At 47.9% G+C, this 61,351-nt stretch overlaps 1 protein-coding gene across 1 annotated transcript; it reads right to left on the bottom strand.

Annotated features, from left to right (window-relative positions):
* Nucleotides 1-30,238: 30,238 nt before the first annotated feature.
* On the bottom strand, nt 30,239-47,141 carry LOC116822722 (zinc finger protein RFP-like). The gene is made up of 7 exons (XM_032776793.2): nt 45,863-47,141; nt 38,601-38,696; nt 36,328-36,558; nt 35,988-36,010; nt 35,148-35,263; nt 32,359-32,418; nt 30,239-31,176 (listed from the first exon to the last, which is right to left on the bottom strand). Exons 1-7 carry the CDS (start codon nt 46,277-46,279, stop codon nt 30,659-30,661), a joined length of 1,461 nt encoding a protein of 486 aa, XP_032632684.1. The 5' UTR covers nt 46,280-47,141; the 3' UTR covers nt 30,239-30,658.
* Between the last annotated feature and the right edge of the window lie 14,210 nt (nt 47,142-61,351).

The raw sequence follows: 61,351 nt of genomic DNA, 5'->3' as shown, positions 1-61,351 counted from the left end.
CGGGCAGCTGTGGGAAGCCACGGTTCAGACCCTCCACCTGCCCTGGTGGGCAAGGACACAGGCTGGAGGCTGCTCTCAGTGGGTTCACTGCATCACAGGCACAGCTCCCAGCACAGCTTTTATCATGGCTGAGCTGCAGCTCTGAGGCACCCCCCACCCTCCCACCAGAGCCAAGTTGGAGAGAGCCTCCACCTGCTGTGGGTGGGAGCTGGGGAACAGGGACACAGGCAGGGGCTGCTTTCACCCATCCCGGGAGAGGGCGGATGGGTCTAGGAGGCCATTGTCCCTCTGAGTGAAACCCACCCACAGTCCGGAGAGCCACTGCAACTCTCTGTGACGCTACTGACATAACCTATGACCGTATAGATCGTGGCTGCAAATACTGTTATATATTTGCAGCAAACATTGTACAAAGGTTGTCATGTGAGATGTCTATAAAAAGGTTCTGCTTTATTGATTATGATTATGCTATCTGTATGGTTGTATCATAACAGTAGTTATGTAGTTAACGTTATGAATATTGGCTATGTACTTGTATCTCAATGTGTTTTGATTCTAAGTAGCCTCAGTGAAGCACTTGGTCAGCTTCTTGAGAAGGGACTATTCTCAGTAAGTGCCCAATCAAGAAACACTTGGCTGACAATGAACTTTGGAAGACACCAATCCACATCTGAGCTTTCCTGGGAACGTTAAAGTTAGCACATAAACAATGGCATTGGCCTGTAAAGAACTGAGTCAGGCATGGACATGTGGCTTACCCATGTGACTCCAGGCTCCATCTTGCTGCTGTGATCTTCCACAGGGCAGAGAATATGAAAGGCCCTGAAAACTTCTCCATCTTGTCTTCAATCCTGCTTCTTACTTCTGGAGGAGCCCTGCTACAAATTGAAGCTTTGAACAAAGGATTGAATGACCTATCCCAGCTGTGGATGTACTCCAGAGACTTGATTTGTCCCTGCAGTTCATTCCATCACTGCTACAAGCCTAAACCAAGAACTTTGCCATTACTGTACATAACTGATTCCATTTAACCATTTCTAGCTCTCATCTTTATCTTTTTCCTTTTATGAATAAACCTTTAGATTTTAGATTCTAAAGGATTGGCAACAGCGTGATTTGTGGGTAAGATTGATAAATATTGTATATTGATCTGAATCTGGGGCTTGATCCTTTGGGATCAGGAGAACTTTTTTTCTTTTACTGGGATATTGGTTTTCATAACCATTCATCCCCATAATGAGTGGCATTGCTGGTGATACTGGGAAACTGGAGTGTGTGACTTATGGTTAGCCAGTTGGATAAAACCAAAGTCTTCTCTATTTGGCTGGTTTGGTTTGCCTTGGTGTGTAAAGGAACCCCAGTCTTGGGCTGTAACGGCCCAGCAATTTGTCTTGAATTGGTACTCTCAGTTGGGTCCCACCAAAGGCAGCATCGTTACACCTCCACCATGACAATCCCTAACCCGGGACTTCAGGGAGGGAAAATAGCTCCAGCAAACCATGGAAGAGGAATCCAGCATCTCCAAGTTGTGCAGGGGGGCTGCAGTCAGCCTTCTAATGCTGGAATCCTATGGCCTGGCCCCAGGATGGGGGAGGCTTTCACCTTCCACTGGGTGCTGGGGAAATCAAGTATTAGGGATCATGGGATAAGAGAGGAGAGTACGGGGAAGTGTGGTGCTGCTTCTTATCACTCACCTCCTCTGCCCCTTTTCCCTGTCCCCTCTGCATTCAGAAAGCTCCACTGAGAGGGTCTGATTTCCAAAGGCTCTTTTGTGGGAGGCTTAAAGGCCTCAGGATCCCATCTCTGCCTCCTCAGCATCAGCCTCAAGGGGCCTGTGGTGGGAAAAGTGGCTGGGATTAACCAGCAAATCTCCCCCAACTAGGGTGACCAGATGTCCCGATTTTATAGAGACAGTCCTGATTTTGGGATCTTTTTCTTATATAGGCTCCTATTACCCCCCAGCCCCGTCCCAATTTTTCACACTTGCTGTCTGGTCACCCTACCCCCGAACCTCTCCTTCTTTTCTTTGTCTAGACTGACCCCATATATATATATTCTGATTCCCCCCATTAGCGGAGTGATTGTTCGAGTCAGCGAGTTCCCCGTTTGGGGAGAGATTGTCTCATTCCCACATAGTCTCACGTTGCTCCAGATTATGCCCAAAACATTTATTTTTTGTACATTGACTCCCTTAGAGACCAGAATTAAATAGATTCTAAAAGTGCTGGAGCTAGGATAGGAAAATGTGGTGTTTTGGGTTCTATGTTAATCAAGGGTGATGGGGAGAGTTGGAGGGATTCCCTCCTCCCCCCTTCACTGTCATTCTCCACCCTGACACAACAGCCTCTGGCTGAGCCTTGGAGAGTTTATCCTATCCCGATTCTACTGCCCACCTCCCAGCAGGGCACTTCCAACAGTGTTCTTTGCTCTCCATGCTTAGGAATCACACTTTGATCTCTTTGATCCTGACATCCTCCTGAGGGCTAGAGGTGAAAGTTTCCCAGACCTGGAGGGGGAGTCAAGGGAACCCTTAAGCTTTGTTTCAGCTTTCTGAATTTAAATCCCCATTTCCATCTATTGGTAAAGTGGCTTCGGAGCTTACACCAGCCAAGTCCAGAAGATTTGTAGATGTGCAGATTTTGGCTTTTGTTTGCTTTTGTTTCTTTTTTTCTTTCTTGCATTACATGATGTTTAAACTTGTGTAAATGACACAATGAAATAATGAGAAGGTGCTGAGTGCAACAGGTTTAGCCAGTTCAGAAGAAAAAGGATGAATTTGTTTTCCTTCTTTTGGGAATTATGATTCTATGGGATTTCACTTTATAAACCTGTAAGTGTCCTGTAGGCCACCTTGAAGTGTTGGTTTGTCTCTCTTACTGAAGGCTGTTTGGTCACATACTTTGATATTAGTTTAATTTGACAGGATCTAGCACAGCTTTTTTGAAGATTTTATGATACAAATGACAGAAGAGTCCTTTTTAAATTTTATTTTAACCTTTCTTTACTCTTTGTCAGGAAATTTTTGTGTTGTTTGAACAATGAAAATTATCAACATCTCTCACCCTGAAAACCGAGGGTGAGTGCTACATTCACACTCTGAAAGTCCGATACTGACCGGGGGATGGGGTTACTGCCTGATCCCTTCAGAGATGTGAGATACAGTCAGGAGGTGGAAAGGTTTTGAGGTGTTGGTGTAACCGTACCTCAGTGGGTCACAGCTGAGAATTCCAGATTCTTTACAAACTGCTGAGAAATGGGGCAGATCCATCTCAATCTTTTGGTTATTCCTCCACAAGATATACCAAACCAGTAACAAAAGTAAACTTCTGTCTTAGCACACTGGTCAACAAGAAGTCAGAAAAGCAGTCTCCCTAGGTATCCCAGCTCTTGTTTCACCACCCAGACACTAGATTCTATGAGTGGTTATTTAAAACCAATTTCATAAAACAAAGGGTTCTTCTAATCCCAAGAGGTCAGCCATATAGCCAGGTCAATATACAACTCAGATCTTACCAAATAATCACAATTTTGCCAATCCTTTAGTATCTAATATCTAAAGGTTTATTTAGAAAGAGAAAAGAAAGAGGAGAGAGGTAAAATGGTCAAAGGAATCAAATACATACACTCATTGCAAAGATCTTGTATGAGGCTTGAAGCAGCGATGGAATAAACTGCTGGCTTGTAAAGTCTCTAGTAACTTCCAAAAGATTGGAAGGTCCTCAATCCATTGGTTGGAATGCTTCTTTTAGTGTAAATCCATAGTCCACGTGACGGTTTGGAGCCTTGGGATGTCATCTGATGAGCTGAGATACCACTGAGCCCACCTTTTCTGCCAGCCTGGGTCCCCTTTACCTGGTCTTGCTGGGGCAGGCTCACAAGCCTTTTCCAGCCAAGCACACAGGCAGGGCCGGACCCAACTGCAGAACAATACAGACACTGAGATCAGCTCTAGGAAGACTTAGTTTAAGGGACCTGCCACAGCCCCCGGTGTTCACCTCCCTTGGAGTACAAACCCAAAATTATATGAAATTTGCCTCCTCCCTCAGTATGGAGGAAGGTATGCCAACTTCCTGCCCTCCCCCCACCAGTTAGAAATTACGTAAACTAGGTTATATTATAAACCAGAAATAAGTTTAATTACCAAAAAAAGGTGGATTTTAAGCAGTTAAAGAGGTAGCAAACAGAATGAAGCACATTACTAAGAAAATAATACAAAGCACACCAACTATGCTAGATTCACTAAAGAAATTTTTTACCAATAATAATTCCTCACCCTAGATGTTGTTTTAGATAGAGTCCTTCAAGGGCCAAAGGTGTCTTTCTAGCCTGGGTCCAGTAGTTCTTCCCTCCCCCTGATCCAGTTCAAGTCCTTTTGTTTCCAGGAGTTTTCAAGTATCCTTTTGGGTGGGGAGGCAGTGGAGAAGCAAACTGTTTTCATGATTGTTTTCTTCCCTCGTCTTATAAAGAATTTCCGTAAGGTGGGAATCCTTTATTTGATTCTCCCAACTCCCTGTGGAACAATTTAGTAGTCCAAGATGCAGGTTAGTATCAGGTGACCAGGTCACCTGACTCTGTAGCATCACAGTGTCCATGAGTCAGTAGCAATATGGAGTGTCCGTAGAAAGGCCAAGCCTTTTCACAGTCGACTGTCCTCGCTGATGGGCCATCAGCCCTGTCTGGCTTTTTCATTGTTGTACCTGAAGTGTTAGCAGGGGGCGTCATCCAAAGCAGCATAGTTGAAATACAGATACATTAGCCAATTTTCCTAACTTCAGATGCAAAAATGATACATGGATACAAATAGGATAATCATATTCAGTAAATCATAATCTTTCCAATGATACCTTACATGAGTTATCTTCCCTAAAGCATATCTTAGTTATGTCATATTCAGATCATAAGCTTATTTACATAAAGAACATGGAGTGTAATGTCACAGTTCAGAGATCAGAGCAGGAAAGAAGGAAAATGCAGATTCTTCCAGGGCCTTTTGTACTTTCTCCCACGTGGAGGGAAAGAGCTTAGTCTTAGGGTTTGGCTACACTTACAGCTGTACAGTGCTGGGAGTTACAGCTGTCTTCGTACAGCTGTGTAGGGAAAGCGCTGCAGTGTGGCCACACTGACAGCTACCAGTGCTGCAGTGTGGCCACATTTGCAGCATTTGCAGCGCTGTTGGGAGTGGTGCATTGTGGGAGCTATCCGCAGCGTTCTCAATGTGGATGCAGTGCTTTTCAAAATGGGGCGTTGCGAGATGGATGTGACAGGAGGCATATAGAGAGACAGAGGAGTGGTATTTTTGAAGCTGAACACTGTTCTCAGCTCTCCTGTGCAAGTTCTAAAGGACAGGAAGATACACAGCACATACTTCAATCCATTTTAAAAGTTTTGGACCTTCCGCCACCCATCTTTTATTCACTAAATGCCAAATTATGCAGCTCATAAATAGCTCTTCAGAAGTCAATATGCTAGCTCTAAACACGGACTGCCACCTCCCCTCCCAAGAAACAGTGTCAACATTCCGAAAAGCAATCCCCTGCTCGCCCGCTGCTCGCGGAGCAAGAGCAGTGTGTTGTGTATTTAGATAAGTAGCTCTTGGGAGCTCGGTCGTCAGCGATTATTTCTGGTTTGTTGTGACAGGATTCTGGATACACTAACCTGGAGGCATATAAAGCGCTTTTGGGGCCACACTGACAAGCGCGCTGCATCGACAGCGCTGCAATCGTTACCCCCAGCATCCAGGTTTACAGCCAGCGCTGCAGCGAGGATTGCAGAGCGGCTGGCGGGCCTTGCCGAAGTTGACCAGATACATGTTGCAGCGCTGTACCATCACCAGCGCTGCAGGGTCCTGCGCAATTAGCATGCGCTTAGTTGATGGACAAGACGAGGCACAGATGGATTTTCAGGGTCCATGAAAAGGTCACGATGTCTTGCATAGCTCTGGAGTGGCCACTAGCAAGACGCCATTACCATTCGTGCAACATACTCAGAAGGCACATGGACAGAGAATGCCTGATATCCATAGGGGAGCTAAGGTTGTTTTTGATGGGCCTCAACTGGAACAGTTCTTACAAGTGCTGGCTGATGTAATATCTGTGGATGTTACCCAGAGCAACACATTCTCAAATCGGTACAGATCAATATTATAACTTTAGATACAAAAATGCCTATATGCATAAAACAGGATAACATATGAGCAAATGGCTATGTCTAACACTGGAAACTGGTGAAACACTTTGGTATTCAGAGATGCACGGCCCGCCTCCGCCCCCCCAGAATTGATAAAAGTTTTGCCACAGCAAGTGCTATTGTAAAGAGTGTATTGTTGGCAGGAGCGCTCTCCTGTCAACAATGCAAACCCTGCTTGTTAGGGGTGGAAGTATTTTTTGGCAAATGTGCCGACAAACAGCATTTACACTGCCCGACTTCTAGTGACACGGCCGTGTAAATACAACCAGTCGCTATAAGCTTTGTAGTGTAGACAAAGCCATCATAATTCTTCCATTGACATCTTACCTGATGTACTTTGTGTAAGATTGGCTGCAACTGGTAACTGTGGGAGCAACAATAGAGAGGGCTGAGTCTTGAAGCCAGGCTGACCCCCATCACTGATGGTGGAAGAAAAGCCTGACAGCCCAGCTGTTCACCTCCCTTCCGTCTACCACAATGTCCTGTGTGGTGATGATAGAAACTATTTTTCCCCCCTCACCCCACACTGCAGCCCTGTATTGAGTGGCTAGCATAGGACTTCAACCCACAACCTTGGTGTTATTAGCACCATGCTGTAACCAGCTGAACTAACCAGTCCACACATACCAAGCTCACACGTGGCCCTTTTGGAAAGGCAACACAGGCAGCTGCATGGACATTGTGGCTTCTGGAATGAGATGGGTGGGTCAGACTGGCTCATTATGGGCAGGGGAGTTTGCTCAAGTGATAGAGCACTCGCTTAGCATGTGAGAGGCAGTGGGACTGATGCCTGCATTCTCCAGTGGCAGGGGTGTTTCCATCCTTTCTCTTCTTCTTTTTGAAGGCACTGTCAGCCAGGAGGCTGAGTGCCTTCAGTGGCCCCCTCCCTCTCCCTACTTGTCCTCCCAAAAAGCCAGCCCTTGCTGGGCAGAAAGGTGCTTGGCCTTGGCCCTTCTTTGCCTGTCAGTGGCAAGAGGAGAAAATGCTTATCACAGAGCTCTCGTCTTGCCCCTTTTGGCCCCAGTGGGTTGACCTGATGGCCCTAATTCTTGCCACCCATGGTGTCCACCCAAATGTACCTTACAGGAGGGCAGGCTTTCCAGCCCAGCCCATGGAGGAAAGTTTAATAGTCACCACATTAAGCTAGGTGAAAGGCTTAAGAGTCAGCCTGGACCAGGTGAATCTGGGGTTTCTCTGGACCCCAGCCTCCCAATGCACAAAAAAGTAAGTATGACAGAGCACATGCGGTCTTAAAAAACATACAATTTGTAAACTGTCTTACATAGGTTTTTCTTAAGAGTAAGGATCCCTTCCATACCTTTTTTGTTATGAATTACACTGTGGTTTTTTGTGTGCCTGTAACAGGGTGCTGGCCAGGAGGTCCTGAGCCAGCTCCTTGTTAGCCCAGCTCCAATTCAGAAGCATTAATTGGGGCTGGCTGAGTCTGCCACACCTAACTGATAGAAGGGAAGGACCTGCAGGCCTTGTTAGGTTGTATAGGGCTGGCAGGAAGGAAAGGAAAGGAGCGAGCCATCCAGCCAGCCAGCCAAGTGCTGTGCGTCCCTGCTTGCTGGAGAAGCTAGTGGTCCCCTAGGTTGCTAGTTTGGAACGGTCTGTAAACAGAAGGCTGTGGGAGCTCACACGGAAAAATAAGGCACTGGTCACTGCACCCAGAAGAGGTCTCTGGCCGATTTGTGGGTGCAGGGGGCCCATAGTGTAAGGGGGAACAGGCCTTCCTAATGGTTGGGGGCTTCTCTGGGATCTGAGAGCCAGCGAACATGATTGCTGGCCGAGATATGGAGGAGACCCTGCAATGGCTGGTCAAACAGCAGGCCCTGCAAAGTTTTCAGCAGTCCCACCAAGCCAACCACTGACCTGGCAAGCAGAGCAAAAGCAGAATCTGCAAGAGTTCATATGGGAGCAGAATGGCATCCAGCAGCAGCTCCTACAAAGAGTGGTGAGTCCTGCGGGATGGGATGGCACCCAGTCACCAGGCTGGGGACTCTGTAAGATCAGCCTGGCAGATGATCTGGATGCCTTTCTCAAAAACTTCAAGCAGGTAGCCATGGGCACCGAGGGGGAGAGGGCAACCTGGGCCCTCTGACTGACTCCATACCTGATGAGAGAGGCTCAAGCAACCTATATGGCCTTGAGCAATGAGCAAGCCCAGAACTATGAGGTGGTGAGGTCGGTCATTCTAGACCAGGTGGGCCTGTTGATGGAGCAGTACTCGAAAAATTCTGGGCTGCCTGATGGATGGTGGTGGTGCGACCCCAGGCTTATGCCCAGAGACTAATGGACTGGGCCACACACTGGCTAAGGCCAGAAATGCACATGGTGGGCAAAATAATGGACACTTTGGTCCTAAAACAATTGCTGCAGAGCCTCCCCAAGAACATCTGCATGTGGGTCACCAGCCTGTTACCGTCGAGGCAGCCGTCAGGTTGATGGAGGAATATAGTGAGGCAAAGGGTCCCCGGAGGGAGGATCGACTGGTAAAGGCAAGGAGTTGGGAAAGAAAGAGGTGGAACCTTTTTCTAGGAAAGGCCCAGAGAGAAAGGGGAGCTCCAAGGAGCACCCGAGAGACCCACCAAGCTTGTTTGCTGGCAATGTGACAGATCTGGACACACAAAATATGACTGACCTGACATGGAGTGTGGGTGGACCGAGTTTTGTGGCTGGACTCAGGTTGGGGGGCGAAAAGGTGGGGGGGCAGAAACTGTCCACTGTCACAGTGAGGATTGGGAGGAACCCCCAAACAGGCCTGATAGATACCGCGTCAGCTTGTTCACTTGTACAGAGGGGATGGTGAAGCCGCACTGGCTGATTGTCGGGTCAAGGATGACCCTTGAGTGTATCCATGGGGACAAGAGGTCCTGCTCAGTAGCCCAGGTGCCCCTTGAAGTGAGAGGCTGCTTCAAATGGAAGCAGGTTGGAGTGCTACAGGGTATACCATACCCGGTGGCGTTAGGTAGGGACTGGGGCCCACTACCTAGGAAGAAGTGGAGAGAGGCCCCAAAGGAGGGAGCAGATATCCCTAGACCAAGGATCCCAAGTGGGGAAGACGAGCAAAGTCCCAGAAATAGCAAAGAAGAGAACCCTAGATAACAGAGCACAGAACAAGCAGAACTGCAGGAAGGTGTATGGGGGAGCCGGCCATCCTGAGCCCCTTTGAAGGGGAGAGGGAGCAATTGAAGTGCCCCACAACACCGCTCCCTGGGGGCCAGGGACCCAGAACCCAATGGGTGGTGCAGGGGAAATAGACACAGAGGATCCAGCATGACGGTGGGATGGATCCTGACTCACAACCAAAAGTAAAGGGAGTACAGGGGATGGGAGGCCTGCAGGGGTGCAACTGGTGTGATGACCTGTGGCCAGAGGCAGAACTATGGGGACAGCCACCCCTCAGAGCAATGTACATTTTAAGGGTGGGAAAGGAAAAAATCCCAGAAGAGGAGGCCGGGGATCACCTGGCCAAGAGTGGGGAACTTCCCCAGAGGCGCCCCCCGGGGAGAGGACTGGGGTTGCGGTTAGCCGGACCTGGCAGTTCATAAGAGGAGAGCCAGCCCCCTGTTAGCCCAGCTCCAATTAGAACCATTAATTGGGGCTGGCTGAGTATGCCACGCCTAATTGATAGAAGGAAGGCACCTTCGGGCCTTATTAGCCAGGGGGCTATATAGGGCTGGCAGGAAGGAAAGGAAAGGGGCAAGCCAGCTAGCCAAGAGTTGTGCATCCCTTCTTGCTGGAGAAGCTTGCAGTCCTCCCGGTTGCTAGTTTGGAGCAGTCTGTAAATAGAAGGCGGTGGGAGCTGACACTGTAAATAAAAGGCACTGGTGATTGCACTCAGAAGAGGTCTCTGGCTGATTTGTGGGTGCAGGCGGCCCATAGTGTGAGGGCGAACAAGAAACCCTCATTAACAACTTGCTTGAGAATCAACAGGTACATGTCATCTCATCAGTAGTTGCCACTAGCATTCTGTCAGGCAGAACAAGACGAATGAAACTGGAGAAAGTAAGTGTTAAACTTTCGTACCCCACATGAGCAGATCCCATTTTCAGAAAGGCAGTTAACCACGGTCTTAAGAAACAGCAAAACAGTGCTATGTTGGGGATGAGTAATAGTAAGCATGTCCTGAAACTGGGAAATACAATATAATCCATGCTGGGTGCTTTGCTTCACAGGCAAGTATAACTGCATTTTTAATTCTTTTTTCAATGACCACAGAGTGGAATTCTTCAAAGTGATATATTATTGACTAATGATAATTTGAGAACATCCCCAATTGTCTTTCTAACCTTGGCAGGCTGCAGAATAACAACCATATTTTGCTCCAAGTCATTCCATCTTCCTAGGGGACAAGGAAGGGAAATGGCTGTGGTGGATCCAGTTCAGGTAGGGGATTTTGTCAGGAGTTGCTGGGGAGGGTGGTTGTAGAGAAAGAGGGGCAGGAAATACACAGGGTGAGGCAGGGAGTGGGATAGGGTGTGATAAACTTACCTGGACATGCTCAGCCTAGGGCATGATTTATGAACAGGCCTGTGATAGCTGCAGGGGTGAACAGTTTCCCATTTCTGAAATAAAAAACACCCCTGGACAGGGCTGGGAAAACAGACCAGAGTGCTGGAGCCTAAACCCGCTAGCAAGAGACTGCGGTGAAATATAAACAGAAGGTGCTGGGACTCCTGTCCCCTGCCCAGAACTCTGCTTTCCACATCAGCCTGTGCCTAGTAGGTGCGTGGTAAATGAGAAGACCCTGCCCTCCTCCATCTGCTGGGTGGGACAAAGTGCTCTCACCTTCTCTTTGTTACTTGGAGTCTCCTGGCCACTGTGAGCAGAGTGGGGGTAGGATTCTTCTCCACTGGCCCTCCCAGAGCTGTTCTATTTTTGAGCTTCTTCCCTCATGAACAGTGGGATTCTGTCTGGGGCAGCAGGTACTGAGTGGGGAGCAGCTATTGTTTCAGATGGTGGGCCGAATGGGGCTGAGGGGTTCGCTGCACTCCTCCCAGAGCTCTGGTCGGAGGAGCAGGATCGGGGGTTTCGCCATGCTTCTCCCAGCACTCTGGCTGGGGGAGTGGGGCCGGGGATTTCACCGCGCTCCTCCTGGCACTCCTAGCTGTGGGATCTGTGCCGGGGGGTTCACCACACTCCACCCGCAGCTCCGTCCCAGGGAGCGGGGCCGAGGGTTTCACTGCGCTCCTTTCGGCGCTCCGTCCCAGGGAGCTGGGCCGGGGATTTTGCCACGGTCCTCCTGGCGCTCCAGCCAGGGGAGCAGGGCTGGGAGTTTCCTGTGATTCTCCTGATGGAGTGGGGCCGAGGGCTTGCTATTTTCCGTCTGGCACTCCTTAGTGATGAGCAGTCATTTTTAGCACCATTTGCAGGGAAGATTCTGCACGCAAAATGCCACATTCCTCAGGTATGGCCTCACCACTCCTATGCAGCAGCCGCATGCCAAATCCCCTCCCTGTTTCCTGTGGCCTCACCCTTGAGTGGAGGGAAACCACTCAGGGCAGTAGCTGCTCCCGTCTGGCTTCCTCTGCAGGTGGCACAGCTGCGTTGGCGTCAATATGGAGCCAATACTTATAACTTTAAATACAAAAATAATATATGCATACAGATAGCATAATCATAACCAGGAAACCATAACTTTGTCTTAGACACCTTATTTGACCTCCTTTATACCAGATTTGGTATTCTAAAAATTAATCCTGGCCACTCCAGCCTTGTATTAAACTCCCAAGGTTACAGCTTTTTTCTGACCTTGGCTTGGTAAATGCTGCCACTACCCAAATGCAAAAAAACCCTCTTGTACCCAGGAAGGAGCACATGGGAATTCCTCCCTGTGGGGTACCCTCAAGCCCTTTTACCCTCACCCTCACCTCCTCGGGAGGAGCCAAGAAAGAAAACAAAGGAAATTAGCTGTTGCCACCAGCTAATCAAACAGCATATGCACAAACCTCTTAGGACACCAAAAATCCGATCCTGTTCTTAAAAAATGTAAATTGTATTAAAAACTAAAAGGAAGAAAATATATTTGGAACTTAAGCTTTTGCTAGATTTTAAAAGAGCAATTACAAAAAATTAAGCACCCAAAATAGCTTTCTTGGGGGTTCAGCTTAAAGGTTACCAGCAAACAAAAGCATCTGGGGTTAGCACAGAGGAGTCCACAAGCCTTAAAAAATAAACAGAAATAAACCTAATTGCGTCTTTCTAAACATTACTAATTTACTTACATATTTAGGTTGTTAAAAGTAGTTCTAGATATGATCTGATGATGTTCATATCTGGTTCAAACTTTACACAGCATTCCTGCTGCCCCATCTCTTCAGCCCAAAGAGAAAACCCCCAGACAAAGGGAAAGTTTCTTTCCCAATTTTTAAATTTTAAAAGAGCCTTTCCATTGGCTCTTTTGGTCAGGTGTTCACTTCCTTTTCTTTACCTGGGGGAAACCATTTACAGGTAAAGCAAGTAGAGAACAGCTACCAAGAGGGATTTTACAGCTAATTGGCTGGCTGTCCATCATCTCCCCCTCCCCCTTCATTTATCACACCCCTAAAGTGAAGAACACATTTTCTGAGAAAAGTAAATCTGTTACTGGCTTTAGCAATAATCCTTAACAATGAGTCTGTTCAAGACATTTAGCACCGACTGTCAGATCCTGGCATATAGTGCTACCCCTCAAAGCACCATACTATTCTGAGTAAGGTATTTTAGTGCTTGTGGACTCAGATTATATTAAACTGAGGTTTAGGTTTTGGGTAAGTTTTTCAAAAGCCTCTTTTCAAATATGACTTCAGGTTGCATTTTTTTTTTAAGGTATTAGGGAGCTGAGGCTGTAGATAGGGGCCTAATGGGGTTGTCAGAGCAAGTTAGGAAGCAGGGGGATCCTGAAAAAGATTTTGGTGGCAGGCTACTACTTTCACTTTAGGTACCAGAATCTGACATTTAGAGGCCTCTGATCCTCAACCGCCTCCCGCACTGAGCTGCTGCCTAACTCTGAAGGTGTCTAAAGATCCTATGCCCCTAATTTTCTGTCACTTAATTCCCCCACATGCCTACAAATCTGGTACTGGGCTTGCACACAGCTCTCTCAGACTATGCACGCTGGTCTCTATTTCATACCTAAGCCCTGGCATGCTCCTCACACTAAGGCTATGTCTACACTACCATGGTAAGTTGACCTGGGCTTCACAACTCCACCTATGTGAATAATGTAGCTGGAGTCGATGTACCTTAGGTTGAGTTACTGTGGAAGGTCAATGGGAGAAACTCTCCCCTTGACTTACCTTACTCTTCTTGGCGGGGGTAAAGCACGGGGGTTGACTGGGGAGCAATCTGCTGTCAATTTGGCAGGTCTTCACTTGACCAGCTAAACTGACCGCCGGTGGATCAATCTGAGCGTCGATCCCGGCTGTCATGTAGATGTAGCCTAAGTGTTCCCTGGCCTATCCTGCATCTGGCTGTGTCACTGCCCCCTCAGGTTTGTCCCAGTCCCCTACCTCATTTCGGGAACAGGGGGGTGAGGCCAAATTTGGTGCTGCAACTCACATGGCACAATGCCACTCGCTCAATTTTCGCCCCAGAAGCTCCCCTCCCCCTTACATAACTGTTGTGGGACATTATGGCCTGTGCAGAGTGCTCAGAGCACCAGCCCCGGAACCAGACCAGCTGGTGCTTCACCGCCGACATCCAGGTGCAGCATGGGGAGCTGCTGTCAATGCCCACATTGGGGAACCAGCCAGGAGAGGGACACATGAGAGGGTTTTGCCAACAGCCCACAGATGGGATAATCCAGCACTATGAATAACCAGAGGAACTTGATGGCTAAGCACTGACAGCTCCATGAGCCGAGTTAGGGGAGCAGAGCTTGTAACTCCGGCCCAGGGCTAGTAGCCAGTGAGCCTGGTTTGGAGACAAAAGACCATCTCTGACAAACTGCTCCCTGTGCCCATTTGTTACCAGAGTGAATCACACACAGAGTCAGGGTCCCCGAGAAATGTGTTTCCTACTGCTCCTGGTTCCGGGCTGCCTCTCTCAGACCAGGACCTATCACCCCCATGACCAGATTGATATTGGGGACTCTCTGGGACAATCCCCAGTCTCCACAGAAACTGCCATCTCCCCCTTCCCTGGGATCTGGATGTCTCCTTTCTGCCCTTTGACACTGGTTTTATGCATGATGTCCCATTACTGCTGAGAGAAGCTGCCCATTCCCAGGAGACATGGGGCCCCCAGGAGGCAGGTTCTGTGGCAGGTGACTGCAGTGCAATTCCTTGATCGCTAGGACCCAGGAGCACCTGGCATGCAGCTTTGGGAGCTATTGCTGGGGTCACTCTGTCCCGGGAGCAGGAAGGGGGTATGATGTGAATTGCACTCGCTGCAGTAATGGGCGCTGTGGGGAGCCCACACTCCTTGTGAGATCCGCGAGCCCCGGCGGCTGCTGGGGACCCCGGAGCCCTAACTGCAGCCAGGAGAGGCAAATCTCTAGCAGTAACATTCCAGCTGCTCCCCAGGAGCCTCTCCCAGTGCAGAGACCCCAGCCTGGCCAGGACCCCCCTTCCTGGGCCCCCCAGCCCCTGCTCCCAGGGAGGCATCGCTTGGAGGGAAGGTAAGAGAGACCTGCCCATCCCTACTCCCCCCAGGGAGTGATGCCTCCCAGTGCCACCCTGGCTGCAAGGGGAGGGTTTGTCCCCAGGCTGCTTCCAGTGGAGCTGGCTGCAATTCCCTATCCTGTGCCCAGGAAAGCTGCCACCAGCTCCCATTGGCTCCCAGCAAAATGTATATTGGATTCTTTGTTCATTTCTTTAAGTAGTCTTTTTCTTGTTTTGGGACTTTCCATGGGGTTGGGCGGGGGGAACTCAGGGATAAAATGGGATGATGGGATATGTAAGAGGGTAGAAGGGGGGGAACAGGCATGCGGGGGACAGGATGGGATTGCGGGACAGTGGCTGTGCCTGCAGGGAGGATGAGGCAATTCTTGGGAATCAGGGGGAGAATTATGGGGCAGATGGGAATAGGGCTGGGATAGAAGAAAAATGTATGTGGGGGACAGTGAGATGCAAAGAGGGGAGAAAACAGAGGGGATGAGACTGGGGGGCTGGAGGGAGAATAAGGGTTATAGATGAGACTGGTTGGGGAAGGAGGAGCAGCTAGTGATAAAGGAGAGGGATGGTGAGAGATGGAATGGAAGTTCCCCCAGATCATGATGGTGGGAGAGAGAGCTACCCAGCAGCCAGGGGAGGGGGGTAGTATTTTTACTGGAAATGGTCAAACTGGCATGGGAGTGGGGCAGAGGACTAACCCCTAAGGACTTTGAAGGTAAAGGTGAATATCCCCACAGAACTGGCCCCCAACAGACACGCTATTTCATTATTTTCTTAAGCCAAACTCATGATTTCTGGGCTCTGGCTCCTGACTGGAACTGTTTGGGGTGACAGAATGGACCAGGGCCACTCTATGGTTTCTGAGCAGGAATCAGGGCACACAGTCACCCCCAGAACATCAGGGGATAGGTGTGGATGAGTGAATAGGATCAGCATCTGCCTGGGTGTCTTGGGGCTGCCTGGGGGGCTCAGTCATTAGCTACTGCCACCAGCAGGCCTTGGGTATTGCTGAGGGAGAAGAGGCTGGTCTCTGCCTCTCTCTGGCCTGAAGAAAGGCTCTGTGTAGCTCGAACATGTGTCTCTTTCCCAAGCAGAAGTTAGTCCAATAACTGACCACCTGGTCTCTCTCTGCTCATGGTATTAGAGCTCTGGAGTTGGTATATGTAGGTCAGATGCTGCTGCCTCTGCCATTGTGATCTGGGAGCCTAGACTGAGAAGCTGCTGCTGCTCGGCCACTGGGGTCTGTGCTGGGGAGAAACCTTCATTAAAGCCCACTTTGTGCCCACCTCAAGTTGTGACTTTCTCTGTTGGCTGGAATCAGGCCCCTGGGGCAGCTTTGGTCTCTGCAAACATCAACTCTTGAGCTGAGACTCCAGGTCAGTGGTTCTCAACCTGCAGCCCGTGGGCCACTTGCGGCCCAGTGAGCACAGAGATGCAGCCCAGGTGACATCATCAGTGCAATACAGGGAATATTGGATGCAGTCCACCTAATACATTATGGGCCACCTACGTGGCCCACAATGGTTAATAGGTTGAGAACCTCTGCTCTAGGTGATGGGAGAGACCTGGGGGAAAATGCTGGGGATGGGCAGAGCAGGAAAGTGATTCTGCGCAAATGGCCTCTTTCAAGGGACCTGTTGGTGAATTTGTACAGGAGGGGAGGGGAGAAAGCAGTGCTTAATTTATGCCAGGGCTTGCCAGGGCTGAGCCCCAACACCTCTAGCCTTGGTAGTTCCTAGTCCCTGCATGTCTGGGCATGCTGCATCAGGTATGAAAGTAAAAATTTGCTTTACCCCAGGTCCCTCTTTCATTGCAGATAAAGCACTGGAAAACGTGAAGGAGCAATAAGTGGAGAAAGAGGTTCCCAGCTCCCAACCCTGCCCAGATCCATTCACTGCCTCACCCTGGGCAGATTGACTTTCCTGGAAACAAGGTGAGGAACAGAGAGAGGAGAAGCCAGTTCTTTTAACTGCTGAGTCAGTGGTGGGGGGATGTGCTGCGCCCAAGGACAAAGTCAGGGTGAATCATCCGAAGTGGCACTTTTGATCCTGCTTTTTCATAGTGTTTGCTTCAGAGACTCTGTTTCTGGGAAGGTTTAAAATTGTCTCGGGAGTTTAGTCTGGGTGGGAGAATCTGTCTGCGGAGGAAGAGCCAGGGGCTGATCAGGGAGTTAAATGGACTAAAGCCCTTTCTGAAACCTCCCCAATTGCCCTTCTTTCTTTGACAGGTTGAATGTTAACATCCGCTTCCCTCTGGGAAATAGCTGTGGTGGAACCAGCTTAGGTAAGGGATTTTCAGGAAGCCGCTGGTAGGTTTGTTCTACAGGAGGAGGGGCAGGAAATACACAGGATGAGGCAGTGAAGGGAACATGGTGTGTTAAACCTGCTGGGACATGTTCAGCATGGACCTGATTTTCTGAACCGGCCCCCTGGCAGGGGTGAACGTTCCCCCATTTCTAAAACAGGAACAAAACTCCCTGCACGGGGCTGTGAACATTTCCCCACACCTAGTGCTGGAGCCTGAACCCTCTAGCCAGGAGACTGCACTTGATGACATCTCAAGGTCCCTTCCAGCCCTACATTTCTGTGATTATAAGAAATGTTAGAGGAAGCTGTTGGGATTCCTGTCCCTATGACCTGCTTGGAGCTCTGCTCCCTATATCAGCCTGTAGCTAATAGGTGTGTGATAAATGAGAAGACCCTGCCCTCCTCTGTCCACGGGGAGGGACAAGGATCTTTCACTTTCTTGCCACCCCCTGAAGCCTCCTGGCTGCTCTGATTGGGAGGAGATTCTGCTACTTGCCATCCCAAGAGTTTCTTTCCTTCCCTCCCTCCCTCCCATGAACAGTGGGATTGTGGCTGGGGCAGCAGGTGTTCAGTAGGGAACATTTGTTGTTGCAGTTGCTGGTGACCTTCGAGGAGGTGGCTGTGTATTTCACCGAGGGGCAGGAGGCTCTGATGGACCCCGGTCAGAGAGCCCTCTACAGGGATGACATGCAGGAGAATTATAAGAATGTGACTTCACTGGGTAATGGATTCCTTTCCCCTCGGTTATTAGAAGTGGTGGGGTCTGCATTTCTGAATCTGGTCAGGTGCTTCCCTGGTGAATTAGACTGGAAGTGAACAGGTCCTATAATCCACAGCTGACATGTGAGACAGGGGTGTCAAAACCTAATGGACAATCTAACTCATCCCCACCTCTCCAGCTTTCAAGGGGCCAGAAGCCGTGTATTGTCCTGTCTGTACTGTTTCTCACTTACACCCAGTTCCCATTTCCATCTACTGGTAAAGTGGCTTCTGGGTTTTTTCCAGCAAAGTCCAGAATATTTGGAGATGGGCAGATTTTACTTTGTTTTTTTTTGTTTTTGCATTAGGACGATTCTAAAATTTTTGTCAATGACACAACCAAATAATGAGGAGGTGCTGAGTACAGCAGGTTTAGCCAGTTCATAAGAAAATGGATACATTTGTTTTCCTTCTTTTGCGAGTTATGATTCTGTGGGATTTCTCTTTATGAATCTGAAAGTGTTTTGGAGCCCATTTTGTAGTGTTGGTTTTTCTCTCCTCTCAAAGGCTGTTTGGTCACATATTTTGATATTAGTTTAATGTGACAGGATGTAGTACAGTTTTATTGAGGACTTTACAAGACAAATGTTCATTTGTCAGAAGGGTCTTTTTTATTTTATTTTTACTTTTTAGACCCTTTGACATGAGATTTTTGTGTTATTTGAACAATGAACATTATCAATATCTCTCAGCATAAACACCGAGGGTGAGTGCTAGATTCACACTGCTAGAGGCAGAGACTGAATGGGGCATGGAGGTATGGCCTGATCCCTGCAGAGATGTGATACACAGGAGGAGGAGAGGGTGGGAGGTGAGGGGCACAGAGCTGGGAAACTACAGACTGTTCTCTTGAGAGCCCAAGAGCTGATGCTGTGAAGTGTGAACTTGCTGCCCCAATGCCAGAGAGAGACTGGAATTTCCCTATGAGTGCCGGGTGAAGCCATCCCTGAAATCTCATGGGCTATAAATGGTTGTTCCTCTCGGGGTATGAGGGGAGGGGGAAGCATCTCCCGATTGCTGAGAGGATGACGCTGGGCAGAGGCAAGAAGGAAGCTGGGGAAGCCAACAGTCTGACTCTCATCATTGAGGCCAGAGTGAGATGAGGAGCCTGACAGCCCAGCCGGTGACCCTCTCCCCATTTACCCATATCCTGTGTGAGTACGACAGAGACTCTGTCTGCCCCACTCACCCCACTCCACATCTCTCTAATCTCAGCTGCTTGGATTCCCTGCCCTGGGAGTGTTTGCTCTGTGACTGGGTCCCAGCATCTCTCCTGGATTCTCTGCACTTTTCTGCCAGTTTATAAATATTTCATTTTCTTATATTTCATTTAGTGACACATTATAATTTACTGTCAGTGAAAGTTGCTGCTCTAATGGGCCTGGAGTTAAAATTCATCTACTTCTCCCAGTCTCAGAGCAGGTGCAGCACAGGCTCTGCCAGTGAAACCTACTTCATCTGTGGCCTGGAGAGACCAGCTCTGGGGATAAAAGGGGAACTGAGTCTCTATGGCCAATTCAAATCTTGGCCTCCATGCTCTGAGGGACAGGAAGTTCTCATGTTAAGTGCTATAGAAATCTGTCCCCTAGGAACTAGACTGATGCGCCAACTCCCCCCTCCCAAGCTTATTCCACACAGGTCTCCAAACAGTACTTAGATGGGAAAGACTCTTGAGCACTGCTGTCCTGGGATGAATGGTAACCAGGGCACCAGCAGTCAAAGGCCCATATTCCATCCCCGCAGTCCTGAGGCAGCCAGTCCCCAAGGATGTGACATCTCTAGGATATAGTTTAGGTTAGTCTTTCCCATTCAGTAGGTAATTCCAGAGTCTTCTATAAAAGAGTGAGAACCTCAGGATGAAGTTGATCAGAGAGATTTTTATTCAAAATGTGACATTCCACCCATGTTTGGCTGTAGAGCCCTGGGGAGATGTGGTGCTAACATCATCTCCTAGCTCTTTCTCAGCATTGTGAAGTGTGAGGCAGAGTGAGAGAGAGCCACATACCTGCTCAAGGTGCTTCTGATGTCCTAGAGGAGAGAGAGAGAGAAAGAGATCATTTCAGTCCCACCTGACACACACTTTGAATTCCAAGGAAGGGATTTTTCAAGTGTGGGGAAAAGAGGCCCTGCCATGGCTCCAGGGCCATGGATTCCCTGAGCTAATGGGGCTTTTCTATTTCTAATATCAATGTGCCTGTGAGTCTGCAAAGGACAACAGTCATTCACATTTCAGCCATGCATACAGTGAGTTACACCAGGCATGCAGCCCATCAGGGAAATCTGCTGGTGGGCCGGAACAGTTTGTTTATCTGCAGCATCTGCAGGTTTGGCCGATCGCAGCTCCCACTGGCCGTGGTTTGCTGTTCCAGGCCAATGGGGGCTGTGGGAAGCGGGGACCAGCACATCCCTCAGCCCGCATCGCTTCCCCCAGCCCCAATCTGCCTCCCCCCACCTTTTCCTAGCCCAGCCCTGCCCCCTTCCCACCCTTTTCCCTCCAGTCTCCACCCTGCCCTGCCTCTTCTCTGCCTTGTCCGCTGAGTGCATCGCATCCCCACTCCTCCCCTTCCCTCCCAGAAAGTCCTAAGCACCGCCAAACAGCTGTTAGGTGGTGGGGGGTGGGAAGCTCTGGGAGGGAGGGAGAGGAGTGGGAACGCAGTGTGCTGGGAGAAGAAGGAGGAGAGCACTGGGAACCGTATTCCCAGTGCTTGGAGCTATTCCTCTCATTGAGGTGGATTACCAGGAGCTCTGGGAGAGCTCCTTCCCAGTGCTCATTCATGACCACGCTCACATGTCAAAGCACTGCCATGGGAGCGCTTGCATGGCAGCGCTCTGAAGTTTCTAGTGTAGACATAGCCTAAGGCTGCTTTGGCTCCACGTAATACAGTGTCACCATGATCTTTACTATTTCTTTAACACCCAGCTCCTGGAAATGTGTGATTAGCTGAGTGTCTTGGCTTCCATTTTCTAAAACAGGGACATTTCTATTGCTTGTGGATGAAGAAAAAAACTTGAAATTGTTCCCTAATTGCATGGCCAGATTAATGCAGGGGCTTTTGGGGCTGCAGCCTAGGCCCTCAGGCTAAGGAGGTCCCCCACAAAAATAAATCCATAATTATATACATCAGTAGTCACCAACCTATTGATTGCGATAGACTGGTCAATCCTGGAGCCTCTGCCAGCTGATTGCAATCTCTGGGCCTCTAAAACTCCAGTGGTGCAGCAGGCATGCTGGTTGCATGCTGTGGCCCGATTCTGCTCCTGGAACTGGCAGGCTGCTGGCAAGTCTCTGTGGCCCCTGGCGGGGAGGAGGAGGAGGAGGAGGCAATTCCACATGCTGCCCCTGCCCCCAGCACTGTCCCTGCAGCACCCTTTGGCTGGAAACTGGCCAATGGGAGCTGCAGTGGTGGCACTTGCAGGTGGGGGAAGCGCACGGAGACAAACAGTTCCCCTCCCTCCAGGAGCGTGCAGAGACGAGCTAGCAACTGGCCACTTCTGGTTGCAGCGTGGGGCCATGGCATGCAGGCAGCCTGCCTGAGCCCTGCTGAGCCACAGGCTGGGACCCGCCTGTGGTAAGTGTCTCCCAGCCAGAGCCTTTACCTCGTTCCTGCTCCTGCACCCAAACGTCCTCCCAGAAAGAAACTAACATAACAGCTGTCCTAAGGTAAGAAGTAGGCTATTTTGAATTAACTTAACTATATTCTACATGTTTTAAAACTGAAATGAAACCACAGAATGGCTTTATGTTAGTTAAAAGGCAAGTTTAGTATAGTGTTAATAGCCTCAATGTCGCAATTGTGATCATTTTGTTTTAAATTAGGAAAAAGACTTGTATACAGGGGCCTCACAAAATCTAGTAGCCCTGGGCCCGCAGGAGAGTTCATCCAGCCCTGCCTAAATGCAGCTTCCAATTTATGAGATTAAAAACAAAGCAAACTAGCAAATAACCCCCTACATTTTTATTTATTTTTATTTATTTGTTCACATTTTTGCTTTTGTTTGATTCTTAGCTTTTGGGTGCCATTTTCAAGATTTTTGACTAAACCATGAGTGCACAAGACATACAATTTTTTGTTTTTAATGAAAGCTTCTATTCTCATCTGAGCACAGCACTCCGAGAGCTGAGACTTTTAGAAAAGCACCAATTATTGAAAGAATTGGAATAAAATCATAAGAGCTGGGGACAATGCTATTGGGAGACATTTGCTAATGGGGAAAGGGCTGCACTGCTGTGTAGATAAGCTATAAACCCTCCATTTTCATAGTACCTGAGGACCTCAAAACACCCATATGAGGCAGAGAACAAGGGCTATTAACCCTTTTTTATATAGATGAGGAATGTGAGGCACAGAGCATGTAGGGATTTACTTACGGTCCCACAGAAAATCTTTGATAGAGCAAGAAATGGAACCTGGTTTCTCTACTCCCACCATACTGCCTTGAACAGCGGACCATCATAATCAACACGGTCTGCGCTGATCGTCCCCCTTGTTGTAACTCTCTGTAGAGAAGCCATATGGAGTCTAAACCAGGGGTCGGCAACCTTTCAGAAGTGCTGTGCCGAGTCTTCATTTATTCACTCTAATTTAAGGTTTCGTGTGCCAGTAATATATTTTAATGGTTTTAGGTCTCTTTTTATATGTCTATTATATATAACTAAACTATTGTTGTAGGTAAAGTAAATAAAGCTTTTTAAATGTATAAGAAGCTTAATTTAAAATTAAACTAAAATGCAGAGCCCCCCAGACCGGTGGCCAGGACTCAGGCAGTGTGAGTGCCACTGAAAATCAGCTTGTGTGCCGCCTTCGGCACACGTGTCATAAGTTGCCTACCCCTGGTCTAAATCATGGAGACTAAACTCAAAGACCATGGAGACTAAACTCATCTATTCCCCAGGTCAGGGCTGAGGCCCAGTGGTCGAGGCAGCGTGTGTGAGGTGAGCTGGCACCTGGACCCCAGCACTGCATAGGATATGGGATGAACAGTGAACTCCAGTCTCCAAGGCTCTCAGGCCATTTGTCCATTCTGGCTGCAGGAGGCGATCTGGGGATAGACTGGGGTAGTCTGGTCGTATGAGGCCAGAGAAAGGAATTAAATTGAGATGGAAAGGAATGAGGATCAGAGATGCTGGTAGGGAGACAGTTAGTTACATGGGCTGCTCTGTGACTGGGTACAATGTGGCAGCTATTTAATGCATTACACTGTGGAACTGATACATTGTTGCAGATGGATAGTGTGAGCTGAAGTCATTTTCTTTGAGGAGAAGTTCTCAGGTGCTGCTCTTTCCTTGCAGGATGTATTGTTTGAGATCCGTAGTCATCAGCCAAACACATTGACCCTGCTGTGTTTCTTGTTCCTGGGCCGTTCATCCTGGAATGACTTGGAATAGAGCAATGTCACTATCAGATTCAACAGGGAACCTGAGGAGCAGCCCTCTGGAACCAGAGAAGAAAATCCAACTGCAAGAGGCAAGGACTGGTGACACTGCTGGGAATACAGCTAGTTACATGGGCTGCTCTACAACTGGGTACAATGTTGGGCAAGATTCTCACATGGTGCAAATTCGCCTAGAGCCACTGAAGTCACTGAAGGTACATGGATTTACACCAGCGAGGAGTCTGACACATCATTACCACTTTTTTATCACATTGTTCTTGGACAACTCTTGCATCTGTGTAGGAGCTGCTACATTGAGTTCAATTAACTTCCCCAGGCCCTGAGGCCCCAGCAGCTGACTGCCACATCCTAGCCATTTAAATCAGGAGCAGACTGGAAACAAATTCAAATCCCTCAGGAGGGTATGGGGAAGAAGAGGACATTCAAATTTTTTCACAGTTTGGACCCAATCTTAGAGACTGTCTCCTGGAGCGGCCCCCCTCTCACTAGCACTCTGGTCACGACAGCAATGGGTGGTGTGCGTAAGAAATATAAGCTGCCTGTTTGGTATCTCTGTATCTGCCTGTGAATGCAATTGTTCATCTGGAAACAAGGTAGAGATTCAGCCCCACTTCACCAGCAAAGGTCTGAAGCTAACAAATTTTGCAGGATGTCCAGTATTTGGGTTGAGGCTGCCTGCCTATCCCACTGAAGCTAAAAGGCAGGCAGGGTTCCATAGATACTGTGTCCCACCAGATCCTCTGTGAACTCAGTGTACAGTGCTCTAAACTGGGATCCAAGATACAATGGCATCAAATGTCACCTGTACAGGTAGCTGTTTAAAACTTCATGCACGTCACAAACATCTCTACTTATTGACCAGCGAGCATCATGGTCATAACTCTAGCTGGAAGTCAAATGGATACCTTCTTCCCTCTTTTTACCAATGCAAAGCTTTTGATATGGTCTCCCACAGTATCCTTGCTGGCAAGTGAAAGAAGTATGGGCTGGATGAATGGACTATAAGGTGAATAGAAAGCTGGCTAGGTCATCGGGCTCAATGGGTAGTGACCAATGGCTACATGTCTAGTTGGCAGCCGGTATCAAGCTGAGTGCCCCAAGAGTCAGTCCTGGAGCCGGTTTTGTTCAATATCTTCATAAATGATCTGGAGAATGGCATGGATTGCACCCTCAGCAAGTTTGCAGATGACGCTAAACTGCGAGGAGTGGTAGATATGCTGGAGGGTAGGGATAGGATACAGAGGGACCTAGACAAATTAGAGGACTGGGCCAAAAGAAACCTGATGAGGTTCAACAAGGACAAGTGCAGAGTCCTGCACTTAGGATGGAAGAATCCCATGCACTGCTACAGACTAGGGACCGAGTGGCTAGGTAGCAGTTCTGCAGAAAAGGACTTCAGGGTTACAGTGAACGAGAAGATTGATATGAGTCAACAGTGTGCCCTTGTTGCCAAGAAGGCTAACAGCATTTTGGGCTGTATAAGTAGGAGCATTGTCAGCAGATCGAGGAACATGATCATTCCCCTCTGTTCGGCATTGGTGAGGCCTCATCTGGAGTACTGTGTCCAGTTTTGGGCCTCACGCTACCGGAAGGATGTGGAAAAATTGGAAAGAGTCCAGCAGAGGGCAACAAAAATGATTAAGGGGCTGGAGCACATGATTTATGAGGAGAGGCTGAGGGAAATGGGATTGTTTAGTCTGCAGAAGAGAGGGTGGTGAAGCACTGGAATGGGTTACCTAGGGAGGTGGTGGAATCTCCTTCCTTAGAGGTTTTGAAGGTCAGGCTTGATGAAGCCTTGGCTAGGATGATTTAGATGGGGACTGGTCTTGCTTTGAGCAGAGGGTTGCCTGGGACAAAGCAAAGTGGGCAGTGGTGCAGCCACATGTGAGATAGGCCAGGGAAATTTGAGTAGCATGCTGTGGCTTAGGTATGAAATAGGGATCTGTGTGCCTAGTCTGAGGCAGCTGTGATCATGCTCAGTATCAGATTTTTAGGCACATGGGGGATTTTAACAGCAGAAATATAGATGACTAGAATCCTTAGACACCTTCAGTGTTAGGCAGCAACTGGGTGGGGGTTTGAGATTCAGGGGCATTTAAATGTCAGATTCAGGAACCTAAATACTTTTGTGGATCTAGCCCCTGGTGCCTAACCTGCTTTGACAACCCCACTAGCCTCCTATCTGCATCCTCAGGTGCCTAATACTTTTTAAAATCGAACCCTAAGTCATTTTTGAAAAAATGTTTTTGAAAAACTTACCCAAAAGCTTTAAAAATCAGTTTAATGTAATTTGTAGTTTAATGTAATTTGGACCCACAAGCATTACAATAACTTAACCAGAACAGCATGGGGCTTTGAATGGTATCACTCCACAGCAGGGTCTGATGGTGCTAAATGTCTGAACAGACCCATTGTTAATGATTTTTGCTAAAGCCAGTAACAGACTGACTTTTCTCAGAAAATGTGTTCTGCACTCTAGGGGTAAGTGCTGTAATTCTAGGGAAGAACAATCCGTATTTTTCACACATAACAAATGTTTAATACCTGCTTTAGGTGCAGAGCCTCGTTCTCTCGGCTATAGGGAGATGCTGCTCCCTCCCTGCATCATTCCTTTTGTGGCATCCCTCGTAGCCCTTTACATTTCAGGGTTGCTTCTCACATCTATAAACTCATTACGTTGGCTGTTCTGCATATTGAGATTGTAAACTCTTTCCCTGAGGAGCTGTCTCTCACAATTGGTATATACAGCACCTAGCACAATATGGACTTAGTTTTCCTTGGACCTTCTGGCTACTGCTGTATTACAAATAACCATGGTATTCACCCAGACACAATTATTTTGTAAGCAGAGAAGAGTGAATTTGGGGAAAGTTGTGGTATGAGGAACAGGCCGAGTATCAAGAGAGAGAGATTCCCAAATCTAGCAATCTAGACTCCCAGTCGTGCAAAACCTTAGTCACGTGTCTAACTGTCAATAGCCTCATTGATTTAAATGGGTCTGAGCTAGAATTAGGCAGGTAGTAAGGTTGAGAGAGTGGGGGTCTTGAGCTAAAACACAGCTCAGAGATCAGAAATGCTTTAGCTCAGCTGTGCGCCTGTGTGTCTGTACCTGACCATGTTTGCATAGCTTTTATTATTAACCTGCACTCTGAATTTGGTGGGTATTTAATGAACAACAAAGGACACTGGGAGTGTGAGAAAATAAATTTGACTTTATTATTCCAAAGAACAAAGACAGACTCCTTTCCCCACCCCAGCCCAGCTCATCATGGCTCTTTTCATCCCCAGCCCAGCACATTTCTGCGCCCAAATCCCCCATGCACCAGCAACAAAGCAACATTTACAAATTGGTAGAAAATTGCAGAGACTCCAGGAGAGATGCTGGGACCCAGTCACAAAGCAAACGCTCCGAGAGCAGGGAATCCAAGGAGTTGAGATCAAAGGGATGCAGTGTGCGGTGAGTGAGGAAGACAACATCTTTGTTGTCACAACATAGGACACTCTAGTCAGGGCCGGTGCAAGGATGTTTCGCACCCTAGGCAAAACTTCCACCTTGCGCCCTCCCCTCCCTGTGCCCCCACCCTGAGGTGCCCCCGCCCCCGCAGCAGCTCTGCCTCTCCGCCCTGAGGCGCTCCCCTTGCGGTAGCTCCCCACCCCCATCCTTTGCCCTGAGGCGCCCCCCCACCCCAGCTCACCCCTGCTGAATTCAGAAGTACCTTGCTTTTGTAACCATACCACCTGATAGTTTCAGCCCTTGTAAGCTAAGCAGGTTTACATTTAGTAATTGGGTGGGAAGTCTCTCAGAAAAAGTTAAGTGCCGGAAAAGATGTTGATTATTCACTAGGTAATGTGAGACCTGCCTATTTACAATAGTAAACCAGTGCAGCATAGTTTTAGAATGCACTGTGCTCCTAGAGTCTAGAATGGAGTCCTTTGCTTCTATACACAGCCCATTAAAGACAGGGCCGGTTTTAGGTTGATTCAGCCAATTCCCGGGAATCGAGCCCCGCGCCTCAGGCGCCTTTTTAATTTTTTTTACTTACCCCGGCTGAGGTCTGCTCCAGGGTCTTCTATGGCCCCGCTNGGAGTGACCAGCTGGGCTATCAGGCTCTTCTGTGATGGGGGTCAGCCTGGCTTCCAGGCTGGCTGAGGTGTTTACTTCCCCAGCTTCCTTCTTGTTTCTGCCCAGCATTGTCCTCTCAGTAATTGGGAGACACTGCCCCATCCCCTCCTTGGGGGATCATTTGTAACTCTTTAAATTTCAGGGATGGCTTCACCCAGCACTCACAGGGCAATTCCTGTCTCTCTCTGGCATTGGCACAGCAAGTTCACAGTTCTCAGCATCAGCTGTCTGGCTCTCAAGAGAAAAGTCTGCAGTTTCCCAGCTCTGTTCCCCTCACCTCCCACCCTCTACCCCTCCTGAGTGTTTCTCACCTCCCTGTAGGGATCAGGCAGTAACTCCATACCTTCTTCAGTCTCGGCATCTCAGAGTGTGAATCTAGCTCTCACCCTCAGTGTTCATGCTGAGAGATATTGATAGTTTTCATTGTTCAAACACACAAAAATCTCATGACAAAGGGTAAAGAAAAGTTAAATAAAATTAAAAAGGACTTGCAGACCCCTGGGAGCAGAGGTGGGGCGAGGAGGGGACTTTTGTGGAGAGTCACTTTCCTGTCCTGCCCCAGCACTTTCCCCCAGGTCTATCTCCTCACTTGGAGTCTCTGGCTTAGGAGTTGATATGGCAGAGCTCAGGGCAGCCCAGAGTGTAGTTCCAACCACACGAGAAAGTCCCCTCTTGGCTGGGCAAAAGTGGGGGTGGCTTCAATGAAGGTCTGTTCCAGCACAGACCCCACTGGGCAGCAGCAGTTACTCAGCCTGGGCTCTAAGAACACAGTGGAGGCAGCAGCATCTGCCTCAGGAAGCCCAGCTAACTCTAGGGCTCTGGTATCCTGAGCACAGAAAGTAACAAAGGCCTCCTGTTCTTTAGCAATTACCAGAGCCCTCTGGTGGGGGCAGTTAATGATCGAGCCTCCCTGTGCTGGGAACTCATTCTAAAATTATCCCACACTTTTTCACAGGCGGCCAACCTCCTGGCTGACATCTCACTTCTGTGGGTGAGTAGGGAAACCAGGGCACAACTACTGTATGCTTGTGGCTTTCACCCCAGTCTGTATGCAGCTCAGCTATGTGCTGCTTTGGTCCCAGCTCCAGTGATTGCTAAATGGCATGGTACAGTTTCCTACAATGGGGGAACTAACAAGACTGCAATTCCTTGGAATCTGCGGCAGAGGATTAACAAGTACCTCTTGGAAACTTTCCAGAGCCTCTCTCTGGAGGATTCCCTGCAGGTCTCAATGTCCATCAACACCCCGCTTGGCCATGCAGATTAGCTATACAGGGCAATGTACAGCTCACATAAAACACTACCTGCCTTCCACTTTTCAATTCTCTACACAAGTCAGAGCAACTTACCCAGTGTCTCATCTGCTTCCTGCTCCCTGTAGAGGACTTCTGTGGTAGAGAAAAGTTCCTGGCTGCCTGCCCCACTGGGCGACCCCACTGAGAGCTCCACATCTTCTTCTAGCTCCAGTTCTTCATCCAGAATTTCAGCCTCCTGGTTACCCCTCTTCCTGCTGCCTCCAAAGTATCCACGACGCAATCAGTGATGGAAGTGGGGTCACCACTGAGGATAACATTCAGCTCCTTATAGAAGCAGCAGGTCTTAGGTGCACCACTGGAGTGATGGTTTGCCTCCTGCGCCTTATGGTACGCCTGCCTCAGCTCCTTTATCTTCACTCTGCACTGCTGCATGTCCTGATCATAGCCCTTTTCGCACAAGCCTTGAGAAGTTTACCCTTATGTGTCCCGATTCCTATGGGTCAATCGCAGCTGCGATTGAACAGACTTCTCTCCCCATATACTGATCAGATCCAAAAGCTCAGCAGTGGTCCAAGTGGGAGTGCGTTTGGTGTGATAGCCAGCCATGCTCACCTGGGAAGCCAGTAAGCAGGAAATGAGATTTAAAATTCCTGGAGCTTCCAAGGGCAGTGGAGTTCAAACCACTGACCAGAGCAGTAGCATGGGAATTGTGGGACACTTTCTGGAGGCCAATAAAATGATAATAAATAATAATAATAATAATAAAAGGTATGGCGTCTACGCTGGCTGTTTGTCGACAGAGGAAAAGTTAAAATTCTCTTGCAGGGTGGAAGTTTTTTATCGCCAAAACTGCGCATTTTTTTTTTTTACAAAAGTCCCATTGCAGTGTGTAAGTTATTGCTGTTTTATCGCCAAAAGGCAGTTTTTGGTGACAAAACTTGCCAGTGTAGACAAGCTCATAGACAAGGCCTAAAAAGGAACAAATCAGAATTGTCTTTCATGCTTTATTTACAGTAAATACCCATCAGAGTGTAAAGGAGCTGAGAAGCAGCTTCAATACCCACAACAATGAAAAAGAGACCCTCAGATTTTGGAAACTTTTTTTTTAATAGTACTAAAATGGCAACAAAATCAAGGAAGTAACATATGAAATTAATGAGTTACAGACTCACCTAGCCGGGGGTAGGAGGGGAGACTGAACCAGAAATAACAGAAGAAACAAAAGGAAAAGGTAAAGTAAAACAAAATGAACAGCATGTCCTGGAGAAAGGGTGAAAGGGGAAAAAGCCAGAGGCCATGAGAGGGGAAGGGATAAATTCAGGGGAAAGAATGGAGAACAAGATGGGGAATGATCTGTGACAGGGATCAGAGGAGAGTGGAAGAGACACACAGAAATCAACAGGTTTGGGAAATGAGTGCTAGAAAAATGGTGAATAAAAAATGAACAATATGAAAGAAAAGAGAACACAAAATGGGCAAAGATTTATAAAACATCACTGATCTGTACAAAACCCTCCCTGCTGCTGCGGAGCATCCAGCTTCTTCCCAACTCCCCAAACCCTGATTAATTAATGCTGGGTCCCTACCACCCCCACATCTGCCTGTCCCCAGCCCAGCCACCTCCCATCCTTGGTGCTACATGAAGGGAGGGAGGAGGAGCTTCCATGGTCATAGAGATGAAGAGCCTGGGATTGGGTAGCTGGAAGTCCTCCAGGGTCACAGAGACTTGGATGACAGTAGCTAGAGAAGCCCATTTTTTTTTCATTCTTATCCCTCCACCCCCCCATCCCCATTTTCAATGACACCGTCTGAGCCCAGATCCACAGAGTCGTCCTGGATCACAGGAGAACAATGACAAACAGGCTGCAAAATCCTTGGGGCAATGAAGTTGGCTCCTCTGCCTCCATCACTCCTTGTTCTCTGTGGTTTGACAGATCAGAGACCCCTGCCTCAAGACAGTAGAGACTACACTGTATGAAGCTAGAGAGGCTGGTTTCAGGGTCCCCAGTAGGATGTTCCTCTTCGCCATGTGTCTCAGGGCCAAAGTCTGAGCTGAGATCCCGGCCACCCCACCCAGAGCCAGGGGCGGATTCTCTCCTCAGTGACAGAGGCCGGTGGGAAAGCAAAGATCGGGGCCCCGTCACCAGCATTGAAAAATGTCACCTGCCTCCGTCCGCAGTCTAGATATACTCCAAGCCTGCTGGGGACCTGGCTGAGAGGCAGAGGGGTCTCAGGGGAGGTGAGAGCCTGGCAGTGACCCCAGCAGTACTCCACAGCCCAGATCCCTCTCTCAGGGTTACGGCTGATCCGCCCTTTCCTGCTCACAGACTCTTTGACCACCCCCACAGCCCAGTAGAGCCCATCCCCCACTGAAACCTCCCAGTAATGTTTCCCTGAGGTGAAACCCTCAGAGCCCAGCACACAGAGATCAGTGTCAAATCTCTCAGGATTGTTGGGCAGATCCTGTGCTGTGTCTTCCCATCTCACACTTTTCCGATCCTCAGACAGGACGAGTTGGGGATGAGCCGTGTCTGGATCCAGAGTCACATTCACTGGGGGGAGAGAGAGAATCAGAGTGCGAGGGGCTGAGCTCAGCCCTAGGGGAGGCTGGGACCATTTCTCACACTCCCCAGCAGCCCTGTTCTGGCTGGATCCCAGGGAACTGCTTCTGTTCTGGGCACCTGAGGCTGAGCAGAGAAGTCACTGCAGTAGTTCCTCCATGTGTGTAATTGGACCCACTTCATTAGTTTCTCATTCATTTGCAGAGGCTTCAGCTCCCAGCTCCCCCTACTGGAGCTGCTCCATTCTGAGCAGCAGATACAAAGCCAGGAAGGTATCAGAAGTTTTTGTGAGAAGGGAGAAGAAGAGGCAGGTAACAGCTTTAAACCCCAGAGGGAAGCTCCCTTACCTAATGCAGCCTCCACTCCCAGGCCAGGAAACAGAGAGGATGGTACAGCATTGGGAGATGCTAGAGAGTAGGAGGCAGCATTGTGTGGGGTTGCCCCATTCCAGCCCAGGGAGAAGGGAGGAACTGCCAGCATCAGGAGAGCATATCCCCAATCCAGGAAGCAGTGGAGAGCTCCAATGGGAGAACCCTGCCCACAGGAAAGGTAGGATATAGGAGAAGAGTGATGAGACCCCCTGCACCGGGGTAAAGCAGAGGGATGCAGGGCCGGCTCCAGGCACCAGTGAAGGAAGCAGGTGCTTGGGGCGGCCAATGGAAAGGGGCAGCATGTCCGGGTCTTTGGCGGCGGGTCCCTCAGTCCTGCTTTTCCTCTTTGAGCTGCTGCCAAAGTGCCGCCAAAGAGGAAGAGAGGGAGTGAAGGACCCGCGCCAAATTGCCGCAGAAGCATGAAGCGGCACAATTGTGCTGCCGCTGGAGTGCCGCCGATCGGCTTCATCTTTTTTTTTTTTTCCTGCTTTGCTGCTTGGGGCATCAAAAAAGCTGGAGCTGTCCCTGGAGGGATGTGTCAGCCTGAGGGCAGAGAACTCTGTTTGGGTGCTGGGCAGTGTTTCTGTTCAGCAGCGTGGGCATGAACTCAGCACTAAGGTTGGTGTCAGGAGTGTTTGTGTGACTTCAGCTTGGGATCTTCTCACTGTTTAATGTGTTATTTTTAAGACTGTGAGTATTATGGCTGGTGTTCGTTTGGTTGGTAACTTTAGTTACAATCTCATGCAGATGTTTTCACTGGAATTTTCTCATAATTTAAAGATACTCTCCCCTGCAATCTCACCCAGTCTGAGTGATCCCAGGGATTCTCCTCTTTTTGTCTCCAGTATAGATGGCAGAGTGGCTGGAGGGGGAAAGGATTAAAGAGACAAGAATTCAGGCTTTTGTATTTATAATAGCATTCGCACTCTGACCTCATAGAACTCTGTTTTAATTATGGTAAAGAAACAGACAGAGACATGCTCATATCTTTAATATAAACCAATCTGAAACCTACCTCTATTATCCAGTTCTCCAGAGCACACAGAAGGTCATTACAAGGGCCAATCAGAGGAGGGGCCAGGAGAGCCATTTGGCCTGGGCCTCAGGCTCAAAGGGAGCCTCAAATTTAGACACTTATATATTTTTTTGCCATTTGATAAGTTTCAGTTTGTTTTTATGCACATCCCTATTGGACCAAAATGTGACACAATCTCTCAGTTTAGAGCTGCAAATTTAAGCAAATAAAAGATGTGATTTGGTAAAAGACATAATTTTTTTTCTTAACCGATATAGAGTTTTTATTTTTATTATGGTTATGAACCTCAAAAAGCTGGAAGTGGCCCAGGCCTCTCTGGACCTTTGAGAGGGCCTGGTCATTATAGCATTAAAATATAGCCCTCATAACAACTAAAAATAGTATTGCTGTTGTTGCAACTTAAAATGTTCACTTCTGCATTTTAAAAATGGATTCAGTTTACTAGAAGTAACTGTTCATATATGCTGTAAATAAAGAAGGCAGGAAATTTAATGCTTTTCCTGGAGGGGTTAACTTGTTTAAAAGAAACTCTGCATCTTAAATAACAGATAGAAAGCTCTTTGCCCATTCTACTGACTATCTGAATTTTTTACTATTCAATCTGGCCCCAGTCCAATTAGATCAAATAAACAGAGTTCTACTGTATTTCCTTTCTCAGTCAGGCATTTCCTAGCAATAGAATCAACAACCACGAGAATCCAGTTGCTTTGTTTCATTCACTTACTAACTTTTGTCATAACCTAGACCCAGATCATACAAAGACTTTGGTATAAAAGTACATTTGCCCACTTTGGTCCTTTTGATACTAACGGGATGTTCAGAATTTGCAAAATTCTGGCTTTAATTGTGAGCTGTTGTGTCTGTTTACCCAGCGTCTCTACAAAGAGCAGAATGATGGGGCCCTCAGCCTGCATAGGCAGAAATAGGAATACTAATAGAATCATTTTATCAATGTGGAAATGGGAGAAGGTTGACTCAATGGGCCAGATTCACTCCAGTACTGGCAAAAGGGGAGAGGGGAAGCAGTTTGACTCTCCTATTCAGTAGCTGCAGGGGCCAATGCAGACTTTGGCATAGGCTCAGGAAGTTTTGAAGTCCAGCGAGAGTCCCTATTACAGTGGCCCTCATGTTTCTTGGCTATCAGAAAGAGTAGGCACAGCTTTACATTGCCCATATTTCTCTATCCCTTGTCCATCCCCTCCCTCTTCCACCCGCCCTCATCAACCCCACTTCATTCCCACCCCTCTCAGGAATTCTCCTTGTAGCTGCAGCTGCTGTGGAGGAGACACAAGAGGCTCCTGTGCTGAAGAGATTCCTCATGGTGTGGGAAGGGGTTTTTCCTTCCCTACAGCCCATGTGGCACAGACTAGTTGCCATATGGGACCAGGGCATAGTGATCGTCTAGGTCCAGATTTAACAAGTGGCCTATAATTTAGGATCCAGATTTTGGTCCCAATTTTTAGGCACCTGGGGTCTGGTTCTCACAGAGGTTGGGCATCTGCAGCTCCCATTGATTCCACCTGCAACTGTGGATGCTACACAGCTCTGTAGCACATGCCCTGCAGTTCTCTACTTAGAAGAGAAACTCAGGTGGCCAAAATTAGGTCATTTTACTAAATTTGGGCATTAATATTCTGACCTTTGGAAAGTCATGAATTAATGTGAGACATCCTGTTGCCTCAGCCTCTGCTACATCTGCTCAGTTTGTCTGCTTTCCACTATATATTGTGTTAAGTATTGAGAATATGTACAAGGGTCATTTCTTATGCATAAGTTTTGACAGACCGAGATTATTGTGCATTTATACTGACTATTTTGGCTTTGTCCTGGTTGGCAGTTTGCTTGACATAAGGGAAATGTTGCCTTAAGTAACCTTGTGATTAAGTGATGTGTTCATAAGTCGTTATGTGGAACAAAGAGATGATTTGACCCCACAATGTGCTTAAAGACAACAGACATCCAAAATATACTGCACGGGAGCAGTTAACAAAGTCCAAAAACCCAGCTGCAGAGAAAAGGGACAAAGTGACCTATGTATAATCAGTGGTAATAAACCAATCAGAAAAGAGAATAATAATATGAAAATATATTGGATAGAAAAAGCCTTACCCATTATAAAGTTCATGCATGTGTATTGTATGAGTTATATAAAATAATTAATATAATTAACACTCAAAAGTGATTGCAAAAGAATAAATATATATTTTAGACATGTATAATATATCATACCTCATAAGAGCGTTATAGGAAAAATCCATTGTGACCCGCCTATGCCCCAGGAGACAATAACTGGCCAGTACTTCTTTCTGTATGTCTGTCATTTCTTATTCCAATACTAATTATAATTGCTTTTTGTATAAATAAAGGCTTGCTTTTTGTATAAATAAAGGTTTGAATTCATAACCCTGAGTGTCTTGGACCCCAAGTGCATGGCATTCTCACCAGCAATTAAATAGAAGCATAATCTAATTATGAACTAATTAGCCAAAGCCATTCTTCTGCCACAGTCTCAGAGGCTTATCCTGATTTCCCTACCCTACATTCCTTCTCAGTACCTTTGAATTCCCTCAGAGTCTTCATTAGAGCAATAGTTTTCTGGAAGAAGTCACTGAGTCTCTTTTCCAGTTCAGGAGAAATCTCCAATGGCTGCTGGAACTTCCCCTTCTCACACCTGGACAGAAACAGTTTAATGTGGTTATATTTCATTTAGTGACTCGTTATTAGTTCTTGCTAGTGAGTTGCTGCTCTAATGGGCCTGGAGTTAGAATTCCTCTACTTCTCCCAATCTCAGAGCAGGTGCAACACGGGCCATGGCAGTGCAACCTCCCCCTCAAAGATCCCATTAATGTTCTTCAACTCTGGCCTGGAGAGACCAGTTCTGGGGATAAAAGGGGAATTGAGTCTCCATGACCAATTCACCCCTTGGCCTCCACCCTCTGATGGACAGGAGGTTCCCATGTGAAGTGCTGTAGAAATCTTCCCACTAAACATTGATTCACCAACTCTCTTCTGCCCAGCGCTTTCCATCCAGGTCTCCAAACAGTCCTCAGGTGGGAAAACTTGATCACTGCTGCCGTGGGTTGAATGCTAACCAGTGCCCCAGTAGTGAAAGTCCCATATTCCATCTCCCTAATTCTGATGTAGCCAGTCCCCCAGAGATATGACTTCTCTAGAATATCATTTAGGTTTATCTTTTCCATTTAATAGGCAATTCCAGAGTCTTCTGTAAAAAGGTGAGAACCTCAGGATTAAGTTGATCAGAGAGATTTATATCCAAAATGCAACCTTCCCCCACATTTTGCTGTAGAACCCTGGGGAGATATGTTGGTAATATCATCTCCAAATTTCTTCCCAGCATTATGAAGTGTGAGGGTGAGTGAAAGAAAGCCACCTACCTGCTCAAGGTGTTTCTGACATCCTTTTGGAGAGAGAGAGAGAGAGAGAGAATTTCAGTCCCATCTGATCCACGCTTAACATTCCAAGGAAGGGATTTTGCAAGTATGGAGAAAAGAGGCTCTGTCCTGACTCCAGGACCGTGGATTCCCTGAGCTAATGGGGCATTTCAATCTCTAATATCTATGGGTCTGTTACTGCAAAAAACAATATTCATTCATAATTCAGCCAAGCACACACTGAGATACACTGTGGTCTCTAACTGCTGGAGTCCTGTGCCCATGTTTTAGGAGCAGTCCTGTCCCTGTGTTGGGATATAGAGTATTTCTAACTCAGTCTCACCTGCAGGAATTCAGTTGCTGGTTTCTGACACTTCCTCTCCATCTCACTGATCAGCTCACTGAGAAGGGAAATCTCCTCAGAGAGTTTGGTGATATTTTCATTCTGTATCTTCACAATCTCCTTGTCTAGCTTTTCCAGTTGGGCCAGCAGGAGTCGCTCTTGTTCCTCCAGGAACTGCAGCAGTTGCTGAAATTCAGAAATGATCTTCTGCCTCTCCTTTTCTATCTGTTTCTGTAAACCAATAGGGAAAGGGCTGGTGAGGGACATGGAGGCAGCATGGAGTCATGGGTGGTGGGTGAAGCTTCCCCTTGGAGAGGCTAGACCCCTGCCCTGCCTCTTCCAGCCAAGGCTCCACCTCTTCCAGCTGAGGCCATGTTCCTGGTCTCTGCTCTCAGCCCCACACCTCCCATGGCCCTGGCCAGAGGTAGCAGCTGAGAGCTTGGTTTGTCCTCTTCATGGCCCTGGCAAGAGTAGGGGGAGGGGGGAGAGGAGAGGGTAGCTAAGAGTCATGGGTGGGGGCTCAAGGCTCGGCCTTGGACAGAGTTCTGAGCCTGTCCCCTGTTTTGCCCCCTCTGCCCGCAGCCCCACACATGGCTCCACCCCATTCTGCCTGTTGTCCCGAGGCCATGCTCCACTCCACCTCTTTCCCCTGAGGTCCTGCCCTCCACTCACTTCTTTCTGCCCCCTCCTCCCCCTACGAATCGGGGAACAAGAGCTCTTCCAGACTTGGCACCATGGCAGGAGGAGACTTTTCTGTGGTTGGCCACAGTCCCTGGGCATTGGCACTATGGGCCCATACAGTAATCCACCACTGCCCTCCCACCTTCCCCCGGGCGAGTGAGGTTTGTGAAGGCTTAGCTTCCCCCAACTTTCATTATGTGCTACCCATTCCTTGAGTCCTTTATTTGACCTTTGCCCTGCTGATTGTTCAGTAAACAGAACTTCTTTGTAAAGCCCTAAGATTTCTGACATTTGATTCTACCCTGTGGTTACTTAGAATCACAGAATCATAGAAAATTAGGCTTGGAAGAGACCTCAGGAGGTCATCTAGTCCAACCCCCTGCTCAAAGCAGGACCAACCCCAACCAAATCATCTCAGACAGGGTTTTATCAAGACGGGTCTTAAAAACCCCTAAGGAAGGAGATTCCACCACCTCCCTAAGTAACCCATTCCAGTGCTTCACCACCCTCCTAGAGAACTAGTGTTTCCTTTTATCTAACCTAGACCTCCCCCACTGCAACTTGAGACCATTGCTCCTTGTTCTGTCATCTGCCATCACTGAGAACAGCCGAGCTCCATCCTCTTTGTAACCCCCCTTCATGTAGTTGAAGGCTGTTATCAAATCCCCCCCCACACACTCTTCTTTTCTGCAGACTAAACAAGCCCTGTTACCTCAGCCTCTCCTTGTAACTCATGTGCCCCAGCCCCCTGATCGTTTTCCTTGCCCTCCGCTGGACTCTCTCCAATTTGTCCACATCCTTTCTGTAGTTGGTGGTGGGGGGCAACACTGGACACAATACTCCAGATGTGGCCTCAGCAGTGCTGAATAGAGGGGAATAATCTGCTGGCAATGCTCCTACTAATGCAGCCCAATATGCCATTAGCCTTCTTGGCAACAAGGGCACACTGTTGGCTCATATCCAGCTTCTCATCCACTGTAATCCCCAGGTCCTTTTCTGCAGAATTGCTGCTTAGCCAGTCAGTCCCCAGCCTGTAGCGGTGCATGGGATTTTTCCATCCTAAGTACAGGACTCTGCAGTTGTCCTTGTTGAACCTCAGATTTCTTTTGGCTCAATCCTCCAATTTGTCTAGGTAACTCTGAACCCTATCCCTACCCTCCAGCTTATCTACCTCTCCTCTACTTGGGAGAGGATTCTCTCACACATTTTTATTTTAGCTCCAGTACCTCTGAAAAGGGATGTTTCCATGGTTGACATGATTAGGACATTGTGTTGTCAATGACCTGTAAGAATGGAGATCCAGGGCAACAGGAGGCAAGACTTGGCATTACACTGACAGAGATGTCCGGGTGAAAAAGAATCATATGATCCAACAATGCAAGAAATGACATAGATACACTGAAAGCCACAAGGGCTAGAAATTAACTCAACTGAAATAAAAGCTTAGATTCTGCACATGAACCTAACACAAAAAAATCTAGGATCATGGAGAAATATACTCGTGCCCATATTTACCAAGGTCACAGAGGAATCTATGGACAAACAAATCTCTCACCACAAGTCTCCACAGGTTAATAACAACAGGCACCTACCAGATACTCCTGGCTTTTCTCCTCTCCAGTCACTTTAAATCCAAGCAGCTTTTCTCTTTCTTTCCTCAGAGTCTTCAAATGCACCTCACATTTTTCCTGTAGGATAAGAAATTATAAAATATCAGGGTTAGAAGGGACCTCAGGAAGTCATCTAGTCCAACCTCCTGCTCAAAGCAGGATATATCTCCAGATCCCTAAATGGCCCCCCTCAAGGGCTGAGCTCACAACCCTTGATTTAGCAGACCAATGCGCAAACCACTGAGCTATCATTTTGAACACTGAGAAAGGTGTGTAGGGGTTTGTTCTTATACCCAAAACACAAGATGACTGTTGGTGCTAATCTATTCATGACATCAGGGCCACAGAGTAGATGAAACTGGAGACTAGAAGTGTGTCATATTCAGACTTGTTTCCAAATCAGTTTCAGTCTTTTCAGTAATTAGAGAGAGACCTCAATTATCCAAGCTTGACTGGTACTTATTAATTAATTAGTAGTACAGCACGGACTAACTAACTGGAGCCACATGGTGGTGAGTCAATAAATTTACTTTTGAGAAGATTAAACTAACGAAGTGACAGAACAAGGAGCAATGGTCTCAAGTTGCAGTGGGGGAGCTTTAGGTTGGATATTAGGAAAAACTTTTTCACTAAGAGGGTGGTGAAGCACTAGAATGGGTTCCCTAGGGAGGTGATGGAATCTCCTTCCTTAAAGGTTTTTAAGGTCAGGCTTGACAAAACCCTGGCTGGGATGATTTAGTTGTGGATTGGTCCTGCTTTGAGCAGGGAGTTGGACTAGATGACCTCCTGAGGTCCCTTCCAACCCTGGCACAGGTCAGCACTGCCCAGAAGTAGTTTTGCTGCAGACAAGTCTAATCCTAGGTGGTATTTAGCATGGACCTGCATTGTCTGGAGCTCTTTTGTGTGTGGACTCAAGGCACTAGGGGTCCACATGGTGTTTAACACAATGACCTCCTCTAGTGTAGGCTGGTATTTGAATGTGAGCCCTCCTGGAGCAACACATGAGTACAGCATCCCAGTGGGAAATCTCCTCTCCCTGTTGGGCTTGAGACATTTATCACAGCGTCTTTACCTTTTAATGGCCACATTTCATCACTGCTCAGTGCTGCTGGAGATGCAGCAGGGCCTATTTGTTAGGGCCCTGATCTAGTCCTTGAGAGATCTGGGTTCTATTCCCAACTCTATCACTGACCGGCTGGGTGACACTAGGAATGTAACTGCTCCTCTCAGTGCTTCTGTTTCCCCTCCCACCCTTTGTCTGTCTTGTTTAGAATCTAACCTACACAGGGCAGGGATTGTACCTCACCGGGTTTTGTGCAGGGCCCAGCACAATCACGATCAGATCTCATTTGGTCTATTGGGGATACAGAGACGAAAATACTACTAATAAAAAGCATGTTACAAATCAGTAACAACAGCTTGTAATTTCCTAGTCTCCACCCTGAAGGACATAAGAATGGCCATATTGGGTGAGACCAAAGGTACATCAAGCCCAGTATCCTGTCCTCTGACAGTGGCCAATGACAGGTGCCCCAAAGAAATGAACAGACAGATTATCATCAAGTGATCCATGCCCTGTCACCCAATCCCAGCTTCTGGCAAACAGAGGCTAGGGACACCATTCCTGCCCATCCTGGCTAATAGCTATTGATGAACCTATCTTCCATGAATCTATCTAGCTCCCTTTTGAACCCCTACCCGTTTAGTATTGCGGCCTTCAGCAACCCCTCTGCGCAAGGAGTTCCAGAGGTTGAACAGTGCTTGTGTTGAAAAAATTTACTCTCTTGGCTTGTTTTAAACCTGCTACTCTATTCCTTGCGTGGCCTTGTTCTTGTATTATATGAAAAGTAATAACTTTCTATTTATTTCTCCACACCCATGTAATTTTATAGACTCAATCTAATCCCCCATGGCGTCTTTTTTACAAGCTGAAAAGTCCTAGTTTTATTAATCTCTCCTCATACGGAAGCCGTATACCCCTAATCTTTGTTCCTTTTCTGAACCTTTTCCAATTCATATATCTTTTTTGGGATGGGCGACAACACCTGCATGCAGTATTCATAATGATATGATATAGAGGCAATATTCTGTTTATTATTTATCCTTTCTTGATGATTCCCAACATTTGTTCCCTTTTTTGACTGCCACTGCACTCGGTGGATGTTTCATGAACTATCAAATGACACCAAGATCTCTTCTGGTGGTACAGCTAATTAGACCCCATCATTGTATATGTATAGTTAGGATACGTTTTCCAATGTGCATTCTTTGCACTTGTCACATTAAAATTCATCTGCCATTTGTTGCCCAGTCACCCAGTTGTGAGATCCTTTTGTAGCTCTTCACAGTCTGCCTGGGACTTACATTCTGAGTAGTTCTATATCATCGGCAAATTTTGCCACTCACTGTTTACCCCTTTCCAGATCAATTTATGACATATGTTAAATAGGACTGGCCCAGTACAGATCCCAGGGGACACCATTATTTACCTTTTCCATTCTGGAGAACTGACCATGGTTATTCCTACCCTTTGTTTTCTATCTTTAACCAGTTATCAGTCCATGAGAGAACCTTCCTCTTATCCCACACTGCTTATTTTGCTTAAGAGCCTTTGTGAGGACCTTGTCAAAGGCTTTCTGAAATCTAAATACTCTATATCTACTGGAATCTCCTTTGTCCACATATTTGTTGACCCCCTCACAAGAAATTTTAGTAGATTGGTGACGCATGATTTCCCTTTAGAAAAACCATGTTACTATTTCTGAACAAATTATGTTCATCTATCCTGTCTTACAATTTTGTTCTTTATGAATAGTTTTGAACCAATTTGCCCAATACTGAAGTGAGGCTTACTGGCCTGTAGTTGTCAGGTGACCTCTGGAGCCCTTTTTAAAAATTGGCATCACATTAGCTATTCTCCTGTCATTTGGTACAGAAGCTGATTGAAATATAGGTTACCAGATGACGCGTTATTCCCTGCATTCACCATTTTATCTCGCTTCAGAACTCTCGGTCAATACTAATCACGGTCTGAGACTTTTTACTGTTTAGTTTATCAATTTGTTCCAAAACCTCCTCTAATGACACATCAATTTGGGACAGTTCCTCAGATCTGTCACCCAAAAAGAACGGCTCACATTTGGGAATCTCCCTCACATCCTCAACAGTGAAGACCAATGCCAATAATTCATTTAGTTTCTCTGCAATGGCCCTATCGTCTCTGAGTGCTCCTTTTACCATCTTGATCATCCAGTGGCCTCCCTGGTTGTTTAGTAGGCTTTCTGCTTCTGATGTATTTAAAAAAATGTTTTGCTATTACTTTTGGAGTCTTTGGCTAGCTGTTGGGAAGGGAACTTTGGCTAGATGAACGGAACACTCTCACACAGACTGGCCTGTAACTCATGTGATTTAAACCTCAGTGGTCATTTAACAACTTCTGTTCTGTAGAAAGTTCCCTTATGTCACCATTGGGAGCTGGGTTTGAAAAGGAACCAGATTCCCAGAAAGAAATTCTCTCACATCAGACATCTTTAATTCTTCAGGGCTTTTTGCCTTTCTTGCCACACTTTCATATAATTTACTTGTTATAGTGAAGGCTTTACAAAGCAGAATAATGCAGTTACACTGGGTTCCCGCCACATCTTTTAGCTCAAATGACCCGTAATGGGAAATGGTTTGGAAAAGAATTCAACTTTTCAGAGGAAGGTTTCTTGCATTCTACATCGGTAAAGTCCTGATGCTGCATAATGTATTTTTTATAGCATGTTTCATAAAATGGAGGCTTTACAGAGCTCAGAGATGCAGTTACACCACTAGCTGTGATAGGCAACTTGCTATAAAATTAATCTGTAAATAAAATCCAAAGTTATTACTCTGATTAATAGCTTAAAAAAATATCCAAAATCTAAAGTTACTCAACTTAACAGCAATTCCTTACATTGTACTCCTAGGCAGTCTCCTTTAAGGGAACCACCATATGGGCTCACGACAGATAGCAAATCAGTCAGATAAAAGTTTGATCCTCTTCACAGAACAGTTTCAAAGGTTCTTGGTGTTCCCTGTACACCCTCTCCCCTCCCGAGCCTTTTGCTGCCTCTAAACTTGGCTGTTTCTATGTCTTTCATGAGCTGCCTGTTTGACCTGAGGTTTCTCTGTTGCAGTTTCTCTTTACTGATGGCCAGTGGCAGATTAACACACTGGCCCATGGGACCTCAACCAACTTGGGGCCCCCAGGAGCACCAGAACCTGTGTAGGAGGGAGGAGGGCCACCAGCACCAGAATTGTGGCCCTGCCCTCTGCCCCTCCTGTTCCCTCACAGGCCCTCCCCCCTGGCCAGGCCAGAAGCTGGAGCCAGGCCGAAGTAAGAGCCGCCCAGGGAGCCCAGGCTACTGTGGGGAGCCTGGACCTTCCACCTGCTGGGGGCGGCCAGCCCTTTGCCCGTGTCCCCACCCCCAGGGCACACACTCAGGGCAGGTGGAGGGTCTGGAGCTCCCCACAGCAGCCCGGGCTCCCTGGGTAGCTCTGAGGGATTCTTGGGGAGAGAGGAGGAGCAGGGGGCGGGGCCCCATCATGTGGGGGGGGGGTGGTCCTAAGGCCCATCTCAGTCCCTCCCATGACCAGGAAGAGGCTGGCACAGTCCCTGCAGCCGCGCTCCATGCCTGCCTGAGGATAAGGAGGCAAATGCATGGTGGAGGCATGAGGGGGTCACATGCCCCACAGATTTCTGGAGATTGTTCTGGTGGGGATGGCCAGCAGCGAGGAGGCAGTACTCCGCCTGGCAGCAGTGCTCTCACTGGGTCCCCGCAGCTTGGGGAGGGAGGGAGGAAGCAGCAGGAGCTGGCTGCCAGCTGAGCTCCTCCCCTGCCACATGGGGCTGTTTCACCTTCCCTGGTGCTGAAGTCCCAGTGCTGCTGCCTGCTTTGCAGACCATCCACTGAGGTTAGTCGGGGCTGGAGGCAGAGGCATAGTGTGAGACGCCAGGAGCAGGGAAGGCAAAGCAACCCCATGTGGTGGGGGGAGGAGCTCAGTCAGCCAGCGGCTAACACAGTGGGGTCCTGGTCCTTGACTGAGGCGCCCAGGTGCTATGATAATGCAGCCAGCCACCCTGCTGCTTCCTCCCTCCCTCCCCAGGTTGCAGGGATGCATTGAGAGAGCCACTGCGAGGGGGTGTGCTGCCTCCTCAATGCGGGATATCCATGCCAGAGTGGTCCCGAGAAATCAGAAATCACGTGACTCCCAGGATCTTTCATTTGTGCCCCCCACTAGCCACAGATATGTGTCACCTCTGAAAGTGCGGGGCTATGGCTGCCCCCCTGGTTCTGGTTCCCTTCAGCCACCAGAGTGTGGTGGGCCCAAATGTTCTTTGTGCCCAGGGCCCCAATAAATCTTAATCTACCTCTGCTGAGGGCAGGAGATGGCTGTATCGGATCCCTCCCAGCACAGGCTGAGCAGGCTTGACTATAATTGTGCCCACACTCCAGAGTGACAGGTTCTGTGAAATACTTCAGACAGATGGGACATGTAGCTTCATCCTGAAGATTTTCCACCCAGTTGTCCACAGCCATGGCTCCCTCTGGGCAGTGTAACAGGGTAAAGTTCACGTTCCTGAGCTCAGAAATATACCCCACCGGCAACAACACTGGGTGTTTCCTTTTGCTGTTTGCTAAAGGTAAAAGCACCAAAGAACTACACTGAGTACGTGGAGAGAGAGAAGTTCAGGGGGTTGAAAGTTAGCTAACAATGACTCACAGATCTGAGAAGTTCAAAGGACAATTCTGCAGCCATTGAACCTGAGTAATACACAGACACAGCATTCAAACATGACGCTGGGTAGAAATTTGATTTTTTCAGAAGGGTCATAGTGCTACAATCTGCCTCTCTCAAAGGGCAATTCTTCATTTTGGGTAAATGCAATCTGAGTACAGTAGAAAATTCAGAAAGTGCTCAGATTATGTTTGAAAAGAAAATAAATGACACATACAAAAGCTTGTTTGGAGGGAAGGGAAATTTGTATACTCATTTATATACACTGCAAGCTCTTTGGGGCAGGGACCTCAGTACATGTAAGCTGCCAGCACAGATTTGTGTATCGTGTTTATTTTCTTGGGATAGTAAACTGGGCCTTCTTCCCCGCCTGCTTCACACACAGAACCCCCAGCTGGGGAGAGGGGGATGAGGATCATAGCAGTAGTTGCTGGAGTGAACATCATATTGAGATGCGTAGGGCAGTTTCTTCTTCTCAGAGCTGTTAACTCAGGCTCTCTACAGACTCAGTCACATGTCACTATATCAGTTATGCTTGTGACATATTTTCAAACTTTTCTTGTCAATCATATGGGCTAGAAAGTTACTTTTTGGTTGCTGATTTTTTTATTCTGCAACCTGAGGATCTGTTTTAATCATGTGACTCCAGAAATGGGTCCCTAGGGAAGAGCCCAGAGTACCTGTGCTTAAACCCACTCATGTATAGACGTTCTACCAGGGGCAACTGATTCTTCTTAAAGGTGGAGTGGCCACAAGGCCCTGCCCTGTCCCGCCTCTTCCCCTGAGCCAAGCTGTGGGGCCAGGGCCCCTCCACCTGCCTGGCCCATGTGTCCACCTCTCGGACTCCTCACTCTGCAGAAGTGGAGGGTCTGCAGCACCCCACAGCTGCCTGCGTGGCTCTTACCGGCTGCAGCTCTTTGGCCCCCAAGGCTGCACCCACCGGCTAGGCTGGAAGCCAGAGCCAGGTCAGGGGAACAGCCATGCAGGCAGCTACGAGGAGCTGCAGACCCTCCACCTGCCCTGGGTCGGGGACCTGGGGGGTGGGGACATGGGCCGAAGGCTGCTCTCGGGGCCCCTCCACCCAGGCATGTGGAGGGTCCATGGCTTCCCACAGCTCCCCGGGCTGTGTCCATGATTAATAACAATACCCTGATGGCAGTGCCTGGGCTGTCAGGGATGTGGTGGGAGCAACTCATTCCCTCTATTCCTGGCCTGGCAACAGCATGGACACATCTTGCTTCAGTCCTGAGTGTGAGGAAAGTGCCTCACACAGGGCTCTAGTTCCCTTGTCTCCCTAATGAACAGTGCAGGGCTGACAAGCTGAGGCAGCATCAGTGGCCAGGGCTCCCCACAGAGAAGAGATTTAGGTCGATCCAGAGATCAGAGGAGAAAATCTGGGAAACTGGGAGATTCTGGGGCTCTGAAAGACTTAGTCTGAAAAGGAAAGGATTGGATTAACCCAGATCCACAATGTTTCCTACCTTATATTTCGGGGCAGCCTCCTCCATGAGAAGCACCGTGTGAGATCTGTGCTTGGGGGATCTCTCACAAACCACACACACGGCTTCCAAGTCCTCTTCACAGAACAGATCCAGGGATTTGTCGTGACTCTCACACAAATTCTCTTTTCCTGGTTTTAAATCTAGTTGTTTGATTTTTTCCACTATATTTGCTAGCTGATAGTTATTCCGGAGACTCACTTTCCGGATTCGGGCTCTGCAGTTGGGGCAGCGCACAGGGTCATAGTCCCCCTTTGTCCATGTACCACAGTACTGAGTAATGCAGACTCGGCAAAAAATGTGCCCACAGTGTATGGACACTGGGTCTGTCAGATATTCCAGGCAGATGGGACATTTGGTTTCCTCTTGGATTTCCTGTACAGGAGTCACTGAGGCCATGGCTGCTGGGATCTCTGGTCTTCTGTTCTCTCTGCATCAGAAATGGTTTTGCTGATAATGGGAGGTGCTTCTTCCACTTCATATCAGGTGCAAAATGAAGTGAAGAAAAAGGAGAGGCCAGAAGGAGGAGCAGGAGAAAGATAAGGAAAGAAGGAAGCAGGAACTCCATAAGCAAGGAATGAGAGCAGTGGGGTGTAAAGAAGCAGAAAGGGAGTGAAAGGAAAAGGGGGAAAGGACACAACCAGACAAGAACACAAAAGCTTAAACTCAGGGTCTGTCTACACAATACAAGTCCAGGAGGTCGGGCTGGATTGTATTCCAGCGGCTAGCACAAGCCGCCATCTTGCTGCTGCAGCCACATTGCTATTGGTAGTGTGCTCGCTCCAGCAGAATCAAAACATGTACATGTACACAAACTGTGTATCACACTTCCTGGTGCTTGTTCTCTATCGAACTAGGAATTCTTAATTCACAACGAGGGCATCCACAGCCAAACACAGCCTTGCATTGAAACAACAGCAAGTGGGAACTAAACACCATTGAGTTATTTCAGTGACTGTCAGGGTTCCCCCCCACACTCTGAACTCTGGGGCACAGACGTGGGAACCCGAATGAAAGACCCCCTAAGCTTATATTTTACCAGCTTAGGTTAAACCTTCTCTAAAGCACTAATTCCTTAGTCTGATATTGCTGCCACCACCAAGTGATTTACACAAAATATTCAGGGAAGAGTCACTGGGAATCCTTATCCCCCTAAAATATTCCCCCAAGCCCCTTCACCCCATTTCTTGGGGAGGCTTGAGAATAAACCATCAACCAGTTGCCTTAGCAATGTAAGCACAGACCAGACCCTTTCTCTTCAGAACACTGAAATCAATCCGGTTCTTAAAAAAAGAGCTTTATTTATAAAGAAAGAAGTAAAAGAATCACATCTGCAAAACCAGGATGGAAGCTAACTTTACAGGGTAATAAAAAGATTTAAAACACAGAGGATTCCCCTCTGGGCTCAGCTTCACGGTTACAGAAACAGGAATGAAACTACCCCTGTAGCATAGGAAAATTCACAAGCCAAAACAAAAGATAACCTAATGGATTTCCTTGCCCTACTCACAGTTTCTGTGGTTTTAGATGGATTATTCCAGGTATATTTTCAGGAGATGTTGTACCTGCTTGGCTTCTCCCTCTGTCCGGAGAGGGAACAACCCACAGGACAACAACAAAATCCTTCCCCACCAGATTTGAAAATATCTTATTTTCTCATTGGGCCTTCTGGTCAGGTGCCAACTAGGTTATTTGAACTGCTTATCAGGTAAGGCAATCAGTACAGTTTCCAAGGATACATAAAGGTTGCTACCCTTCCCCCTACAGTCATGACAGTGACAATGTGAGGGCAGAGGAGCCTTTGCTTGGCTGTGTCTTGCTGAACATCTAGCCACCTGCCTGGGACCAGCCTGGATACAGGGCCCCATTGGTTAAGGTCAGTTTGTGTGCACTAGTGATAAGGCATGAAAACAGCAACAATTCATTAATCAGCAGCAACCCTTGAGCTGAAGGGTGATTTTATGATAAATCTTTTCAGATTTATGACATCGCAGTCTAAAGGTTACAGCCCAGTCCATTCGAAACACCAGCTAAGAGCTAGAAAGATTTTAGTTATAAACTTTGTAAAACTCCATAGACAGAAGGAAAAGTAACAATCCTACCCACCCCCACCCCATTCAAGCTGTTCCAGTGTCTTCCCATAATTTTTTTCTCCTTGGGTCAATACTGAGCTCATAATCGCTATGTGTACTGGTTCTCCTCAGGGGAAACACAAGCCATGGATCCATGTTTTGGTTTGTCTGACTCTGGGGAGAGAAGTGTCAGCTCTGAGAGAAGGAACAATAAGGACTGCTCAGGACACAAAGCTAGATATGCTGAAGTCCACAATGAGCAGCAATATACTCCCCTACACAGGCTGTTTGCTGCTGGAGCTCCCCACAAACGTTTCCCACCAACGCATTTGCTGCCATACGTCTAGATTCTGACCCGGGTCGTACCATTGCTCCACTGACCTGAGCAGTTAGCCAGTGTTTGGGGCCTCGCTCCATTCTTCCCTTTGGAGGAGAAATTGATTATAAGAATGTCATATTTCTTTGGTGCAGTCATTATTATTTACAAACAATGTCCCACACATTCCTGTGCCCTGAAGACAGTACAAACAAACAGCAGCAGGCAGTTTCCTTACTCAGAAATCCACACCTGCTTTTCTAGGGAACCCTATGCCTGAAGCAAGCTCTGTCTCCATTTCCTCCATCCGTTTCCAGGATCAAACTCATGACTGCTTCTCTTGGCTTTCAGCACACAGAAAGCTGCCAGTCAATCCCTCAGACACTGTATTTTCAGCTAGTTCCAGGGAACCGCCCCTTAGGCTTGGCATACACTTAAAACATAGGCGCTGATTCCGTGGATATTCTGGGACTGGAACATCTATGGGGAAAAATGATGGGTGCTGAGCACCCACTAACAGCCCCCCATCAGCTTCCCCCACCCCTCAGCATGCCCCGCAGATCAGTGCCTCCCCCTCCATCCCCGCACGTCTCACCTGCCACAATCAGCTGTTTTGCAGTGTACAGGAGGCTGGGAGGGGGAGGGAGAAGCAAGGACACAGCATGCTCGGGGAAGGAGGCGGAACAGAGAGGGAAGAGGTGGGGCTGGGGTGGAGCGGGGGTGGGAAGAGACAGGGTGAGGGTGGGGCCTTGGGGGAAGGGGTGGAGTGAGCGCAGGCCCTGGGGCTGAGTCGGGGGTGGAGCACCCCTGGCACAATGAAAAGTCAGTGCCTGTGATTTAAAATGTAGATTAACCTAGTTAGCTTATTCAGGCCTGTGAAAAATAGTGTGCACTGAGTGCCACAGCTAGATTGACCTAACCCTCAGTGTAGAAAATGGAATTCTTCCGTTGACCTGGCTACCGCCTCTCAGAAAGGGTGATGGAAAAACCACTTCCGTCAATGTAGGAAGCATCTATATTACAGCGCTTCAGTAACACAGCTGTAGCGATGTAGCTCTGCTGCTGTAGTGTAGATATTCCCTTATTCTTCCTGAGCCCCGGTCTACACCTAAAACTTAACTGTATCACTCACTGATGTGAAAATGTTCACATCCTGTATGACATAGTTATTTTGATCTAATCCCTCATGTAGCCGCAGCTAGGTGAATGGAAGAATTCTACTGTTGACCTACCTACCACCTCTCACAGAGGTGGATTAACTGCTGCATTGATGGAATAACCCCTTCTATTGATGTAGGAAGTGTCTATTTTACAGAGCTACAGTGGCACAATGCTGCTCTAGTCTAGACACACCCTAAGACTATGATCCACAAAATCCAGCACTCTAGCTGGGCAGCCACTTAAGCTAGCCAATGAGAGATGCCAATGAAGGGGGCATGTGCTAAAACTTCCCCACAAAAAGTTAAGTGCCTGCTTAGCTGCACATACCATGGATGGAGGAGAAGGGATAGTGCTTTCACTTCACCTCCCTTATTATAGAGGACCACTGAGATGAGTAGAGTTACGGCTGAGACCAGCTTTCTGTTTAAAACTTGACTATTTTTAATCAACACGGTTCCTCAGATTGCATTGATATTTGGAGTGCCTTGTGGAGGAGCAGGTTTGGACTAGTGGTACAAATTTGAGGCCATTCGATGAAAGGTTCTCAAGACTACTTTTTAGTGAATTCTGTGCCAATGCGCACACACAGAATTCGTTGCCCCCATAGATTTTTTTTTCTCCTCCGATTATAGATTCTGCTGGAGAGGTGCTGCAGTTACACCTTTTGTCCACCAGGGTTTTCTGCAGTGCCAGACGAGAGGGCAGCCAGCTGGGCGGAAAGGCTGCATTCCTCACAACAGAACCAAGTAAGGAGGGACAGAGTGGGGCACATGGGGCTGCTGGGTGGGGGGGAGGGAATCACAGACTGGGGTTCAGAAGGGCTAGTGGGGGGACAAACTGGGATGTGGGCTCAGGAACTAGTGGAGTGATAGCATTGAGCCAGGGGCTGAATGGGAGGGGGCTGCAGGGATACGTGGGGATGGGGGTGGGGGCTGCAGGGATAACAGGGATGTGGGACAGGGACAAGGGCAGATGTGCCTGCCTTAATGGGAGAGGCTAGGGGTCAGCCAGGGTCTGCATGGGGGAGACTCCTCAACTCCCTAATAACCTCTCTCCCACCTGCAAAAGAAACCTGTTCCATACTTCTCCCACTCACACCCAACAACCCTCCAGGTTCGCTCCCAGGCTTCTTCGCTCTCCCTCGCTCTTCTGTTACCCCTGACTCCACAAGTCTTTGTACTGCTTCTGAGGGATGCAGGAAATATGTATCTGTATTGTAGTTTAAATGAATTATTACTCAAAGTTATGTATTAATATGCGTAGTATGGAATCTATTTCTCTCTCTCTCTGTTTTTCTCCCTAATCTTTTTTCTTGTTGTCTGTATGGTTACAGATGTACTTATTGACAGATATTTTGAAATAAATTAACAAAATAATTGAAAGTGGCATGATTATATTGTATTATTTTGACAAATAAAATATGCAGATTGTTTTTCAGAATTGTTAAATATTGTTTGTACAATTTTTTGATGCAGAATTCACCCAGGAGAACAAGCTATAGCTCCCTGAATAAAACAGCTTTTCCAAAAGTGGATGGCTTCTACTAACATTTTTGTGTCCACTAATAGGGAAAAGCCCAGGGCTGAGCATTTTGCATCTGTGTCTCACTCACTGGAGGCTTACCTCCATGGGACCCACTAGCCTTTTCTGATCACCATTGGCTTCTCCTGATAAGACCAGCTCTCAGATTCCTATGGCTGCCACACAAAAGTGATTATACTGAGCACGTGCAGAGAGAGCACTGCAAGGCTGAAAACCAGCCACATCTCATAGGCTCTGGGTGCCTCTGAGGGACTGCAATGGCTACTGAATCTGAGCATCACCTAGATATTATGAGCTCAAATCCAACCTAATCAGAAATTAAAAAGAGGAGGGATCTTGCTCCAATCTGCCTCTGAGAGGTTTATTTATTTGGGGGAATGTAGCCTGAGCACAGCAGAACATCCAGAAGATGCTCAAACTGTTTTTGAAAAGAAAAGAAATGACACGTGCAAAGGATTGTGGGGAGGGGAAAGTGGAATTAGGGGGCAGAGAAGCAGAGTGGGATGGGGGAGAAGGTTGGGGCTGCAGCAAGGTGAGGGAGATTATGGAGAGGGGGATAAATGAGGATGGCTGGGAGGGAAGGGGAGAGTGGTTGGAGGGTCAGATGAGGTAGGGAGGAGGTGAGGATTCCTGGACAATGCACGACATGCTAAGAACACTCCCGCCAAAAAAGAAGCAAGCCTGGCAGGAACATCTACCTGAGCTAGTGTTGGCCTATAACAGCCATGTCCATTTGTCGACAGGTTACGCTCCTTTTTATCTCATGTTTGGAAGGGATCCCAGGTTGCTGTTTGATATTCTGGACAGAAAGGGCCCTGAGAAGGATAAGGTGATCAATTTGGATTACTGGGTCAAGGGTCACTATGACAGGCTGAAGATAACCTGTAAAGTTGCTCTCAATACAACTAAAAACACAGCCCAAAGTAGAAAAAGAACTTATGATCGCAAGTCCAGTGGGGCTCTCATTAGGCCTGGTTACCGTGTACTAGTTCGTAACCATAAACATCAGGGGTGTAATAAAATACAGGACAAGTGGGAGTCAAATCCTCACATTGTAGTCGCTCACAACAATCCCAGGCTACCAGTTTACACCATCCGGCCTGAATGATGAGGTCTGGAGAAAGTAGTACATCGGGACCAGTTAAAACATTGCACTCTTAGACCCGACAGGGACCATAGAAGGCGTAAATCAGTTCACCCCAAGGAAGCTAAAACCTATTGGAAAATGGTTCTAGTCCCACAAACCAAATACAGAGGGGGACAAAGTGGGGCGAACCCAAACTCTAACAAAAATGGCCAAATCCCTCAAACTGACCCAGTATTACCCAAAACGGGGAAATAAAAAATATGGGTAATGAACCACCAGTCTTAAGAAGGTCCCTGTCATGGTATAATTCCCCACTCTGAACTTTAGCGTCCAAAAGTTGGGGTACCAGCATATCATAGCTTTCCTACTCAGATTTGAACCTTAGTGTTCATAACCTGAGAAGCTAGCATAAACTCCTCTAAGCTTAATTACCAGCTTAGATTTGATATCGCTGCCACCAGACAGGAATTACAGTGCCTGTCTCACTCTGGTCTCCCCAAAACCTTCCCTGGGGAACCCCCAAGACTCAGATGCCCTGAGTCTACAACAAAGGGAAATAACCCACTTCCCTTCCCCCTCTCTCTCCCACCCAGAATTTCCTCTCTGGGCTAACCTGAGAGTTACTGATGCAACCTCTTTACATCACAATACCAAGAAGCATGTCTCCTCTCTTCCACAAGAGGACAACGCAAGAAGAAACAAAAGGTTCTATGCCTCTTCTCCCCCTTGTCTTCTGCCTCCCACCACTCCCTTGGTGTCAGGATCACCTTCGTTAGATCTTACACAAATAGAGAATTTCCCCCTTCGGTTCCTTAGCCTACCCAGAGGAAAAAAAATCAAACAAGGCGTAAAAAAAGAAACATTTATATAAAGAACGACAAAGACATAAGAATATTCTCTTATCAGTTGACAATACATACAGGTTCAATTGCTAAAAGAAAGCATAAAGCCTTATCAAAAAGAGATACAATTTAAACCTTCCAGAACTAACACTGTAATTACAATAAACATCAAGCCTAATGTTTTTCTACCTTTTACTCCACAGCTTGGAACTGAGATTAGAGTTGATAGAAAGAATCCCTCCATTACTTGAGCGCCAGACCAAAAGGACAAGACTAAACATTCTCCTCAGCTGTTAAAAATCCGTATTTCCTGATTGGTCCTCTGGTTCAGGTGTCTGGGTCTCTTTGTTAAACCCTTTACAAGGTCACAGAACTACCTTCTTCTGTTGTATGACAGAATGAATATCCTTAAAGCTCAATTACCAGGCTTAGAAACTTAGCCCTGCAGCCAACCGGATTCCAGTGCCTGGTACCTCTGGCTCCCCCCAAACCTTGCCCGGGAACCCAGACCCAGACCTTCGGTATGCTTCCACAAGGGAAAGTAAATCCTTCCCCCCCTGCTTCCAGCGCTTCCCTCCCTGGGTCACCCTGGAAGGATCCACTGTTATGTCAAGCTCTGTGATCTTAACCGAGAGGAGAAATGCACTCCCCTCCTTCAGCTTTCCCCTACCCAGACTCTCCCTGAGGAGACATACTGACACGAGGGAGAGATTTAGCCTTTCTCTACCCTTCTTTTTTCCACCAGTCCTGGTGATCCAAACCCGTTCACCTGGGGTTTCCACCAGAATAAAAAACATCAGGTCTTCAACAAGAAACTTAATTAAGAGAGAAACAGTTAACAATTATTATTGTAATTTAGATGGATGGTACCGGTTTTTTTAGCTTAGGCACTAGGGAATACCCTCCCAGGCCTAAGTTTCAAGTACAACTTACTCCTTTCAGCAAAATAGAATTTCAGTCGCCGCCATACACGTTGAACTCCTACCAAGCCAACATACACATTAGACTCGTTCCAGCAACGCAGCAAAGTAAATCGCTCCAGCCCAATGCACATGTGCATAAAGAACAACCATAAGGCCTAACATCGCCTGAATCTACCTAGTACTTCTCATTTTGACCTATTAAGAACCTGATTGGAAGAGATTGGAGGAAACCTTGTTGCAACGTCTGGTCACTCTCGACCAGAGCGCAACAACCAAACTAACAGCACACAGAAACTTCCTCGCAGATTTGAAAGCTATCTGTCCCTGCTTTGGTCTCTGGTCAGAGTGAACAGCAGGACTGACTGAACTTGTTACCTTTCAACGTCAAAGAGATATAAGTCATTCTGTTCTATTAACTCCTGACTATCTGTTTTTGACTTCCCACACGAGTTATAGGGGTTACTTCCTGTTACTTAAAATAATTTATCTATTCGTTCTATGTCGTGTTTCTAAAAAATCATGTACGTATAGTATTAAAAAGTAAATGTAAATGTTAACTGTTATTGTTCTTTGATAATTGTTTGGTTTTTAATATAAATTAATGTGGCTATATGTTGTTATTATGGGGCCAATGTACTGGTGTAATTTGTGGCTGTGGCAAAATTTTGTAAGCAAGGAGGGAATGTAAGGGCTATTGCCCTTACATAACATTCCAGAGAGGTGTTTTGTTTGCTAGCTTCAGCCTGAAAAGGGAGGAGTCGTGGAATCAGGCCTGCGATGGACAGTCCCAGGATATGTGATGGGCCAATGTCTCTAGGTCGCTGATTGACAGGGAGGCAGGCTAATGGAGGGAGACAGGAGGCCGATGTGGGTTCCCGTCTCTCGGTTGAGTTGGAATTTTGCCTGATCAGAACAAAGTGGCCGATGCTAAGAGCGAAGAGAGGGGCCCGATCAGAAAGCCGAGGAGCCATAGCCTGCGATCCAGAGGGGCCAAGAGCTGCAGCACCAAAAGCCAGACCAGCAGGGAGAAGCAGGCCTGGCTGGAGAGCGAGCTGGCGCCACAAGCGGGAGATGCAGCCCCGCCAGGGAGGCAGTCCTGTGCTGGGCAGCGCTGCGCTATAGAGCCAGGTGTGAGTGAGCAACTGGGGCCAGCATGGGGGGACCTTGCAAGGGCCAGTGCAGAACGACCCCCCAGCAAGGAGTCCTTGCAGGCCAGTGAGGAGGGGATCTTTTAACTGATGAGAGCTGTGCTGGACGAAGTCTTCAGTACCAAAGCCCGGAAGGTTGTGGCATCACCATTGCAGTGTTTCATTACACCGGTGTTAGTTGCATCCGCAAACGAACAGGTAGTACTTGTGGCTCTTAGGCTAACAAATTTATTTTCAGCAAGCTTTCGTGGGTAAGCTGCTTCTTCAAATGATAGAATGGACACACAGGACTGAGATGTTTTACCCACACAGAGAACATGAAAAGGTGGAAGTATGCATACCAACTGGAAGAGTCCAATCAATTGAGATGAGCTATCATCAGCAGGAGAAAAAAAACCTTTGAAGTGATAATTGAGATGCACTGCAAGTGTCCAACCTGCAGCATCCCTGCAGCACTGCCAGGGCCTGTGAGGAAGACCTGGGACCTACAAGGAACAGACTACAAAGTGCCTTAATGTCCAGAGACGCTGTTTATAATATTCCCTGCCACAGAGCAGGATGATGTGTTTTCCTTTAACCTTTCCCATTTTTTCTTACTCTTTTCTTTAGATTAATTGTTAAGTAAACAACTTGCATTTGTTTTAAATTGTATGGAATAATCAGTGGGTCAGGGAGGTGCCCAGTGCAGAGAGGGTACCCCGGAGTCGGGACACCCTAGCCCCTGTCCTAGGTGACCACAGCAGGGTTGGGGGTTGAGCCCCCCAGGAATCCTGGGTCCAGCCTGGTTGGGGTTACAAGGACTCTGCCAGACAGGAGAGTGGAAGGGGAGTCCTCAGGGGCAGGGAGGCCTCTGGGTAAAGGAAGTGGGAGCAAGGACTCAGATCCTTTCACCAGCCCACTTCACCGGGGTAGTGCAGAAGCCAGGAAAGTTCACCACAATAGCGGGACCATTCCGCCACTTACATATGAATCCCTGATGCTTCTCAAACTAATCCCTAGATCTCCTCACATCACATACACACCTCTACCAACATGGTGGTAGGTGGGGGAACAATTCCTGATATTCCCAAGGCCCAGAATTATCACTCAGTAGGTCACAGGCAGAAAGGCAGGGGTGCTGACAGAATTTACACATGCCGTCCGGATGCCTAAGAGATTCAGAAGGAAACTGGCATCCTAACTGATAAGTGCCTGCTGTTGGAGGAGCAGTAGCCAAGGTGGCATGAACATTTCTACTTAAATGCAGATTTTTCAAAGTGCGTTCAAATCCATGTCCAGGGGCAGATTGCCTAGGAAATGGCTAAGATATATTAGGGTCAGAGTTACAGTTAGCTGTGAAATTTTGGAGTTATTTCATCATAGGGATTAGGAGTTAGTTACCCTAAAATTACCTCTATTCTGCAGCTTGGCCCAGATCCACAAAGGGACTTTGGGATATTCTGCTTGGGTCTGTCTCCATCTCTCCTGTTAAAGCTCTTCCACAGTTCATAAAGAGTTAAATATGCGTTGGGACAGAGGGAATGAGAATGATTCTGCAGTCCTGTCTTTAGGGCAGTCACCTGAGAGGGGATTTAAACTGGGATCTACCACCTCTCCAGGTCAGGTAGAGAAAAGAATTAGACTGGAGTCTCCCACGTTACTGGGGAATTCCCTAACCATTGGGCAGAATGTTCTAAAGTAGGTTATGCTGAGTTAGGAGTACTCTGAGCACACCTGCCAGACCAGCTCTCCACCCCCCACAAACATCTGGGCTCTAGGTGCCAGAGTCTCTCTGTGGAGCTGGGCATTCCTGGTTTGCCAAGGTTTGTGTGTAGGGAATGAAATGTTCCTGCTGTGGAGGGGCACAGGGAGTGCAGATGGGGGCTAAGGGCCTTCAACTTTAACTTCATGTTAAATTCACAAGCAAAACTTTGCTCTGTTCATGTTATCAGTAGAAAGTATTGCCCAGCTCTACACTGGTACTTGAGTGGCTAAACCCCATATTTAGGCCCCTAAATTCCAGTATTAAGTTGTACTGATGCCTCATCTGGAAGCCTCTTTCCCATGTAAATGCCAGCATGATCCACAAACCCGGGGAAGACAGGCATGCCTCCCCTGCCTATAATCCCTGGAAGGGTTGATTTGGTAGGCTGGCATGCTCTGAGCACCGTTGCTGCACCAGGTGCCATTAACATCAAGGAGAAGATGGTAGTGAAGGGGGCCTCGTTATAGTTTTCAGGCCAGTAGTTAGAGCCTTCACCCAGTATGTGGGAGATCTGCATTCAATACCCCCCTCTGCCCTATGGGGGAAAAGGACTTGGACAGGGGCCTCCTGTCTCTTGAGAGCATGCCCTAACCACAAGGCTATGGGATGTTCTGACGTGGAGGTCCCTCAGTCTCTCCTGTTGAAGCTGTTCCACTTTGGTTAAATGTTTGAAGAGTCATTGGGAAGAGAAAGAAAGAACGATAATTGCTCTGTTACCTGGTGCTTAGATCACACACCTGGACACAGGGCCGGCTTTAGGAAGTGCGGGGCCCAATTCGAACATTTTCAGCAGGGCCCTGGCAGGGATGACTAAAAAAAACAAAAATGTAAAAAAAAGCCTTTCATTTCTTCCATGTATTATATACTTTCCATGACTATATAAATAATAACAAAATTATGTATTACATACATTGCATCATATATTAATTAGCTGATTTGCACTTTCATATTAGGAAATACTTTGTTTTGATAGTTGTACAACTGATTTTCTTCACTCATGTTTATTTTATTAAAATTTATAAAATATTTCCTTATTAATATAAAATTGCTCCCTCCATCCTCCCCAGCGCCACCCAGCCCCGTGGAAACAAACCCTCCTTCCCCAGTTCTGCCCTGTCGAAACAAGGTTGGTGGGGGAGGTGGGAAGAAACGGCACACATGGGGTGATCAGATCACAGCAGTAAAATAGGACCTGCTCCTTCCCTGCTCAGCCCCACCATCACACCCCTCTTCACCCCCTAGCCCTCCACTGGCTCGCTGCATCCCTCCTAGTCAGTCCCCCACCCATCACTCGCCTCCTTTCACCTTCTCCCTCCCCTGCCAGAAACCCCCATGCCCGCCCCTAGAACTCCTGCTGGCTCAGTGCTTGCCTCTTTGCCCCCCACTTGCCACTTGCCCCCTCACCTCCCTTCCCAAGTATAAAGCCTCATTTCAAAGACCCAGGGTTACTATACGTTACTGCACACACAGCAGTCAATGCAGTGTAGAGATAAATCTCTGCATTATGCATTTTGTATAACTTTTTATGACTTGTGTATTGAACCTTGGTAATATGTTATAGCAGGCCCCAAAGGGTAGTGTAATTAAGGTAAAAGAAAAGTGTCTTTTTGCTAGAAGTAGAATAAGATCTTCCCCCACTTTGTAATCAATTGCCCTGTTGAAATGAATGAGGTGTGAATAGGAAGGTGTGGAAGGCAGCACCTCCAGACAGCTGCAACCCTTCGAGAGGGGCTGGGAGCCAGACCAAGGAGAGCTTTGCCCAGGCTGAGTGGGACGGAGTTTGAGTGCTGGGTGCAGGCTCTGGGCTGGGGCATGGGGTGGAGTGCAGGAAGGGTGGAGGGGTGCAGGCTCTGGGAGTGAGTGCAGAGGGGTGAGTGCAGGCTCTGGGACAGAGTTTGGGGGCCGGAGAGGGGGTGGTGGGTGCTGGGAGGATGGGAGGGGAGGGGACTGCCATCACATGTGGCTTCCTTCCTCCTCTGCTGCCCCTCACCATAGCCTCAGTGGGGAATGGGGCTGCCCCTTGCCCAGTGTCTGCAGGAGTGGTGGCTGGGGGGAAACCCAGTCTAACTCTGGTTTTACTCTTTCGTTGATGGGTCACTTTAACCCCTTACACACCCTTTCCTGCCTCTCTCACCCCCCTTTTCTACTGGGCTTGTTTGATCTTTTCGATGGAGCCAGATGAAAACCACAAACCCCAGTGAGAGCAACCTGCTGGAAGACTAGACTGAACCCACCACCCAGCCTAGTCCATCCCAGAGCCCAGGACTAAGGGCAAATGTTCCCTCACCCCCAGGCCACCTGTTTCCACTCCTGGCCTCTCCCAGCGCTGCTAGTGATTCTGTATGGCTGCATCAGGCGGGATTTCAACTGGACGCCAATCCCCTCCCCCCAGTAAATTCACCCCTGTTTTGCAACCACTCTGCACCAAGAGCACTTTCCTTCCCTGCCCTAGAGCTGCTGGATGGCTAGAAAGCTGAGATGGGCATTTGATTGATCTGGAATATTATCATGCCCTCCCTCAAAAAAACTTAATATCCACACAGCTTTGGGGGGGAGAATAGCCCCCCTCCAAAGCCGGTCTAATTTATTGTTGTAGGGCAAACGAAGAAGCCATAGTTTAATGGAAATATTCAGCCCCTACAGCGGTCTTGCAGCAGGGAAAGCAGAGTTGATGGGAAGGGAACTGGTTTGGATAGGAGCCCCAGTCCCCTTCCGTTGCAAAATAATTTGGAGAGGGGAATCAGATCACTCTGTGCCTCAGTTTCCCCTCTTGTGGAGGGGAGGGGAGATAAGTCTCAGCCTGCCCTGTTGCAGACCTTTCGCATTCTCCCCTGTTGATGTATTTTATTTCCTCCTCCAAACCTCCCTCTCTCTCTCACCTGGAGTTCACAGCACTAAGTACTGGCTTGGGCTTTTTTTCCTGGGTTACATGACATGATCCCGACTTTAGTTTTGAAACAGACACAGGCAGGCACAAACTCAGCCTCAAACAGCAACACCACCGAAAACCACAAAACCAACCCAATATTACAAACCTACGGGGAATCACAGGGTCAAACACTCACCGTTGGAAGCCCCAGCAGCTGCTCAGGTGAGTGAGGTCCACTGCAGAGATTCCTGTCTCCTACCGGACCAGAAGCTCCCTCAGTGTCTCCTCCAGGTAAGTGCTGAGGGGAGGGGAGGGGAGGGGAAGGAAGGCTGCAAAGCACATGTGCCTTCTCCCCCCCTCCCCCTTCCCCCTCCTGACCTGCAACACCCATGCGGCTGCCTCTGACTCAGCCCTCTGCGGGCCAGCGTCTCTCATTGCCTAGCAGCAACAGCTGCTGCTTCCGGCAGACGCAGAGCTTTGCTTTCGGGAGAGACGCTGCGGCGCGGGGCCCTCTCAGGCATGGGGCCCAATTCAGGGGAATCGGGCAAATCGGCCTAAAGCCGGCCCTGCCTGGACAATGGGAAACCCCTACAGGAAACCCCTATTCAAGTCCTTTCTCCCCTTCAGCAGTGAGAGAAATTGAACCATTGGTCTTCTACATTCTAGCTGAGGGCTCTGACCACTGGGCTAAATCTTACATGATGGGAACTGCCACCTCTTCTTCTGGCCATTTTGTGTATATTGAGGCAGGCACGTGTGGTATTGTGAGGATTCTTGGAGTTCCAAGCTATTGCTTTAAAAGCAGAGGTGGGGAGTGGGTCTCTGGTCGTTTAAAAAGGGGTTCTGTAGCAACCCTGTGAGCAGACACTAAGGCCATGTCTATCCTACAAAATTAAGTTGACATAAGACAGACAGTCGCCGCAGTAATTAAGTCGGTTGTGCATGTCCACACTATGCTCCTTGTGTCTGCAGTGTGCGTCCTCATTAGCAGTGCTTGCATTAATGCAGAGAGCAGTGCACCATGGGTACTTATCCCACTGTGCAACTTGCCACCATCTAGCACAAGGTCTTTTGGGAAGAGTTTGCAATTCCTCACGGGGGCAAAACGTTCACGCAGGGATGACTGGAAACATGGCGTGAACGTCCAGTGCAGTATTCTTCCTCCCCTAATTTTATCTACAACCCATAATACTTCACTCCTCTTTTCAAAAGCTAGCAAACCCACACGTCTGCCATCTCTAGAGAAGCCTGGATCCTGCACAGTTCTGCACAATTGTGGTGAGTGTTGTGAACACAATGCACCTGATCTTGCAGTATTTCCAGAGCCACCAGAGGAGCCACCACATGGAATACGGCAATTTCTTTCAAGTACTCTTGTTGGAAGCCATGGAAAGAAACAATTCCAAGTTGCTGCTGGCAGTTGTGGAGCAGCTGACTATGGTGGAGCACCAATTCTGGTCCTGCCCCAGAAATAAGCACTGACTGGTGGGATCGCATTGTTATGCAGGTATGTGATGAGGAACAGTGGTTGCAGAACTTTTGGATGTGCAAGGCCACTTTCCTGGACCCATATGTGGGATCATAGAATATGAAGGTTGGAAGGGACCTCAGGAGGTCATCTAATCCAACCCCCTGCTCAAAGCAGGACCAATCCCCAACTAAATCATCCCAGCCAGGGCTTTGTCAAGCCTGACCTTAAAAACCTCTAAGGAAGGAGATTCCACCACCTCCCTAGGTAACCCATTCCAGTGCTTCACCACTCTCCTA

The sequence above is a fragment of the Chelonoidis abingdonii genome, chromosome 13 (genome assembly GCF_003597395.2).
Source record: "Chelonoidis abingdonii isolate Lonesome George chromosome 13, CheloAbing_2.0, whole genome shotgun sequence".
NCBI lineage: Eukaryota > Metazoa > Chordata > Testudines > Testudinidae > Chelonoidis > Chelonoidis abingdonii.
The sequence above is the reverse complement of the archived record's forward strand: the minus strand, read 5'-3'. Positions and strand labels throughout refer to the sequence as shown.

What these genes read in the sequence shown, in the direction of transcription:
- LOC116822722 (XM_032776793.2), bottom strand. Translation starts at nt 46,279, where the DNA reads ATGGCCTCAGTGACTCCTGTACAGGAAATCCAAGAGGAAACCAAATGT. An exon ending in AGGCTGCCCCGAAATATAAG is followed by an intron (nt 38,697 to 45,862) that starts GTAGGAAACATT and finishes CTTATCCTACAG; the next exon opens with GAAAAATGTGAGGTGCATTT. An exon ending in GACTCTGAGGGAATTCAAAG is followed by an intron (nt 32,419 to 35,147) that starts GTACTGAGAAGG and finishes TTCCCCCTCCAG; the next exon opens with CCACTCTGCCATCTATACTG.